At 42.1% G+C, this 71,140-nt stretch overlaps 4 protein-coding genes, 2 long non-coding RNA genes, 1 other non-coding gene and 1 pseudogene across 8 annotated transcripts; 4 read left to right on the forward strand and 4 right to left on the reverse strand.

Annotated features, from left to right (window-relative positions):
- The first annotated feature begins 5,471 nt into the window (after positions 1-5,471).
- Positions 5,472-9,862, forward strand: LOC4346981 (alpha,alpha-trehalose-phosphate synthase [UDP-forming] 6). The gene is made up of 3 exons (XM_015756424.3): positions 5,472-8,274; positions 8,416-8,689; positions 8,786-9,862. Exons 1-3 carry the CDS (start codon positions 6,218-6,220, stop codon positions 9,110-9,112), a joined length of 2,658 nt encoding a protein of 885 aa, XP_015611910.1. The 5' UTR covers positions 5,472-6,217; the 3' UTR covers positions 9,113-9,862.
- A 1,016-nt stretch (positions 9,863-10,878) lies between these two features.
- LOC4346982 (protein trichome birefringence-like 14) lies at positions 10,879-14,115 on the reverse strand. The gene is made up of 5 exons (XM_015795848.3): positions 13,914-14,115; positions 12,936-13,200; positions 12,776-12,835; positions 12,369-12,564; positions 10,879-12,290 (listed from the first exon to the last, which is right to left on the reverse strand). Exons 2-5 carry the CDS (start codon positions 13,090-13,092, stop codon positions 11,456-11,458), a joined length of 1,248 nt encoding a protein of 415 aa, XP_015651334.1. The 5' UTR covers positions 13,093-13,200; positions 13,914-14,115; the 3' UTR covers positions 10,879-11,455.
- Positions 14,116-17,601: 3,486 nt separating this feature from the next.
- On the reverse strand, positions 17,602-20,367 carry LOC4346983 (uncharacterized). Of its 2 annotated transcripts, none has more exons than XM_015795815.2 (2): positions 19,810-20,367; positions 17,602-17,893 (listed from the first exon to the last, which is right to left on the reverse strand). In XM_015795815.2, the coding sequence occupies exon 1, from the start codon at positions 20,282-20,284 to the stop codon at positions 19,835-19,837; it is 450 nt and encodes a 149-aa protein (XP_015651301.1). In that variant the 5' UTR covers positions 20,285-20,367; the 3' UTR covers positions 17,602-17,893; positions 19,810-19,834. The 2 variants fall into 2 exon arrangements, with proteins under 2 accessions (XP_015651301.1, XP_015651302.1); XM_015795816.3 differs by having other exon boundaries at positions 17,602-17,910.
- A 1,628-nt stretch (positions 20,368-21,995) lies between these two features.
- Positions 21,996-27,657, forward strand: LOC4346985 (cleavage and polyadenylation specificity factor subunit 3-II). The gene is made up of 13 exons (XM_015795940.3): positions 21,996-22,150; positions 22,233-22,419; positions 22,524-22,596; positions 23,033-23,150; positions 23,268-23,341; positions 23,463-23,599; positions 24,131-24,194; positions 24,562-24,627; positions 24,930-24,999; positions 25,075-25,179; positions 25,709-25,850; positions 26,212-26,308; positions 26,808-27,657. The coding sequence occupies exons 1-13, from the start codon at positions 22,126-22,128 to the stop codon at positions 27,327-27,329; spliced, it is 1,680 nt and encodes a 559-aa protein (XP_015651426.1). The 5' UTR covers positions 21,996-22,125; the 3' UTR covers positions 27,330-27,657.
- A 13-nt stretch (positions 27,658-27,670) lies between these two features.
- On the reverse strand, positions 27,671-29,087 carry LOC107276879 (uncharacterized). The gene is made up of 3 exons (XR_001548606.3): positions 28,852-29,087; positions 27,977-28,161; positions 27,671-27,883 (listed from the first exon to the last, which is right to left on the reverse strand). It is a non-coding gene; the product is annotated as an uncharacterized lncRNA (long non-coding RNA).
- On the forward strand, positions 28,433-29,293 carry LOC136351887 (uncharacterized). Its single transcript, XR_010735163.1, has 2 exons — positions 28,433-28,562; positions 28,843-29,293. It is a non-coding gene; the product is annotated as an uncharacterized lncRNA (long non-coding RNA).
- A 5,701-nt stretch (positions 29,294-34,994) lies between these two features.
- Positions 34,995-37,862, reverse strand: LOC107278785 (uncharacterized). The gene is made up of 2 exons (XR_010735164.1): positions 37,603-37,862; positions 34,995-35,405 (listed from the first exon to the last, which is right to left on the reverse strand). It is a non-coding gene; the product is annotated as an uncharacterized protein (transcript).
- A 534-nt stretch (positions 37,863-38,396) lies between these two features.
- Positions 38,397-51,088, forward strand: LOC107278853 (uncharacterized; annotated as a pseudogene).
- Positions 51,089-71,140: the final 20,052 nt, after the last annotated feature.

Raw genomic sequence — 71,140 nt, forward strand, 5'->3', positions numbered from 1 at the left:
ATGTGTGTATGTGTGTGTGTGTTTTTTTTTTGCAATTATATTGTCCATGCAGATCGACTTTAATAATTGGGCGTTAGAAATAAATTTTGCTCTCGTTTTACCTATTTTTAGAAGGAAAGGTCGCCTTTGTTCAGAGGACGTCCCTAGATGAGTTGCAATATAATCCTAGCAGTAGCTTTGCTGACGAACAAAGTCATGCTAGCACATTTGCATTATATTGATTGTCCACCTGCTTAATTTATTGTATCCTACGTACATCTATAAAGTTTCCTGCTAGGGTCATATAATTGACATTTTTTTCAGTAATACATGTTCAAAAGTTTGCATTATATTGATTGTGTTTTAACTTATAATGGTGATTGTAAGATATATTTCTTATATATTATTGCGCGGAAAGGTTATATACACTGGTGGAGAAAGGGGCTTTACTCCCGGTTGGGAACCCCCCTATAGTCCCGGTTATACAACCGGGACTACGAATCCGGGACTAAAGATACCCATCTTTAGTCCCGGATAAAATAACCGGGACTAAAAATCCATCTTTAGTCCCGGTTGGTAACAGATGGTAGGAGCAGTCCCGGTTATTTTTTTTCTCAAATCGATCTGCTCCCTAAATATCCCCGATCATATTCCTAAATCATCCCCAAATCAAAGTAGCATCACAGATCTGGAAAGAAATACATCACATATTGGAAAGAAATACATCTTAGATCACAATACATCACATCACAAAATCTCAAACAATAAATACATCACAAATCCTAAAAGAAATACATCACAACTCCCAGATCAGATCCAATATCACATACATCACAGATTAAATCTAATGAATCAAAAATTCAAAAAAAAATCAGCAGCGGAGAGGAGGGCGCCGCCGGCCTCCCGGCCACCGTCCTTGCGGCCTCCGCGCGAGCTCAGCCGGCCGGCCGCCGCACTAGCCCGCCCGAGCGCTGCGCCCACCCGCCCGGCCGGCCGCCGCGCCAGCCCGCCCGGGCGCCGCTTCCGCCCGGCCGCCGCTCAAAGAGGGGAAGGGGAGGAACGGGAGGGGAAAGGGGAGAGGAAGGGGATGAAGGGGGAGAGGAAGAGATGGAGAAGGAGTAATGAGAGGGGAGGAGATCAAGAGTCCGCGGATAATATTGAGTGGCGCGCGGTTCGGGGTTTTCTTTACTCCCGGTTGGTATAAACAACCGGGACTAAAGATCTATTTTTAGTCCCGGTTGTTTATACCAACCGGGAGTAAAAATAATTGGGGTCTGTCTTGAACCCCACAACTTCTTGAACCGGGATTAAAAATGATCTTTAGTTCCGGTTGGTAACACCAATCGGGACTAAAGATTAAAAAGTACCCCTCAACTTTTAAACTGGGACTAAAGATGCTTTTTAGTCCCGGTTTTTATTAGAACCGGGACTATTGTGGAATTTGGCCGACCGACCAAAAATGATTTCTCCACCAGTGATACCTTTAAATCGAATGGAACCGACTTATAGTGACAATCGGTATGATGCAAGGCTCCGCTTTCAGTAGTATGTGTGCTTGTGTGGTTGACACTTGGTTCCTGGACATGTACCCCGGTGCACAATCAGCCTAAATAGTCCTATGCTGCGTCTCTTGTAACCATTTTCCCCTTAATCTTAATAACATTTGCATTACCCTCTCCTATGGCCATCCGCCAACTCAAATGAAACACTAACATTCGATGACAAAAAGACTTATGTATAAACTTATTGTAGAATAACCAGCCTATATGATGTAATTGTGGTACACCTATTAAACACCCCTACATATTATTGCCACATAGAAACACCAAAAAAAAAAGACTATACCAACACCAAAAGTTGATTTTTTTTCACGGAAGCCAACTACTAGCTCCAAATTACCTAGAGTCAACTTAAAGCTAACTCATACAATAATTACCTATAAACATATACTACATTATTAATATATGGTCCCACCTTTCATACATATTGTGTCTTGTAATCCGTGCTACAGCTGGCTACAAATATGTAGCCCGCTGCTCTTCTCTCTCCTCTTTTATCTTCTCAATATGGGTTTATAGCTGGCTTATAGTCTGCTATTGTACTGCTCTTAGTTTATATACCAAGCACGGTAATAAAACTCGGTAGTAAAACTCGTTTATACTCAAAGAACATCTTCAAAAATTAACGTTGCTGTGCCTGTAATCAAGTAGTGATCATGAATTCATGATCAGCCCATGTACGGTTCAAGATTAAGCACACGTAGAAGTGAGAAAATCATAATTAAATAAGTTTTAATTATTATAAACTTAAAAAAAGATTTATAAGATATTTTGAAAAATACATGAAATTCATCCGTTTGAAAAACGTGCTATCGAGATGAAATAACGGGGACATGTCTTGTAACTCAAATTTTCCTGGCATAAAAAACCCTTGCATTTGAAGCTTAATTAATTAGCCTAATCAAACGGCTTAATTACGCTAATGTTTCCACACGAGCTAACCGAAACAAAAACTGCCACAGCGAACAAAAAAAAACTTTTACGAGTTTTCAAAAGTTTTTTCCCCTGAACGAAGTGTATAATTTACACTGTACTAGCCCTGCAGAAATCAATCAAAATTAATACTTCCTCTAAAAACAATCAAATTTCTAAAAGGAAAAAAAAAATCCCCCGTCTCTCCATTCCCAATCTGGACGAGGTGAAGGCTGTCACTCGGGGCCCACCGGTCGCGTGTGTCCGGACCGCCAGCTGGCACACAGCCCCCGGCGCACGTGACGAGGCGGCCCCCGGCGTCCGACACGTGTCGTTTCGCACGTGCGCTCCGTCCGGGCCCACCACGCCCACCTCCCCCCCGATCTAATCCGACGCGGACGGGTGCAACCCCCCGCCGTCCGATCGCGATCGTACGGCTCCACGCGCGCGGCGCAAGTGGATAGAGGCGCGAGGCCAGCGTGGTCATTTCGCTTTCGCAGATAAGATCGTGGGGAGTGTCTGTGAGTACGGCGACCGTGAGTGGATGTTTTGCGGCTAACCCCCTGAGGTTTCCTCTAATTATGTTCTAACGGATGAGATTATCCGTAAGAGAGATTTTATTTTGTTTTTTTTTGCGTGTGATTTGGTGTTTAGATAAGATCAAGAGAGAGGCATCGTTGGTGTGAGTGACGCACTCACGCACGTCATTATCGTCCAGGACATACTCCCCCTCCTGTTACGTTTTGGAAAGAAAGAAAGAATATATGTTTGACAATCTATGTTTTTTTTATTATAATATATATAATAAATTATTTTTTTATTTATGGTAGTTTTTTTTAAAAACAAATTTATGTATATTGTTTTAAAGTCTTTAAACTAAATAGTTTTAAAGTTGTTGATAGTCAAAGTTAGAAAAAATAACTTTAATCCTATTCAAAACGCTAAAAATAATAAAATCGGAGGAGTATATAATAAGATCTTGAGATTTTTTTTCTCTTTTGCTTAACGATGTTGCTATCGAGGGAGGAAAGTAGTGCAGCTGAAAGGTGTTTAAATCCGGATTAAGAAAGTCAAGGAGTTCCTACCGGAAAAGCAATGTTTTGATAGTCATTATATCAGGCGTGGTTAGTACATAAGTACACTGGGACTTCATGAAGAAGCAGCTGGGTGCTGGATTTTCTTTGCTAATTCACGGGTAAAAGTGGAGGATGAAAATTTGGATTTTCATGGCACACTTTTCAAACTGCTAAACGGTGCGTTTCGTGCAAAAATTTTCAATATGAAAGTTGCTCTAAAATACCATATTAATCTATTTTTCAAATTTGTAATAATTAAAACTCACCAATCATACGTTAATACCACCTCATTTTACGTAAAAAACTTAATCTTCATCTTCATCTTCAGGAGAAATGAACACCGCCTAAATCACTATAAATTAAAATTACTCTTATATAGGGATGTATTGGTAATGCCATGTATTTATAATATCGTAGTTATACTTTTCCTTCTTTTTTTAAAAAAAAAACTTTTCCTTGAATCTGCCCCTGTTGATTCCTTGTATGTTTGAGGACAAGTGAGGTTCAAAATCCATGATCTCATCTTACCACAATTTTACTTTTAGATTGATTAATTTCCAAGCATGAAATTTATTTCATGAGATCCTAGAGGGGATTTGACTCGTAGCAACCCTTCCTTCTGATGTAAAAAGCACAATAGTGTTTGATTTTGTCTCTCATGTTTAGATGGCTTTGGTCAATGTCATCCAACAGAAAATAATAGTTTCGCAGCCTCATCGTTTGGCATATTGGAGGAAAAAACGAAACGACATATTTGTAAATGAAAAAATAATTTGTGAATAAAACTTTTATATATGTGTTCTTAATGATCTAAAAGTAAAGATTGAAAAATAAAGTATAATGAAAAAAAAACCCCAAAATTAACTGTACATATATAAGGTTAAAATTTTAAATTTTAGCTTATAAACATAAAGAAATAAGATGAGGCTGTCGGTAACCAACGAAGCCCGGTTACCTGGAGAAGTCCATTCCAATTGGACGAGTAATCTCCTTGGGCTTTTATTTCTCCATTTTGCCTTTGGCATTTTGAGTGTTCACTTCGAATTTACGTTCCATAAGTATTACTTTTCATTTAGTATTCTTTTTCTTCTTACGTATAATTTCCTTACAATGTATTGGTGTGTTGTAAGTATCAACTCTACCAAAGTATGAAAACATGACATTAATTAATTTTTGACATAGACGTTAACGGTTTTTTAATCTCATTCAATTCATTTATGTTTTAATTTTATGTCTTTCAGTTAGCTCTATTCTTAATACTAGTTAGCTCTATTCTTGATACTTTATGCTTTTACAAGAGGAGCATAATACCATACGCAGTGGAGCTGCATTCTTGGAGTCGGTAGCCAGGGGTCTATTTTTTCACTTTGGCTAACATAGTTCCTATAAAATATTGTTATAGATTCTACGCGTTTTCTTTTTACTTCATCCGTTTCATAATGTAAGACTTTCTAGTAGTGAACGTATTCATATAGGTGTTAAGTATATATGACTAGATTTATTAACACTCATATGAATATGGGCACTGCTAGAAAGTCTTATAATATGAAACGGAGGGAGTTGTATTTTTGCTGCATATGATCAATAAAAAAATAGGGGTTTTTCCATATCCTTGAGTTTTTTTATTTATAATGAGATATAAATCATTTCCATTATATATAAAAAATACACCCACGATCTAAGGCTGCCGCTTAAATATCTTAAAAAAACGTGGTTTTATTTGTAGAGTGCAGGAAATGCAATTTGACAACTATAAGCCGGCAAGAAAATATTAACATTGGATCGGCAGTTTGGGAGTAGCAAACAACGCTTAATTATATAAGTACTGTACTACTACTAATCATCAACGCCTTCTTCGTCCTAAAAAAGTATTAGGACATAAACGCGGGGTGTTCTCCGCAAAATGTGATTATTTTAATCGGTGTTGCGCCAGAGGCCGCGTCTTGAGCTTGCTCTCTCTCTCTATCACTCTGCTCAGCTCAAGTAGCCAGCTCGAACAAGAAGAAGAGGAGAAAAAAATCGCGCAGCTTCTCTCCCTCTCTCTTACTTATAGCAGCAGCAGATCCGCCTCCCGAAACCCAGCTCTTTGTGATCCTCAAGAGCCGCCTCCAACCCCCAATCCACGCGCGACCCAAGAATCCGAGAAATTTTTCTGTCCAGAATAAGAGGGTTTGGTTTGATTTTGGGAGCTCCAGTTGTTTTCTTCTCCTCCTTCTTCTTCTTCTTCTTTCTTGCAATTTGAGGAGGTTTGCTCTGGTTTGGTTTGGTTCTTTGTTGTTGCTGCCGCTGCCGCGGCGAATGGTGGCGACGCGAGGAAGGGAATGGGTTCGTTCTCCTGCGCCGCGGGCGATCTGTCGTGTCGAGATAGTGGCGCGCCCTGACCTGAGAGATGTTTGTTCTTGTTGATTTTTGTGTGTTTGTTTGACTGAAAGGTGCTCGTCCTTTTCGGAAAGTGAGGGGGTTTGTTCTTATTTCTGGTTCTTGATTATTATTAGGATTAGTTTGTTCCTTTGTGTGATTCGATTCCTTGCCGCGCCAAATCTTGGTTTGAGATTTTTCTCTTTTCCTTTTCTCTCTCTTGGATTGGATCCTTTGCCTCCCTCGCCGCCCATTCCTCCGTGCGATTTGAGTACTTCTTGGAGTGAGTTCTTGGTGAGTGAGATCGAGTACTTTGAGGAGGATCTAGAGGAGATGGTTTCGAGATCCTACTCCAACTTGCTGGAGCTCGCCGCCGGCGGAGGAGGAGGAGGCGGCGGCGAAGGGCCGCTGCCGTCGCTGGGGCGGCGACGGATTCCGCGGGTGGTGACGGCGTCGGGCATTGTCCCGGACCTGGACTACTCCGACGACGACGCGGCGTCGGCGGCGTCGTCGTCCGACCACTCCTCCGCCCACTCCCACGCGCCGCGCGAGCGCGCCATCATCGTCGCCAACCAGCTGCCCATCCGCGCGTCTCGCCGCGGCGGCGGCGGCGGCGGGTGGGAGTTCTCCTGGGACGAGGACAGCCTCCTCCTGCAGCTCAGGGACAGCCTCCGCGCCCACGCCGACCGCGCCGACGACATGGAGTTCGTCTACGTCGGCGGCCTCCGCGACGACGTGCCCGCGGCGGAGCACGACGAGGTGGCGCACCACCTCCTCGAGGGCTTCCGCTGCGTGCCCACCTTCCTCCCCGCCGACCTCCGGTCGCGGTTCTACCACGGATTCTGCAAGCAGCAGCTGTGGCCACTGTTCCATTACATGCTCCCGCTGTCGCCGGAGCTCGGCGGCCGCTTCGACCGCGCGCTGTGGCAGGCGTACGTGTCCGTCAACAAGATCTTCGCCGACAAGATACTGGAGGTGATCAGCCCCGACGAGGACTACGTCTGGGTGCACGACTACCATCTCATGATCTTGCCGACGTTCCTGCGGAAGCGGTTCAACCGCGTCAAGCTCGGCTTCTTCCTCCACAGCCCGTTCCCGTCGTCGGAGATCTACAAGACCCTGCCCGTCCGCGAGGAGCTGCTCCGGTCGCTCCTGAACGCCGATTTGATCGGGTTCCACACCTTCGATTATGCCAGGCATTTCCTGTCCTGCTGTGGAAGGATGCTCGGGTTGAAGTATGAGTCGCAGAGGGGCTACATTGCGCTGGAGTATTATGGTCGGACGGTTACCATCAAGATATTGCCGGTGGGAGTTCATTTGGAGCAGCTGCGGTCGGTGCTCAATCTTCCGGAGACGGGGGTCAAGGTGGCCGAGCTTCTCAAGCAATTCTGCGATCAGAACCGGCTGATGTTGCTTGGCGTAGATGATATGGACATCTTTAAAGGAATTAGCTTGAAGCTTTTGGCATTTGAGCAGCTCCTGATGCAACATCCCGAATGGCGAGGAAGGGTGGTTCTAGTACAGATTGCCAATCCAGCGAGGGGACGGGGGAAAGATGTGAAAGAGGTGCAGGATGAGAGCTATGCAATGGTGAGGCGTATCAATGAGGCATTTGGGCAGCCAGGTTACCAGCCGGTTATATTGATCGATCGGCCACTTCAGTTCTATGAGAGAATGGCTTACTATGTTGTCGCTGAGTGCTGCCTGGTGACCGCAGTGAGAGATGGCATGAATCTTATCCCGTATGAGTATGTAATTGCTAGGCAGGGCAATGAAAAACTAGACGGGATCTTAGGTCTTGGCCCATCGGCACGGAAGAAGAGCATGCTTGTTGTGTCAGAGTTCATCGGCTGTTCACCTTCCCTAAGTGGTGCGATTCGGGTAAACCCTTGGAACATCGATGCTGTGGCTGATGCAATGGACTCTGCTTTAGAGATGCCTGAAGGGGAGAAGGTGCTGAGACATGAGAAGCACCACAAATATGTGAGCACACATGATGTTGGATACTGGGCAAACAGCTTCTTGCAAGATCTGGAGAGGACTTGTCTGGACCATAGCAGGAGGCGTTGTTGGGGGATAGGATTCGGGCTAAGGTTTAGGGTTGTAGCCCTTGATCCAAACTTCAAGAAGCTTGCAGTTGAGCACCTTGTCTCAGCCTACCGGAGGACGACCACGCGAATCATTCTTTTGGACTATGACGGGACGCTGATGCCTCAAACATCATTTGGTAAGAGCCCAAGCTCTAAAACGATAGATATGCTGAACAGCCTGTCCCGTGATCAGAACAACATGGTCTTCCTTGTGAGCACAAAGAAGCGGTCGACTCTAGAAGAATGGTTCTCATCATGCGACAACCTAGGCTTAGCTGCTGAGCATGGATACTTTCTCAGGTAATTATTTTCTCTATTTTACGTAAATTCATAATCAATGAGCCAATGACATCAACTTTATTATTGGACTAAAATCAGTATGATTTTGTACTTCTCATTGAATTCCAACTGAACACTAATTTACACTTGTAACTGCTGTAGGCTGAAGAGAGATGCAGAATGGGAGACGTGTGTCCCAGTGACAGACAGAAGCTGGAAGCAAATCGCAGAGCCTGTGATGAAAACATACACCGAGACAACAGATGGGTCAACAATTGAGGACAAGGAGACCGCGATAGTGTGGAGCTACGAGGATGCTGATCCTGATTTTGGATCTTGCCAAGCCAAGGAGCTCCATGACCATCTGGAGAGTGTCCTTGCAAATGAGCCAGTTACAGTAAAAGCTGGCCTGAACCATGTCGAGGTGAAGCCACAGGTAAGCTGGCTCACAGCAAAGCTGTGCTGTTACCTCACTAGTGTTAACATGACCCATTTCTGGTACCTAAGTTTTAAACCTTGAACTGTTCTACAGGGTGTAAGCAAGGGCCTTGTGGCAAAACGGCTTTTGTCGATAATACGGGAGAACAGCCTCCTTCCGGACTTTGTCCTCTGCATCGGTGATGACCGCTCCGATGAAGACATGTTCGAGGTGATCACCACTGCAGCACAGGACAACTGCCTAAGCCCAGACGCCGAGGTCTTCGCCTGCACCGTTGGTCGCAAGCCCAGCAAGGCCAAGTACTACCTGGATGACCTGGCCGACATTGTGAGGCTGATCCAGGGCCTCGCCAATGTCTCTGACGAGATGCACAGCACAATGCCCACACCTGTCGACGCCGCAGACACCGCCCTGAGGTGAAAACACACCTGCCCCAGCTCCACCCCCAATAAGGCATGCCATCTTGGAAGAAGGGATCATCGATCGCTGCTCCCCCCAGGTGTACATACTCGAAGGGATGCAACAAAAATGCAATCAAAACACATCATCCACCATCTTCATCCCTGCGTGTTTTCGCATCAAAATACCAAACCTTTCACCGGTGTGTACAGAAACTCGGCCGAGAAATTAACCCCCCCCCCCCCATGTTCTTCTATCAAAAACTCAGATCCATCTCACCATCACAGTCAGATCAGGCTCCAAAGTTTGGCCGGGATGAATCCGCAACCACTGGAGCCGGAGCCACTCCTTTTGCTGGCATGGTGCAGGTGTCAAATGGTTGGTGCGTACTACCCTTTGGTGGAGGCGCTAATTATTTCATCTTCTTTCTTTCTTTTCTTTCGGGCTCGTGCTGTACTGTGCCCATGTACTGCTGCTGCACATTGCTGTGGGGCTTTGGATTGGATTAGGTCTCTTCCGTTCCAGCTTGTGTGGTAGCAGCAGTAGTTCTTGCTGCCAATGATGGATGGCAATAGTGGAGGCTTGTGTTTTTCTTGGTGTTATGCCGTTTGGGGGTTAAAAAACAAAGAGGCTATGATCATGCTGGTGATGAGATAAGGCTATAATGCTGTCTATGTTGAATTGTAGTAACCGGCTGTAAAGAGATTAATGTGTTCCTGGCTGAATTGAGCAAAAAAAACATTTCTTCGTCTGCTCCGGCTGGGCTAATCATCTTCTGATCTCTCCGTTCTGTTTGTGTTTAGTTGGCCAACGTGATATGATGATGGATTTTGATTTTTGACACTAATGCTGGTCATTCCTCATTTTGTAGTAGCATTTAGTTTTCTGAACCTTGGCGATGATACTCCCTTAATTCAACAATATATCAATCTAATATTGGATAGGATACAGCGTAATTCTACGAATCTAATATAGATAATCCTTTATCTAGATTCATAAGATTGGAATGTGTTCCATCCATATCCCTTTTTTTTCTTGGAGGAGGATGCAGTTTTACTTCCTATTTCATGGCTTCTCAACAACCATTAGTTGCGTCATTTTCTAGCTTAATTAGGGCTCCGTTTGATATTTCAGTTTTAAACGCATGTGTAAGGCATGCAGCGTCGACTACACTAGTGGCTACCCCAAGCTTTGTGTAGGGTAAGATAAGGACTGGCTTGTGAAAGGATTAGGTTAGGTCTACCTGATCCTATTTTTGTTTCTCTCCTTTTCTTATCTTTTTGAAATGGATAGGTCGAACCTGATATAATGATCTTGTTCATTTGCTGGGGTAAGGGATTGTTCGGTGAAAGGATTTTTTTTTTCATCCTTCTTTGAGGAATAGGGTAGCTGTCCATCTGTCATTTGTCGAAGAGATATAATGTCATCAATTTGTATACTCTCCTGTTGAAGCTTCAGCCAAATGGAAGCAAAGGCAGTTTGGCCCTTGCCATCCATGAGGAGTCTTCTGGTGACAGTAATTCGCAAAAGGCTCACCAGTAATTTGGCAAATGGCTATGCAAAGGGCTTGCTCAGATACACAAAAGTTGATGGCAAACTGTTGAACTTTAGAGTATATTATCTTTATTTTTTCATGCTGGCATTGTCCAATCCTTGACAACCTATTATCCCCTCATAAACCCATAAGTTTGGTAAAAACCATAGGACTTGTGTCTGTATTTCATTTATTTGTTTAGCAGCACAGGCAGATTTCACTTCAATAGGAGAAAGTATATATAATCCACAGATTTTCGCACAATGGACAGATGCCATGTTTATATTTCTTCTGGACTATGTATAAACTCTACAATGATTACATGAAACTTTTCAAATGTTACAACATCTGAAATGAGATTGTTGTTACAGGCATAAAACAAGAATTCTACCTTAAAAGTATAAGAGCATACAGCACTTTGGTCAACTTGCATGTGTGTATCTAAAAAATATATGTTGCACATGGTAAACTGTGGACTGTGGTAGCATTTTACTCAAAAAAAAAAAGAAAACAAAAAATCGATGTACCTGGGGGACTACTCTATAAGGCTCTGTAGCAGCATCTAGTTCCATATCTTGACTTGAGAAAAGGCTAAATAATCTGAACCGAACTTTACACTAGCATCATCTCTAGTCTTATGGGTGCATACTATCATCTTGAAATTGTCGACTGCTTCCATATGGGTGGCCAGAAGTTCCATAATTAAATGCTACGCTAAAACAGCTTCTGTATAGAGGAGCTCATTCCACATATCTGTGCTATCTGTGCAGAACACCAAAGGAACTCTTCGGATTGTGTAAAAAAAAAAATCCCCTCACTGAAGTGCAGCACTAAATCTGTGCAAAGAGGAGCTCATTCCACATATCTGGTATACCAGGAAGGCACCAGTGCAAGCAATCGTTAATCCCTGTTGAAGCTCTACCTTTGAAAGTAGAATTGGATATATGCCCCTCATCTCGTAGCTGTGAAACAGCAGTTATATCCAAAATCTTAACCCGAGTTCCATTCACAGCACTCTCCACAGGTAAGTCGCTTGAATGATCCTGCAATACCTCACTTCCGTTAGACAAGGGAACGGTATTGCCACAGCTTCCCCCAGTATTCCAGTCACCATTTACAAAATGCCTGGGTGATATTGTCCTCAGGAAAGCTTTCACTTGAGGATATCGCACAAGTTCTGAATCCACCCATCTGGCAATGCTGTACAATGTAAGATTTTTTGCACGGTTCAGATCTGCAAGTCTACCTTTGCCTACAGGTTTCCCATCAGCGTACAGTTCCCAGTGATTTCCATTGAACTTCCCTCTGTTCCAGTGATGACCTGTGTTAAGTACTAACACATCAAAACTGTGGAGATACTTCTTCAAAAATGTAACTGGACGATCAAGATGCAATGCATAGGATGTCACTGAATCTGTTGTATTCAGAAGTTCCAGTTCAGATAGACTAGCAGACCAGTAGAAAAGGATTGTGGAATTAGTCCCTGGAAACCAGTAAGCCCATCCGTCAGGTCTTAAAGCACCTGGAGCTTTAACTAGGCCATATTTCCATCCAACATCTTCAACTTCTGGGCTGTATTTACCACCTGTAGCTATACACATCATGGACTGAAATTGCTGTCTACCAAGAGAATCACCAACAAAAGCAAGAGTTTTATGCCTCAACCTGCAAGCCTCGGAAAATGCTAAAATAAGTCCAGTCCTTAAGGAGATCCAGACGAAAAGGAAAATTGAAGTAAAATACCTTTTCAAAATGTTAGGCCCCGTAAACTCAGGCATCTGACATCCATGCGGCTGCCACCGAAAATTCTCGTAAGAGAAATCTGCGCGTTGCATCATTCGACAAGCCCACATTTTCGATAGCCACTGTTTGCACTCATTGCCAGAATAGAGTGGCCGCTTCTTGTCTGCCACCCATTTTCCCTTTGCATAATTGCAATCTATAAGGTAAGAAGAAGATTTTATCAAAATGGAAGATAATCTTCAGTTGTTAAAACAAAAGTTGATAAATGCCATTTTTAGAAAAAAAATCACTGTCATTAGGAATTGCTTCCAGTAAATGAGATAAAAATAAGCATATAAGTCAGTAGTGCAAAAATGACAAATGCAGTGTTAAACTCATTAGAAGATCACACAAGCAATTAAAATTACTTTCGTTCTGTCTGGCTGTACTATCTTCAAGATGTTCCTGCTCCTGCTGCTGTAGGAAACCTGATGTCAGAAGGGCCATACAACAAACATGTGAGCAAACATAGCATAGGGTAACATCTACATTTCAAGGGGGGAAAAAACTAAGGGAAGGGTGGCGCACCTTGAGATAAAACTTTCAATTTTTCTGGCGTTGAGCTGAAGATTGTGAGGACTGGAGCTTCTTCCAGTGACATGATAACAATCAGGGCAGTGAGGAGAGCCGCGAAGCCGAGGCATAGTTTACTGACAAGAGGTCTCTGTAGACAACCACCTTTCATCCTACAAAGGTCTTATGTACAAAATCTCGGCAAGGTAGCATAGGACTTCAGTGGTCTCCTCCAAAGGAACTCAGATACCGCTCTAAATCGATAGCACCAACATCACACCTGCAAATGCAGATGAACCAATAAATAAGGTCCATGCCTGAAAACAGTTCATACAAGATTGGCAAACGCACGATGCATGGAAATAGAAAACACCAAGAGTTAAGCAGTAAACCGCAAGCTAAGAATGAAATTGTTCTTCCCCCATTTAGACCAACTACAAGATATAAATGATATTCATCAGGGCATAAATGCTATATAATTCAAAACGTGGAAACAGCCCAAACTGATCTACAGTAACATGATCAAAAGATAAGCAGTTCAGATCAATCTTTCTCCGGCATTTGCGACCAATCATACAGCCAATGAGGGAGCCAGTGGTGTACCCAAGACTAAGCCTCTTTTTGCTAATTGAACAATGAGTATTAAAAAAAATAGCGACCAAGTCTATCCACCATTGGTATTCTCTGCTAAGCGAGAAACTAAATCTCCAAAACGCGGGGCGCAAAATCGAGATGGCGTGTACGAATCGCTTCAGTTTTGATCCAACAACCCCCAAAATCCAGACCCCGGGCATTGCGTCCACCGGCGCCGCCGAGCGCCGACGCGGGGGAACACAAGCCGATCTAGCTAGCTCGACCGCAACGCTCCCGATAGATCCACCAGCGGATCGCCCGCCGCTCCGCGGGCGGGACACGCGAAACCAGCACGGGGCCCTGCCTGCGCTCCGCACGTGGAACAGAAGAGGAATGGTGGTGGGGGAAGAGAAAACGAACCGGCAAACCCAGCAAGACGAAACGGGGGCAGGCGCCGCGCGTAGCAGCGCCGGTAGCCGCTCTTCTCGGCCGCCGCCGCCGCTGCCGGCGGCGAGGGAAGAGAGGGGGAGAGTGTGTGTGAGGCGAGAAATCCGGTTCGCCCGGAGACGACGGGCTGGAATTGGATTCGGCGGTGTCGGTGACGCATTGCCCTTTTCCTTTCTCTCACTATTCAAAAACCAACTATGATAAATACAAAACGAAAAACCCACATAAAATAAAATATAATGTTTTTATAATGAATTTGACATGCATCGTAATAGGAAATACTATTTTATCATAGGAGACGTCATTTCTATATGTCCTATAATAAGTTTATTTTTAAGCTTCATTTCATTTGTCTCAAAAGAAATTTATTTTAATTTAGAGTAATCATTACAATAGAGTTTGTGAAAATAGATAACTGTATTCAGAGTAGATGAAGTCAGAAATAATCGCATTGCGATTTGATAAAGTAGAGATATTATAATCTTTGTGGGTTTTTTATTGGTATGTGTGAAATGGGTGAAGAATTAATCTTTGTGGTTTTTTATTGGTACGTGTGAAATGGGTGAAGAATTAACTTATTTTAGGTAGAGGTAGTAACTCTAAACTTTTAATTTCTTATTTTCCATTAACAGGTTTTTAAAATTAAATAAATTTATTATTTAAATCTATAATATTTAATTAATTACTCCTTCCATAAAAAAACCAACTTCTATCCATCAATTTGAACATAGGCGAAAGTTAGTTTTTTATGAGACGGACGGAATATGTGCTAATGAGCTTCCTTCGCTGGAAATCTCTCTCAAACAAGAGGGAACAAACACAACATGATTATCTCAATTTGCTGTCTAACACTTTTTTCAAATTACTAAATGGTATATTTCTTACTAAAACTATTATATAGAGATTGTTTTAAAATCTGAGATAAATCAATTTTTCAAGTTCCAAATAAATGAAACCCAATTAATCAGCATGCCTTAATTGTTTTTTCGTTTTAATATTCATCTTTGTCACTACCGAACGGGGTAGTAGTAGTAGTTACGAATGCTTGTTTGAGGAGTAAGTTCACGATTTCGTTCGTATTCCTTCGCCTAAATTTTGATATTCCCTAAACAGCTCGGTCCTGTCGAATTATGAATAAAACTCACAGAAATTTCGCAAATTTCATTTGTAAGCAACGAAATTCGTAGTCTCGCAGATGAATCCACTTACAGCCAGCTTTGCATCTTTTTTGGTCACTCCTAGCTTTGCTTCAGAACGCCGAAGACGATCACTGCCACCAAGAATCAGATCACGGTAGGCTTAAGCAAAGTAATCAAAACTGTTTAAAAATAAAACGAGAATGTTCGTTTCTTGCAACGTGAGCAATGCTTCGCTTGCTCCAAGAGCCAAAATGATCACATCCTGTTCTACCCTACCTAACGCCGCAAAGCAAAGCATTTATTCCATAGTTGTTTGTACCCTTTTCAACCAACACATGAGTCAGCTGCTTCTCTTGTCCCTTCCCTTCCAGCCTACCGACTACTTCTTTTTACTTATCTTGTAAGCCAAAATTTAAATTTTAAACCTTAAATTTAAAGTTGATTTTAGGGTTTTTTTATTGTAGTTTATTTTTCAGCCTTTACTTTTGATTACTAAGAACACATATAAAAAAAATTTATTCGAACGCAAAATAGGTAGAGCGGTTGACTGGGCCCCCGTGTCGCTCTAGGGACAGGGGGCGACATGGGTGGCGACCACCACCGCCTTCCTCCCTCCTCCGCCTCGCCACCGCCCGAGTAGACCACCGGAAACCGCGCGGCTGCGAGGAAGGCGGCGGCAGGGCCTTCCTTCTCCCTCGAGGGCGCAGGTCGGTGCCCACAACCCCGACCAGTTGGGGGTGGCGACGGTGCGGCAGCATCGGCGTCGACGTCGGGGGCGTCAGCGTCGGGGCGTCGGGCTAGGCGCGCGGAGGCGACCGGGTGGGAAGGGAGATGGCAGGCGGCGGGAAAGGTGGAGCAGCGGCAACGACTCTCCCTCGCGTCGCCTCTCCAGATCTAGGCTGGGGGCGTGGTTGGCGCCAGGGCGGCGCGGAGACCGGCAGGCAGGGGCGGCGTCGCGGTGGGCGGGCGTCGGCAGCGGCGGCTCGCTCCCGTCGTGGTCGCGGCGCCACCGTCGGCCTCTGTCAAGCGTGTTGGCTTCAGTAATGCTGCGGCGGCGCGCCCTAGCTAGTCATCAACCCCGTACCTGGCTGGATCTAGCCGTCCGCGGCCAGATCCGTCGCCTCCACACCGGATGGCAGCTGGTCGGTGGGGCGGCTGCGTGTGGACTCCAGCAAGCGCGGCGGCGGCTCGCTGGCGGCCAGCTCCTGCTCGGCATGGGGCTTCTACTGCCATTGGTGGATCTCGTCGTCGTTGATGGGCGGCGATGTGTGGATGTGGAGTTGGTGGGATGACGACTTGTGCTGGCGTGAAGCAGGAATGGGGCTTGACGTCCGTGACGGTGACTTCTTCATTGTCGGCCGAGTGTTCTCCCTCCCTTCGGTTTCCCCCTTCTTTGGCCGGACCCTTTTCTTGTCGTGGGGAATGCTAGGGGGAGGGTGGAGGCTTCGGCTTACTGTAGAAGTTTACGGCGGATGGATGGCGTTTCGAGGGTGGCAAAGGGTCCGTCTTTGCCGTTGGTTACAATCAAGGTATGATTGCTTGTGAGGCGTTATGGACTATTTTGCGGCCATCGATGTGGGGGTGCTTGTGTGGGTGATGTGAAGATGCTGGCGAAATCCTTGCCGTGCTTTTGGCCGGTTCGACAACGACGGCGTCCGTGGGTGTCGTTTCCCTCCTTGGAGGCATTGTCATGGCGCTCTTTCATATCCCCACAAATCTCCAGGTGAAAACCTTGTTCCGATTTTCGGACGAGCGGCGGCGGCGTCACGCGTCGTGTCCTCCTTGGGGGCGTCGCTTCGGAGAAGTTCCAATGCATCGATGACCGCCGATGGTCCTTTTCGGTTCAAAAGCTTTCATATCTTGTGTTCGGCGAGGCTTCGCCTTCTTGGGTCCGCTTCTTTCTTATGGTGGGCGACATGCTCTTCGGTTGTTTCTGCTGATGAAGTCGAAGCTGCTCGCTGATGGGGGTGCGGCGACGCTTGGCAACGATGACATGTTGCAGTCTCTTCTAAGAAGTTCTGGTGCAGGCCGTGTGAAGGAAGTGGCTCCTCGGTGGCTTGGTTGATGTCTATTGCTAGATGTTGGAGCCCCTTTTCGCTTTGGCGACTTTCGTCTTCAGTGTCGTTGTGGTTGTGAAGTTGGCGCTGCTAGGTAGCTGGGGCGGCTAGCTCGGCAACGATAACACCTCTTCTGTAATGTGAAAGCTGTTGTGTCGCTTTTGTGTTTAGCTTGGTAGCGACGTCCTACGATTGGGCTCCGCCGTCGTTGTTAGTTGTGTAGTGGTGGGTTTGTAATTAACCGTGCAGTTGTATGGTTTTCGGACCCGGTTTTCCTTATAAACTGGGTCAATTCTCTTCTTCTAAATATAAAAGTGGAACTAAGTTCCGCCTCAGGTTTCAAAAGGAAAAAATTATTCACAAATTATTTTTTATTTGCAAACATGCTGTTTAGCGTATTCACGATGGAGCCGCAATTCAGTCGGCAGCAGCTGTCAGGGTTATTTCCACTTTCCACAATGAAAATAGTTTTAACCATGGGCAATCATTTTAAGCATATGGCTTCCAACTTGGCAATTTAGCATTTGGACAACGGCTTCCACAACCACAAACACCAAGTTTAAAAGTTGCTCGATCCAGTGAGTCACTGCCACAACCGAAAGTGGAGCTCGGTATCCATGGCTTCCTGAAGATCCTTCAAAAGCTAGGGACGTGACCTGGCACTTTTATAATGCGCCCTTGCTCCCACAGGAATTGTTCATTCCATGTGCCCAGCCACTTCAGACACCGAAAGAAAGATCACCAACGCGTGTTGCATCTGGAACACAATAGCATCTTAATACACCATAAGATCAAAACTGTCAGGTCATCAGTATTAGTAACTAGATCAACACAAACACACAAAGAAAGAAGCTTCATCAGTGCATCCAAATCGTCAGCTATGAGCAAATCAAAGATTTTTTCCATTGTCTAAAAAGAAATGAACAAAATCAATGGTGCCATTCCTCATGGCAGGTTCTAGAGGAGGTTGCTGATGCATCACTGTCCAGCAATAAAAACCTGATGTGCATAGTGATGGTGCTTTGCCAAATTGGGCATGAGAATTCCAAAGCATCGATCAGATCATCAACTGTTGCAGTGTTCAAGCAATTTAGAATGCACTGTAGAAAGGAACGATGGAAAGGCATGTAGCCCCTGAGTGGCACTTTGCCTTCTCAACGAATTCTAGCAGTCCAACGGTGAAGTTGAGAGACTCACCGTCTTTTGAGAACCACATCAATCTTGAGTGGTTACTAAAGGATGTGCTAAATTCTAGGTGGCTGTGCATCCAATAAGGAAGAAACTAGAAAAGGCTGTAGCAGAAAAATGGCACTGAAAACGAACTGAACTTTAGATATACGGTGAATGAATATCCATAGAGTTAAAAAATGACCAAGTCTAAACTGGACCAAACAGTTGCAAGAGCTACGGCGATGTTTATAGCTTTGTTTGTTTTAATATAAGGAATGAAATGCTTTGTTACACTTCCTGAAACTGTTTCATCCTAAGATTGTGTGATCATGACAGAAAATGCAGTAAATTGCCAAACATTTTTCTACCTATTATATTACCAATTTGTAACTGGAAAGAAGTTGATTGCCTGAGCATGTGCTTAATAATTAACGAATAATTAGTGTCTTCTGATGACACATGACTGGGACCAACTGCACAAATCCCCTTTACAGGCAAGTGCTCTTGTTTTTGTTTAAAGAAATGAAGACCACTTCCTTTCTCCCAATCACCCACAAGTTCCACAGAGTGATAAACCAGGAAAGCTTGCATTAGATCTCCATTTGGTTGTGAAGCATAAAGGAGAGAACCATAAAGGGGCTAAAAAGGCTTCAACGAGTTTGTGCTCGAAGAATATGCTAAGTAGATCCTTCCCAGCGCGAGCCTACAAAAGGCCTAGCAATGCTAATCCATTACATCCTGCAGCATCACCATCTGAGGCAAGACTCACAGAAGGTCTAGCATTCCCTTGTCATGGCCTTCCTCGTCGTCTGTTGGTCTCAAATCCGTTCCATGGCGACCGTGCGTCAGAGAAGCCATGGCTGACAGAAGGTCCGCAGCCTGAAGGAACGTTGCATCTGAAAAGCCTCCGGCGCAGAGGGCAACCGAGCATCTTTGGCAGTCTCCTATGTCTCCTTGAATCGATTATAGGTAGTACGGCATCTCCGGAATTCATCTATTCATCGGAAGTTCTATGCTGTAGAGTAGTGATCAGTTGATCACCTGTTCAATCTCTTACTATGATCCTATTTCTTCCAATTGTATGTCAAGTATATATAAAAGCCTATTCAAATGAATAATTCTATGTCTCTTGTGGTGGTTGAGCTCTCGGTGAGATTTCCATGGCATTTCACTAATATCGCGGCTATCACCCACACAGGATAAACAGGAATCGCACATCTGCTTTTGTTGATTGCTCATGAATTTCGTACACATTGGATATACACCACACGAAAGCATATCCTCATATCCTTCTTCTAGTCTCAATTTCATTTTAAGACAGTCGAATTGAACATGAGAAAGCAGCAAATTAAACATCCAAATCACCAATTGCAACACAGATATGTAGTTAATTAACACATATTGCACATATCTCCATATCGATTGGTGTTTCATTTATTATCACATAATTTTTGATACTAAAGAAGCTCACAATACAACAGAAAGGGGGGGAGAGGAACTTACCCAGCGACCATCACCACCGGAGCAGCTAGGTCTTACTCGGCGGCGGCGGCGGCGGCGCCTTGGGCTTGGAGAAGTCGGAGATGTCGCTCCTGGAGAACCACTTCTCCCAGTTCCTCCCGTCGGCGTGCCTGTACTCGACGTGCGCCAGGGTGCCCGGGTCGACGCAGGCGGCGGTGACGGCGACGCCGTCGGGGTTGGACCGCGGGGTGTAGAAGGAGGTGATGCCGCAGACCCTGCAGAACGTGTGCTTCGCCGTGTGGGTGCCGAAGGTGTAGGTGGTGAGGGACTCGCCGGCGCCGGCGGCGAGGGTGAACTTGGAGGCCGGGACGACGAAGTGGGCGTTCCCGCGCATGGCGCAGTCGGAGCAGTTGCAGATCCACACCACCACGCTCGCCGGCGCCTCCGCCCGCCACCGCACCCGCCCGCAGTGGCAGCCGCCGCTGTGCACCACGTCCGCCGCCGCCGCCGCGCTCATCGTCGCCGTCGTCGCCTCGTGGAAAGAGGAAAAGAAAAAAGGGAAAATTCGGAGAAGAAAGAAGCGGGTGGGATTTTCTCGATGAACAACTGGTCCACGTGGGCGCGTTGACTAGAGTGAGACCAAGGCAAGCAGTGGCTGGGCTTTTTTGTGGGCCAAGATTGATATGGGCTTAATATATGGACTCGAGTTGACTGGCCCATGGGCTCACACTGATATGGGCTTACTGAGCACTGGGCCTACGGCCCACAAAAGCCCATGAGGCAGCCCAACCAGCTCGCGACCTCGTCGGCGGCGGAGAGAGCAAGCGGCCTTCGTGCGGGTGGCGGTGGCGGCGGCGCGGCGAGGAAGGCGGCGGAGAGGCAACTGAGGCGTGGTTGAGGGATTCTGGCGTGGAGCAGCGCCGGGGGAGAGGGTAGAAGCGGCGGCGGCGCCATGGACATCGAGTGCCTTGTGCTAGGTACCCTTCGTCGTCCTCCACTCCTCTCTCTCCCTCTCCGCTTCTCGCACGGATTTGATTGATTGATGGGAATGATGCGTGGATTGATGGCGATGGCGATGGCGCAGGGGCGGGGTAGGAGGTAGGGAAGAGCTGTGTGGTGGTCACCTTCGGCGGTGAGAAGCGCGTCATGTTCGACTGCGGCATGCACATGGGCCACCACGACAACCGCCGCTACCCGGACTTCGACCGCAGTGGCACCCGCCGCTGTGCACCACGTCCTCCGCCGCCGCGCTCATCGTCGCCGTCGTCGCCTCGTGGAAAGAGCAAAAAAAAATTGGGAAAATTCGGAGGAGGAAGAAGAGGGTGGGATTTTCTCGATGAACAATTGGTCCACGTGGGCGAGTTGACTAGGCTCCATTCGTTTCCACTTAAAAAAAGTGGATTAAGTTTTGGATATTCGTGGCACGCTTTTTAAACCGTTAAACGATGTGTTTTGTGCAAGAATTTTCTATATGAAAGTTGTTCTAAAATATCAGATTAATCCATTTTTCAAGTTTGCAATAATTAAAACTCAATTAATCTTACGTTATTATCATCTCGTTTTACGTGAAACACTTAATTTTCACATTCATCTTTATATTCATCATTGAATCCCCTGAAGATAAAAATGAATATTAAGTTTTTTTTTATGTAAAATGATGTGGTATTAACGTATATTCGATTGAGCTTTAATTATTACAAATTTGAAAAATAAATTAATATGATATTTTAGAGCAACTTTTATATATAAAGTTTTTTCGCACGAAACGAGCCGTTTATCAGTTTGAAAGCGTGCCACGAAAATCTTAGGGCCTGTTCACTTTATGCCAAAAAAAACCTTACTAAATTTTAGTAATACCAAAATTTTGGCAACAACTTGCTAAAATTTTAGTAGGATTTCTTATATAATTACTAAAATTTGACAACAAACTAAATGTAGCCACTTTTTTAGTAACTTTACTAAAATTTGGTAAGGTTAAAAATGGCTTCAAAGTGAACATGCCGTTAATCTTCATCCAACTCTTGTCGGAGAAAAGAACGGGACTAGAGTGAGACCAAAGTAAGCAGCGGCTGGGCTTTTTGGTGGGCCAAGATTGATATGGGCTTAATATGCAGATAAAGCGTTTGACTGGGCTCTGACAAGCAGGGCCCATGGGCTCACACTGATATGGGCTTACTGAGAACTGGGCCGAGGCCCACAAAAGCCCAACTCTTCTAGCCGGCAAGCCCAACCAGCCGCACGCCCTCCTCGGCGGCGCGGCGAGGAAGGCGGCGGAGAGGCAACGGAGGCGTGGTTGAGGGATTCCGGCGTGGAGCGGCGCCGGGAGAGGGGAGAAGCGGCGGCGGCGGCGGCGGCGGCATGGCCATCGAGTGCCTCGTGCTAGGTACCCTTCGTCCTCCTCGAGTTCCTCTTCTCGCACGGGTTGATTGATGGGAACCACGCGTGGATTGATGGCGATGGCGCAGGGGCGGGGCAGGAGGTGGGGAAGAGCTGCGTGGTGGTCACCTTCGGCGGCGGGAAGCGCGTCATGTTCGACTGCGGCATGCACATGGGCCACCGCGACAGCCGCCGCTACCCGGACTTCGACCGCCTCCTCGCCGACGGCGCCGCCGACTACACCGCCGCCATCTCCTGCGTCGTCATCACCCACTTGTGCGTCTGCCAAAAATCGAATTGAATTGAATCGAATTTGATCTGTAGCAGCATATCCAGTTTGCTTGCACGGTTAATAGCTTTGTGAAGTTTGTGCGTTGCAGCCATTTGGATCATATCGGAGCACTGCCGTACTTCACCGAGGTCTGCGGTTACCACGGTCCAGTTTACATGACGGTGAGTTGTAACCACTAACCAGTTCATGTTTATTTGTTCAGTATTATGATTGCGCAGCTTTGGTGTATCCGTTCCAGGTAGAATGGGGTTTCATTAAAAAAAAAGGGGCTATAGTGAGGTTGAATTTCAAATTAACTTGTCATAGGTTGGATTTTTATTCATCTTAGCTATCAAATACTAATATCCATTGAGCTTGTGAGTTGTGGCTGTCACTGCAGTACTTAATAGTGGTCATGGTCCTGCGTAAATATGTTTGATGGTCTAGGGGTTCAGTGAACTTGTTGATCTTATTGAGATGATCTTGTCAAAGTATATAATACGCAAAAGGAGATGTGCTGTGAACTGATATTGTCCATCGGTAGCATGTGAAAGCTTGATTTCTCTTGCTGAGTGATTGATCTTCATCTCATAACTTAAATCGTTGTACCTCAAGCAGTACCCGACAAAGGCTTTAGCTCCATTGATGCTGGAAGACTATCGGAAAGTAATGGTAGATCATAGAGGAGAGGAAGAGCAATATAGCTATGAAGACATCCTACGCTGTATGAGGAAAGGTAAATGTTCTGTGTTCACTTTTCACATATCTTTTACTAGTCTACTTAGATATTGTGCTGGCACACAGGTATGCATGTACGATAGTTCTCATTTGGTTATTTCATTGGACATTTCAGTTATACCATTGGACCTGAAGCAGACCATTCAAGTAGATAAGGACCTTTCGATCCGTGCCTATTATGCTGGACATGTATGTGCTGTATACTTTTCTGTCCCATATTAACTGCAGTGTTATTTTTTAAATTCTTGGAAAATTAATATTAATGTTGTTCTGTACTTTCTTAATTAGTCATCATTCTTCCACATGCAAGGTTCTAGGGGCTGCAATGATATATGCAAAAGTTGGAGATGCTGCTATTGTGTACACTGGAGATTACAATATGACACCAGATAGGCACCTTGGAGCAGCGCAAATTGATCGTCTGAAGTTAGATCTGTTGATAACAGAGTATGCTACAAATTCAAATTATAGTTATGCTCTTGTGCATCATGTTTTCCTTTTGAAATGTTGACCCAGTGATGTAGTTGTAGACTTGTAGTGAATCATTGCCACTCAGGATTAGGTTCTTTGGTATGTTTTAGCAGTAATTTTGCTGTCTTGTTTCTTATAGCTCTTTTATCTTTTGTGTGCGCTTGCGCGCGTGCTTGTGTGTCCATTAACTATCTTTATGATATCAGGTTTTCCACACAGCTACGTACCAGTAAACCAGTATCCGGTTTCTGTTGTTAACCTCTGCTTTGACCTGTATGTAGTTGGAAATCTCCTTTGTAGTTAATGATTAGGTAGGTGTATTTTGCTAAATTTTTCTTGTGATGTTTCGTTTTAATATAATCCATATTTGGTTTTTATGGAATTATGGTCTACCTTGTTCTGTACTGTTGTCTTAATGTTTTACCAATACGGAATTTGAGGTGCAGTTCTTTGGTGTATCTGTTTTATGTTCAATGTGTAAGTATTAAACTGAAGTTTTATCTGCAGATCAACATATGCTAAAACTGTGCGTGACTCGAAGCATGCCCGAGAGAGGGAGTTCTTAAAAGCAGTATGAAACCTGAACCTTCACACTACCAATTTTATTGGGGCTTTTTTTATTTGGTTTCTTTTGTAACACTTATGCAATCCCCTTGGTGATGCAAGATATGTGTTACATTTATCGATGCTGATGGTTGGGCTTGTAGCATTGTGCAAACTTAAGTAGTTTTGTACATTTCTATGGCATGAATACCTCCAGGGAGTTCATGCTCACAAAATACTAAGTACAACTTGTTATTAGCCAAGAGTTTATCCCTTTTTCAAGTTCTGATACTTGAATCATGTTGATTGTGTTGACACATTGAATCTTTATAATCTTTACTTGCAAATTTCTACTTAGTAAATTCATCACTTTAATGAGAGCGTATTTTATCTAGGTCCATAAGTGTGTTTCTGGAGGTGGTAAAGTTCTAATTCCAGCATTTGCTCTTGGAAGAGCACAGGTACTCACCACTCCTCTCTTAATTATATGTGATGATGCATTTAATTTAATGGTTAAGAGTAGGATCCTTTTGGAAAAATGTCCTTTGGAGTATGCTGTTTGAAACTTCCATAATCAGAAGTGATACACTGCTGTAATGTGGAAAACAAATTAAGATTGCCTTGAAACTCCGAAAGGGGCAAAATATAGATGTAGCTATGAACAGAGTGGCATTTTATTGAACGCAATCTCCATAGTGATATTTTATCAAAGCCTACTTTGTGGAGTGGCATATTACCAATTTTCTCCTCTAATGTGTGTCAGGAGCTATGCATACTACTGGATGACTATTGGGAAAGGATGAACCTGAAGATTCCTATTTATTTCTCAGCTGGTATGTGTCTTTGTCCAACTTTAACTTGCTTTCATGTATTTGTCCACTTTATTTATTGTTGTATTTGTTTGATAGGTTTAACCATTCAAGCCAACATGTACTACAAAATGCTTATTGGATGGACTAGCCAAAAGATCAAGAACAGCTACACAGTTCATAACCCATTTGACTTCAAGCATGGTATGTCCTTGAATAAACATTTCATTTGAATCATATGTCGAATTTCGTAGAGTGTATCTGTTTAGGGAAAACTTATAAACCTGCAGTATGTTTTCCTTTTATTTGTATATAAGAAACTATGTGGCATGCATTCATGATGCACCTTCTTTAATGAGTGTTGATAATACTGATATTGAAGATATATGCCATTGGCTCCTACATTGTACTCCCTCCGTCCCAGAATATAAGAAGTTTTAAAGTTGGACATGGTTATTAAAAAAGTAGGTAAAAGTGAATGGTAGAGGGTTGTGATTGGATGAGTAGTAGAGGTAGGTGGGAAATGTGAATGGTGGAGGGTTGTGATTGGTTGGGAAGAGATTGTTGATGGAGAAGTTGTTATATTTTGGGACAAATCCTGATGGCTAAAAATTGTTATATTTTGGGACGGAGGGAGTATCTCTTAAATTAGAGTTCTAATGCACATCATTTATGTTTCTGACTTTCTGTTATGTACAGACAGTACTGAATATTTTTTTTCCTCACGTTGCAGTTTGCCACTTTGAGCGTTCTTTCATTAACAATCCTGGTCCATGTGTGCTTTTTGCAACACCTGGTATGATTAGTGGTGGATTTTCCCTTGAAGTGTTTAAGAAATGGGCTCCATCAGAAAAAAATCTGGTTACACTTCCTGGGTATTCCTCTTAACTCTTGTAATTTATTCTTTCTTCTATATTTTATAATGTTGTAAGACATTATATGTTTGCTTGCTGAATAAAATATTTCTGTTGGTACTGGAGAAGCCTAATCAGCCTTCTGGATTCCTTGGACAATTTGACATAAAAGATGGTGTTTGCTTGGAGTTGAATGCTTCTTTATCATTCATATATGCATTTTTCTGCTTCAATTGTGACTTGTGATCAAATTATTATTTTTTCTCGTCCTGTACTAAAAGATGAACAGGAGGAAAAAGGAAAATTTGACTGCTTTCTTAAAATTTTTATGCAGTCATCTTTGTGTTTTTTATATGACCTTACTTTGTTGTTTTCAATGTAGATATTGTGTTGCTGGAACCATTGGCCATAAGTTGATGTCTGGAAAACCTACCAGGATTGACATAGACAAGGACACCCATATTGATGTCAGATGTCAGGTTGCTCCACTTAATTTTTACTTTTGTGTAAAATGTTGTTTTCATGGATCAAGGACGCAACAAACAACTGGTTGCAAGAAGTTGCACACTTACTGATTACTGTCGGTGGCTATACGTTCTAGTGTTCTGCTTAGTGCTTACCATAGAAATTATATGGTGCCTTGAATATTATCCTGACCTTTGTTTATACACCTTATATCATAACTAAAGCTACCTTAGTGCTTTATTAAATGTCCACTATTGTTTAGATCTTGCTTAAAGTCAGTTCTTTCACCTCTGTTTATCGTGCAATACGACTTCTCAAATTTCTGAATTTTACTATATTCAAGTTTTAGAATATTTAGCTCTAGAGTGAAAAACATAATATTAGCAACTTTAGATCCTTTAACATCTTAAAATTTTCATTTTGCCCCTTTGATTATCTTGCCTACCTGTTCAAGTTCCTATTACTAACCTTTGTATTTCTTTACTATACTAAGTTTCCCTCTTTGTGCAACAGATCCATCAACTGTCATTCAGTCCTCATACAGACTCAAAGGGGATCATGGATCTTACTGAATTTCTTTCTCCCAGTCATGTAATTCTAGTTCATGGCGAAAAACCTCAGATGGCTTTCTTGAAGGAGCGGATCGAATCCGAGTTGGGGATGCAATGCTGTTACCCAGCTAACAACGAGACCGTCTCTATTCCGACATCCCAGAACTTGAAAATAAACGCCACGGAGAAGTTCATTGTGAGCTTCTGCATGGATGAAACTGAAAATGATCCGCAGAAGCAGAACCTGAATTTTGGTGGCGACATGCCACAAGGCTGCAGGACTGAAGGAGTAGCTGAGGGCGTTCTTCTGATGGAGAAGTCCAAGACTCCGAAGATTTTGCGCGAGGACGAGCTGCTTCACTCGCTGGGCATGGAAACGCATTTTGTCCATTTTGAACCACTGCATCCGTCCAGCATTGAGGTAAAACATACTGGTGAGTCCGCGGTGCAGCAGAGCAGTTTAGAACATTTAGACTGCGAGTGAAATGAATGAACAATTCTTCTTTTCAACTACTCTCGACTTTGGAGACTTTTGAGAGGTATAGCCAGAAGGGGAAGAGTTGTGTAGTTAGACTGTTGGAAAAAAAGAACACTTTTCATCCGTCAATTGTTATTTTGGTGGATTAAACCCTAGTCTTTTCTCTTTTCTTCTGGGGCGTCAACCCCAATTCTATATTCTTTGGAGGTGCAGCGGGTGCTTATCAAATCTGTCACCCCCAATTCTATATTCTTTGGAGGTGCTTATCAAATCTGTTTCTTAGGCTGAACATATAATTCCAACTTTGATAAGTCTTTTATCGTGGACGATCAAATGAACTCCAATGCTAGCGAAAGAAAATTTCCAGCAACTAAGTTGAGGACCAATGCCCAATACACGGACTGATCACCATTGACCACAATTATGCATGGTTCACAGCACACTGTGAGCTTTGCAGCTGACAATTTTCACCTTAACTAAACAAATACAGATTATAAAGAGCGACGGCAAAAACAGCGGAGTACGAAATTAACAGTGCCCGTTGTCGAACAAGACGATACCTGCGCACGTCAAAAGAAACACATAATTTTTTTAAAAAAGGAAGAGCATGTGCTCATATATAATATAACCAGATAAATAAAGTTCAAGCTTACATTTCGGCAGACTCTTTATTTTTAGCCTCAAATACCTCTTTGGTTTGTCGAAGAATAGAGGACCATTCTTCCATGGTATCACTGAACTGGTCCAAAGTCAACAAGTAGTCCAGGTCACTTTCCTTCTTCTTCTTGAGCAAATACCTTTTGTATGCTATTACTTCATCCCTGCAGACCTGTAGTTTCTGGGCGAATGGAATAAATAAAACATGGGTTTGCATCAGAATCATGGTGTTATACCGATCATCACAACGTTTTACTTTCCATCAAAAGAATATATGGGTTAGCTCAAATTAGAGGTCATTAATTAACTCAAGTTACACTTACAGGTCATCAACTCAGAATATCTCAGCAGGAATTTGCCATGATTAATATATACCCTTCCAATAAAGAATACAGGTGAACTCAAATTATAGGTCATGAATTCAATATGTTTCTTCATAGGAATTTGGCATATACTAACATAAATTCTAACATATCCCTTCCAATATCAAACTAATAACTTTCACTAATAATAATAATCTATTTGCAGATTCTGAATCATCGGACGCAAGGAAGATATTCGACACAAGCGAGATAATTTGAGGTACCACTTAAGAAGGTTACTTGTCATTAGCCAATTACATCTAAAGTCACTTGTTTTTCCCCAACCATTGCATCTAAGCATTGTATAGTCATCTTTTCTTTTTCTTTTTTTTTGTTTTTGCCACAGATTCATTAATTTTGTGCTCCTTTTCCCCTCATATTGGCGTTGCATCTTGCAAGACAGAAATATGTATGCATGTATATGTATGTACATAAAAGAAAGAAAAAAATATCCCCAGAGGAAACGAAGATTATAATTAATCTTGATGGTTTCAACACAGTGAGCGTACTCGGAGCGCAAGGCCAAGGCATCCTCCAGACGAAGCAACTGGAACTGGGTCGCATTGGGAGTGGAGGAGGAGGGCGGTGTGGTGTTCTTCGCGGCGCCATCGGTGGTGAGGAGACGCGAGCCGGGCTCCACCGGAGGGGCGGCCAAGCGCGGTGGACGGAATATCGACCGCCGCCGCCGGAGCTCGCGGGCGGCGGATCGGAGGAGCAACGACGACGAAGCCATCCTCCACCACCAAGAACCGAAGCTCTTCTTTCGATTTTGATTACGCCGGTCTAAATAATCAGGTATCCGATACGTACCAGGAGGGTTCACTGTATAGGTTTAGGGCTTTTGATCAGGGGTCACCGAAATCCCGAAATTTCAGAAATTTCGATCCGAAATTTCCAAAATTTTGAATAAAATTTAGTTGAATTTAAACAAATATTACCTAAATTCTTAAAAAGATTCAAAAATTTCGGCCGAATTAATATCGTTTCGGAGGGGACCGAAATGACCGAATTTTCTAAAATTTCGGAAATTTCGGCCCTAGACTACCAGTACTCAGCAGTGCGAGTTGTAGCCGCAGCCGATCCGTGCGGAGAGAGAGAGAGCTCTGGTCGCTACTGCCACGGCTGCAGCGGTCGGAGAAGGAGGTGGGCACGACGGTAGCGGCGACGGCGGCCGGCTGGGGTTGGGACTGGGTACGTTGGAGGAGCGGAGCTTCTTACCTTGGCAAAAAAAAAACTTAAATTTTGATTTGCAGAAAAATATATGAATTTCGAAGGATTTTAATTCTATAGAAAAATTTCCTATCAAACCCTTTAAAATAAATGATTAAATCATATCCAATCCTTTGAAATTCCTATGGAATGGACAATCCTATAAAGATTTTGGTGGAAACCTCTTGGTAACTTTCTTTTGAGTATATCTCTTTCATTCAATTCCTATGTTTTTCCTTGTGGTTCAATCAAACGGTAATTCCTCTGTTTTTCCTGCATTTTATAATCCTCTGTTTTACACTTACATTCCTATATTAAAATCCTGCGTTTTTTCCTATTTCTACATTTTCTCAATCCTGCTATTTAAGGGCTCCTTTGAATCGTAGAGTTGAAAAAAATGGAGGAATTGAAAAAAAAACACAGGATTCTGATAGGAATTGAAGCATAAAACAGATGATTGTAAAACACAAGAAAAACATTGAATGATCATTTCATTGGACTACAGAAAAAACACAGGAATCAGATGAGAGAGATAGACTTAAAGAAAATTTTCCAAGAGGTTGAACCTCTTGCTAAGTTTCTTCCAAAATCCATATACAATACGTCATTCCGTAGGAATTCAAGTTTCAATCCTTTGAATCAAAGGGCCAAATAGGAAATTTTCATATAGAATTTAAATCCTATGAAATTTCTACATAAATCTTTTGATTTAAAGGGGCCCTAACTCTCTATCAACAAGTTATAATTGTAGAATAAAAAACGAAATATAAGTAAAAAGCATCAGTTTAGATTCTCATGAGTTAGCTATCGAAAAGCTATTTCACAGAATATTAATCTCCCAAACATTTTCTCTGGGTGAAACGAAAAGGGACGGCTTGTTTTCCAAATACTTTACCTTATCCACTCATATGAAATTTGAGAAATTGACACTTTACATTATGAGGATTCCTTTGAAACAAACAAAAAACTAACAATAAAAGAATTTTAATGCATTGGATTTCTGTACGAGCAAAGGAATATGTCTTACTTCGATATTTTTATGGAATGGACCGAAGTGCATATTTTTTAGAGAAAAACTAGCATGAGGTTCAATCTCATGTTTATTATTCCTATATGACGCAAAGTTTTACGTTTTTGATATGTGTCATCCAAACATTAGTTTTGGAAGTCTAGTGTGTTTTTAATCCCTATGGACATTCAATGAGTATAATACTTTGTTCTCGTATTTTCTTTTTCTGTTTTTACAATCCTAGTATGCTCATAGAAAATAATTAAAAAAATAACCGAGTGCTAATCATTATTCACTCCTAATATTGTACATTTAAAATAGCACTATCATCTCTCTCTGTCATTTTAGGAGTTTCAACCAATTTTAATTTATTTTTCACATCTAGCCACACACACAAACAAATAAACAAACAAAACTAAGAGATAATCCATTCTATGCGATTGACAAAACATGAATTCTATAATATGCCGCTGACAAAGCTCAGTTCTATAATATACCATCGAACAATTAGTTTTCTTCCTAACATGCTATCGCCGCTAGTCAACAGTTAGTCAAATTCCGTTAAGAGCAAGAAAATATATATTTTACCCCTAGGGTATCATGCATCTTCATCGATTTCATTGGTCATGATCCACTATTTCTTCTCATCGATGAAAAATAGAAATACTTGTCTTTTCATCATCCAAGATTTTTTAGTGCGACGTGGCATTGTGCAAAATCTCAATTTTATCCTAGGTGTAAAATGGTCATTTTTCCTCTCTTAATGGCGTTTGACTAACGACGATGACATATAAGGAAGAAAATAAGTTATTTGATGGTATATTGTAGAATTGAGTTTTATCGGTGGCATATTGTAGAACCTACGCTTTATCGATGGCATAAAATGGATTGATTCAATCCTTAGAGTGTGTTTAGTTCACGTCAAAATTGGAAGTTTGATTGAAATTGGAAAAGTTGGAAGTTTGTGTGTAGGAAAGTTTTGATGTGATAAAAAAGTTGGAAGTTTGAACAAAAAGTTTGGAACTAAACTCGGCCTTAATTAAAACCCTCATCCATTTGTGATGTTCTTCTTCGTACCTCACAAGTATGGATATCTGCCATCACCCCACCACCAACTCCGTACCCTTTTGGAGTGAAGAAAGAACATGTGGGGCCAAAGAACATACATGTCAACTACCCTCATAACCATCTCTACTTTTCGTGGAAAGGAAAAATAATATTGTGAGGCTATAGGACCTATATGTTAGTTAGAAATATATATAAAATTTAAGAGATAATGTATAAAAAGTAATGATAATAGTCGGTTAATGATCATTTTTAGCAATTAAAATCCTGTTACAACACACGAGAGTAAGTTATTAGGTTGGTTGTAGATGATCTATTAATTTTTAAAACTGGTAGTTGTCTTATACTATTTTTTTATGAACGCGCAAAAGGATTGCACGTCAATATATTAGAATGAAAGAGTTTTTCTTACACAATACAATCAGCCAGATCGGCTTATGCCAGGGGAAGGGAGAAAAAGCAAAGCAAAATCTGTCTACGGAGGCTAAACTCAACTCCGATCAGTAGGAAGGGGGCAAAACATGCTAAACTCCCAAGAAATCTCCAAAAGCAGCAACGCCAGTTAAAGACCACATATGGCCCTCTGAGAGAATGGACTCCAGAACCACTGAAACAGAAGAATGGACTCCAGAACCACTGAGACAAAAGAGAGCGCAAAGTCGAAAACCCTGGAGTTCCGTTCCTTCCACAATTGCCAAGAGACCAGGAGTACCAGGGAGTCCAAGCCGACACAGAGATGCTCAGGCAAGTAGGCCCTAGAGGATGATCACCAGTCCTGGAGCCAGCTACCTCGGGGGAGGGGGTGGGTACCCTAGCCAGGAAGCGACACCACACGGAGCCAGACCTACCGAGCGAACACGCAGTCGAGAAGGATATGGTTCGCCGTCTCAAGATGCTGAGTGCAAAAGGGGTAGGCCGAGTGACTATCAATGCCATGCTTCTAGAGGAGATCGGCCGTCCAGTAGCGCTGCTGAAATGCAAACCAAAGAAAGACCTTGCATTTAGCAGGACTCTTCGTGTGCTAGAGAAGATCAGCACGTACAAATGAGTGTTGACCAAAAAAGAACGCCTGGTATACTGAACGCGCCGAGTAGCACTGGTCACTCATCCAACGCCAAACAAGATGATCCCCGACTCCTGGCGAGAGCTTGTATGTGAAGCACCACATCCTACACAAGAAGGAGCTGGGAAATTACCGGGACAGTGAGGGCATCGCGGATGTCAGAAACCCAGGAATTGTTTACCAAGCCAGAAGCAACCGTGCGCGAACCCCAGAGGCACTGGAGCACGGTGAAGAGGAGATCTGGAGCCAAGAAGGCCACCGAGCGGCCACCGATGCATTGGTCAGACCAGAAGAGCATTAACTCTCCATCTCCCGGCACGAAGAAGGTGGACGCCGCGAACATGTCGGAGACGGTCCGCTCGACTGGGGCCTTCAAGCCATCCTAGTAGGGATGCCCTGAGCACTAAAGCCAAAGCCAGCGAACACGCAGAGCAAACCATGCCATCCTGAGGTCAGGAATTCCCAATCCACCGAAAGCTTTGGGACAACACACCTTCGCCTAGGACACCCTGCACTGCCCCCCATGAGCCGAGTCCGTATCCGTCCATAGGAAGGCACGTCGCTTCTTGTCAATAGCTTTAATAACTTAGACTGGAAGGCCGATTGCCATAGACACATGGATCGCAATGGAGGAGAGAACAAACTAGACCAACACAGAGCGGCTAGCCAGAGTGGTGAGTCGTCCCTTCCGTGGGGGAGGGGGGGGGGGAGTCGATGGGAAGCTTTATCCACAAGCGGTTGCAGGGCTGCCTTCAACAACATGCGAACAGACAACGTAATGCCGAGGTAGGTGTAAGGAAAGTCAAAAATCGAGCAGGAAAGCAGGACTGAACCAACTCCAGGTCCTCAGCCGAGCAACGCATCAGAGTAATCAAGCATTTGGCAAAGCTGATGCGCAACCCGGACGCTGCACCAAAGACAGAAAGGATGCCCTGGATGCACAATATACATACATACGAGTTGTTACATTAGAGGATGAGTTTCCAATCGAAAATCTATATATACATAAGGCTTCCGACAATTTTTTTTCGTCCGTGCGTTTTTTTTCGCCGTTTTCCTTTTTTTTCCGTGTCTTTTTCGGTTTTATTCCCATCTGCTTCTTTTCATGGGTTGGCATGGCTGTTGGGCCCGAGGATGGTGGCCCAAGAAGGAGGAAAGGAAGAGAGGTGGCTGCTGGGCCCAAGTGGAGATAGGGATGACGGCCAAGAGGAAGGGATGGCAGCCCAAGAGGGAGGAGAAGAAGAATGGGCCAGATTTGACCTAGACTTAGGAGAGGGCTTTTAGTTTGTTTTTACTTTAAATTAATTATTAAAATTATATTTGTATTATTAAAATTAGCAATTGAGCTTTGAAAAATTCAAAACAATTCTAGATAGTGTGGTTCATTCATGAAGAATTTAATAAAAATATATTTAGTATTTTATTTTAATAATAACATGTTATTTAATTCTAATTCTAATATATACCTCTATACCTAATAAAAAAATATGTAAGGATTTTGGGTGATCCGTTTAATTGTCGGGTCAAAACCGTGGTTGATATAGTATATGTATCTTCCATGTAATCACCTCTCTCTCCTTTTTACACCTATATTACTTGCACTGTGTCTATAGGCCTCTCGGAATAAGTCTACCTTTTTATGGGCCTCTCCTGGAATAAGTCTACTTTTCCTCCCTCCTGTCAAATCATATTTGCGCGCAATTTTTTTTTTCTCTACCACTAGCACGGACCATGCACATCCGGTTGATGAAAAATCAAAACTATAGTACCTCTTTCTTCAACAAATTTTTTGTTGATTATAAAATCTTATAATGAACCCGTTTTTAATTTAAAAATTAAAGTTAATTATATTATGTGCACAAAAATCCTAATTGCAGCTCATGATCTTTTAAAAAGTATATATTCAAGCAAATTCCCACGGTGAATCTCACCTTAACTAAACCGTATAACAACAATAAGATTAAAATACATTTCATCCGTTACAACGTATGGGTATTTTTTCTAGTAATATAGATATGACATTGTTGTCCGACTCCTGTGTACGACCAAAGCAACGTTGAAAGCTTCACACCCGATAGATGATTCAGTCTATGATGAATCTTGGTGTGCGCATGTTAGCTGTGCCCACGCCGTAACACGATCGGACAGCAACGTCGTACATATAGTAGGGTTCGTTTCCAATATACTTGATCATGAGGTGGAACCATTACCATATTTTTTTCAAATCCTGTTGCAACGCACGGGACCCTTTTGCTAGTACTAGCCAAAAGTCATGACCAAAATATAAAAATGGGTTTACACTTGAATAAGAGTTACGTTGGAAGTTGCCCTTCTTTTTGGAGTCAACCAAACACATGGAGTTTATCAAGAATAAGACCGATAGAAACGAAGCTAGGGATTAACACCAGAAAGTATTTAACTTGATCATACATACAAGAAACATGATTAGGAAGAGTAGCAAAAAAAAGCATATCCAAAACAGTGAGGTCTACGCACTTATTATTGTTTTCTATTTGAACTCCAATTTCTAGAATTAGAGGCTTCTTCTCGTGTAAGCAACGGGACAACTTTTTGACAGTAGATGACAATCTTTTACGAAGGAGCTTCTCCTCCCGCTTTTCATGTTCTGAAATTTCTGCATCTCTAAAAGTATCCTCCTCCCCGTTCTTCCCGAATTGCCTTCTGTGCTCCAAAAACTCATCCATTGATAAAAGTTTCTGAGAGATGGAATAAAACAGTAACTTGCATCAGAATCTGGTTTACAATGATTACCATAACCTGTTGCTCTCCTTTAACAGAATATGGTTAAACTAATCTGTTTTTATTACAGGCATGCTATCTTCTTTCTACTTTTCTTTTTTGTTGCAAATCAGGCCGTGCTATATCTGTTGAGTAATTCGCCATGTAAATATGTTGTAGCTTTACTGGTTGCTTTAGCTTGCTACTTTCGTTATTGAAAATACAAGGTCTGAAGGCAGTTTATACTTTTAGTCTAAGTTGCTGTTCATGGTAAAAAAAATGCATTCAAAGTTCTCTGTAGTTTAACTATATAGAATGTAGACATTCAATTTGAACAGTACAGTGAAAAATACTGCATCACTAAACACATTAAATGTTCTATTTATTTCTTATTGGTAAACTCGACAGTTTGAATTGCTAAAACTGCATTGTCTCCAAAAAATAACTTGTAGATGGAAGGTTACCTCTGAATCTCTGGTCACCCAGAATACTATCAGCCACTTTGAATCAGGCAAACCAAGGCGTGGTAGAAAATTGTGAAGCAGTTGGAGCATAAGGATGCCAGAGTTGAATTTTTCACGTTGATGGTTCGTGCTACAATTTTAATCACAATATCTACCCTTGTGTAATATTTTCATGTGAGAACCTCCAGTTTTTATTTCTGTGACTAACATCAATTTGTTTGTCAATGCCCATTTACTTATCTGTCACTGACTCACTGTTGAGCTATCAGCATATGATAAGGCAGCGAGTACTCCATGATTATGATTTTTCTTGTTAATATTGGTCACGAAATATTTTCAGCTGTTGGAGGCAATGGTGAAGAACTGTGGTGAGTATGTCTAATTTAAAGTTGCTGAACAGAATAGTTTAAAAAATAAATGGTTAAAATTGTGAAGAAGAAGGTATCTACCTCCTTAGGTTATTGCCACTACTCTCGCCACTACTCTTATGTTGTTTAAATTAGCAAAAAGAAGTAAAAAGGAGTACTGCATTTTTTTAAAAAACTAATGGCCTATTTGAATACAAGGGATTTGGATCCAAATGCTTAGGAATTTGAACTAAATAAGCAATTTAAAAGAAGTTGCATCACCCAAACGGTGGGAGGTTTTGGTATGTTAAGAATTTGTGGAAAAGTTAATGTCCGCATTTTGATTAAGATAGAAGACCGATGCTCATATAATTTTGTCAGGACATTTACAGTGACACTGTTTTTCTGAGTATTCATTTTCCGAATTTACAAAATTGTAAGATTTATGAAAAACATGGAATCCAAGTTTCCAACAAATCATCCATCACGGGAAAAAAAAGAACAGATGGATTAAAACATTAACTTGCATCAAAACCTGGTGTATGACGATTATGACAACCTATTGCTATCCATAACAGAGTATAGTTAACATGTTTTCTATGCTAACTTATTTTTTTATTTTTTTACAAATCAAGCCATGCTATCTCTGTATACGGAAGGTTAAATATACAGTCCCTTCTTGTAGCAGGCTATTGATTGATTCCCCCCACCATATATTTTGGAATAAACTTGTTCCGAGGTGTGTTCTGTACTCCCTCTACCCAACTTCTACTCTCTTTTCTTCCGTGCCCACACTTCTTGAACTACTAAAAACTTTTTTTAAAAAAAATCTAGAGGAAAGTTGCTATAAAAATTATATTAATCTATTTTAAGTGTTTTTGTAGTTAATACTTAGGGCCCTCATTGTTTCGCTTATGTTTATGCTTATAAGCTAAATTTGAATTTTAGAACTTAGTTTTTATTTTGATTTGTTTGGTTTTGTCATCGTAGTTTAGTTTATTCTACAACATTTATTTTTGAGTCACTAATAACACGTATATAAAAAAAATTACTCGCAAACGATGATTTTTTTTTAATTTGCTAATAAGCGATTCAGATGAGCATACGAATAAGCGAGATAATGGGGCTCTCAGTTAATCATGGGCTAATCCACCGCCCCATTTTGTGTGCGGGTGACGGGTTACCAACCATTAGCTTCTAACACAGCCTAATTAAGATGATGTGTATGCCCTGATAAGCCCAAAACCAAGAACTCAAGGCCAGTGGAGGAAGAAGAAGAAGAAAACAGCAAGGCTGTAGTATGAGATTTCACAGATGTAACGGGATCCCAGAGGAAGGGGGGGGGGGAGGAAGAGTATTATCACCTCAGCGGGCTCCGTCCTCCCGCTGCAACCGGAGGAGCTGAAGAGGCGCCGCGGGTGGTCCGCGACCGCGAGCGATGGCCGGGCGAAGGAGGAGGAGGGGAACGCCGCCTGCTTGTAGACGGATTGTCTCCTCCCAGCCAAATCGGTGGCGGTGGGGAAGAAGAAGAGGCTGGATTGCTCCCGCGCTCCATGGATCGACCGCCGGAGCACGCCGCCGGCGGATCGGAGCAGCGGTGAGGAAGCCATTCTCAAGAAAGGATAAAAAAAAAAGAAGAAAAACCTTGGTTTTTGTTTTTTGTTTTTTTTCTTCTCGTGGGACGCGGTCCCGCAGTAATAAAAGGGAGGAGTAGGAGAGTAAATAGCGACCGTGTCGGATACGCCTCATATTTCGTCCCGGCCTTGTTCTCCTTTACGGCCGAAAATCGTGCTGGGCCTTGTCTGCAACCCTGGCCTGTTTATGTGTTCCTTATCTATCCGACCAGTAATAAGGAAAAAGTATACCGAAGGTCCCTCAACTTGTCATCGAGTTACAAAATCATCCCCCAACCACAAAACGAGATATGTTGCGTCCCTCAACTAATTAAAACTGGTCACGATAGTTCCTTTGATGTTTTTGGCTCCGGTTTTGTCGGCGGCTGAGTCAATGTGGGACCCACATTTAGGATGCCACGTCAATCTCTCTCCCTTCCTACTCTCTCTCTCTCCTCATCTGACGCCGCGAGGAGGGCAGCGCCACGACGGCGGCCGGCGGCGGAGAAGCGGCGCGCGGGCGGTTGGGGAGCAGCTGGCGCGTGCATCTGCCCATGTCAAGGGGATAGCACGGCGAGCCGCCGCCCATGGCGAGCACGCCGTCGAGGTTGGAGGGCGGCGCGGTGGATGGCGGAGACGGGGTGCGGAGGACGGCGAGCAGGTTGGAGGGCGCCGGGAAGGGCGGGGACGGTGCGGCGAGCAGCGTCCCCGAGAGGGAGTCGAGTTCGGCGACTTCATGCACCGCCGCTCCTTCTTGCCGTCACTTCACTCCACCCGCCGCTGCTCCGCCTCGCCGTCGCTCCACTCCGCCCGTCGCCGCTCCGCTCCATCCCACCAACTTCGTGCGCCGCCGCTCCACAGCAGCCGCGTACTCCTGTTCCCATGTGCGACTCCTCCTCGTCCTCGTCCTCGTCCTCGTCGTTGTTGTTGGCGTTGGCCATGGGAGAGGGGAGGAGAGCGCACGCGATACTGTTCCCGTTCCCGTGCTCAGGGCACATCAACCCGACGTTGAAGCTGGCCGAGCTGCTGCACTCGCGCAGGGTGCCCGTCACGTTCGTCAACACGGAGCACAACCACGAGCGGCTGCGGCGGCGGCGGGGCGCTGCGTGGGCGGGACGGGTTCCGGTTCGAGGCGGTGCCGGACAGCACGGTGAGGCTGTACCTGTCGTTGCGGAGGAGCTGCGCGCGATGCTGGTGGAGGTTGCGAGGAGGGTGGCGAGCGACGGCAGCAGCGGTGTGCTGCCCGTGACATGCGTCGTGCTCAGTGGCCTCGTCAGCTTCGCGCTCGACGTCGCGGAGGAGCTCGGCGTGCCGGCGTTCGTGCTCTGGGGCACCAGCGCCTGCGGCTTCGCGTGCACGCTCCGGCTTCGCCAGCTACGGCAGAGAGGGTACACGCCGCTCATTCGCTCAAAGGTCCGTTTCGTCCGGTGAGCGATCACTCCGTCGCACGTGTATGATCGATATCGCCATGGATGTGTTTGTTGTCACACGTGCTTGCACACTTGGCGCGTGCTATATTGTATGCGATGGACTAAATCCTTTGCTTTTGCTTCCCCTGCCATGGCAGACGAGAGCTACCTGACGAACAGTTACCTGGACACGCCGATAGACTGGATCGCCGGCGTGCCGACGGTGCGTCTCGGCGACGTCTGCAGCTTCGTTCGCACGCTCGACCCGACCAGCTTCGCACTACGCGTGGACGAGGACGAGGCGAACAGCTGCGCCAGGGCGCCGGGGCTCATCCTCAACACGTACGTTCGACGACCTCGAGTCCGACGTCTTCGACGTGCTCAGGGACGAGTTCCCGCGCGTGTACACCATCGGCCCGCTCGGCGCCGACCGCGCGAACAACCTAGTCGGCGGCGGCGCCGCTGGGCTGAGCCTGTGGGAAGAGGACGCCGCGTGCATGGCTTGGCTTGACGAGCAGCCGACCGGGTCGGTGCTGTACGTCAGCTTTGGGAGCCTGACGTGATGTCGCCCGTCGAGCTCGCCGAGCTCGCGTGGGGCCTCGCCGACACCCGCGCCCCTTCCTCTCGGTCATCCACCCAGGCCTCGTCGCCAGCGGCGGCGGCACTGCTCCGCTCCCCTCTGCTCGGCTGATCCTTTGGGAGAGAGTGGATAGATACAGAGAAGAGAGGGGATGAGGAGAGGAGAGGAGAGGAGAGGAGAGAGGAAGAGAAGTGGAGAGGGGAGGGAAAAGGAGGCTGACACATGGGTCCCACGCTGAATCAGCTGCCACGTTGGACAAAACAGGAGTCAAAACCGCCGAGGGACCTAGTTTGCACTAGTTTTGTAAGTTGGAGGACGCGTTGTATCTGGTTTTACGGTTGGGGGATGATTTTGTAACTCGATGACAAGTTGAGGGACCTTCGGTGTACTTTTTCCCAGTGATAATAGCAAAGAGTAAAGTTCATCACCGGTCTCTAAACTTGTACCGTTATGTCATCCCGGTCTCTAAACTCGCAAATCGACCGTTCAGGTCCTCAAACTTGTTCGACTGTGTCATCCCGGTCCATAAACTTGCAGATCACTCGTTTAGGTCCTCTAACTTATTCAGTTGGGTCACCCCGGTCCCTAAACTTGGATTTGAATATCATCTGGGTCAAATATGACGGTCTAAAGACTTTATATTTAAAAAATAATTCATAACTTTTTCATGTGAACTCTAATGAAGACAAACTTTATATCAAACTTGTAGCCCTCGACGCGATCTACAACTTTGTAGTTGAATTTTTTTTTATTTTAAGTCATTTTTTGTCCCAAAATGTAATTTTAAAATTAAAATTTCAAAATCTATAAACATGCAACAATATTTTGGGACCCTAAACGGTTTTAATTCAAAAACTTTTCAACTACAAAGTTGTAGGTCACGTCGAGGGCTACAATTTTGATATAAAGTTTATTTTCATTAGAGTTCACATGAACATGTTATGAATTATTTTTTGATATAAAGTTTTTAGACCGTCCTGTTTAGGGACCTGGGTGACACAACTGAACAAGTTGGAGGACCTAAACGAGTGATCTGCAAGTTTAGGGACTAGGATGACACAGTCGAACAAGTTTGATGACCTGAACGATCGATTTACGAGTTTAGGGATCGGAATGACACAACGGTACTAGTTCAGGGACCGGTGATGGACTTTACTCAATAGCAAAGGTATAAGTTCACTTTAGGTTCCTCAATTTGTCTCCGAGTTCGAAATATGTCCCTGTACCACAAAACCGGATATAACGCACCCCCAACTTACAAAATCGTGCAAACGAGGTACCTTGGTAGTATTGTCCCCGGTTTTGGCTGATGTGGCGCCTACATGGTGCTCCTTTGACTAAGTCTTCGTCCCAACGTGACATTGATGTGATGATTACATGATAATTCGATTGAAAAAATAATAAAACCCGTGGGACCCATATGTAAGTTACACACAAATAATAAAAAATGGCATCCTCACTACTCCCCTCTTCTCTTTATCCTCTCTCTCTCCGGCGTAGCGGGCGGCGGCCAGCTAAAGATGGCGATCTTTAGTCCCGGACTCGTGATCCCGGTTTGCAACCAGGGATTAAAGAGGGTTGCAAACCGAGACCATTATGGATTTCTATAGCAGTGCATCTTTTTCATGAGACCATTCGGTTCGTATGGCTATCACTGGTCACACCCTTATTATTCACTGGTGCTATTTTTACTTATTCCCCCATCTGACATTAAGGACTAGATGAAAAGACCTAAATGCATCTCCCATTTAATCCTCCTCCCCACTTCTCCCTCTCATCTATTCTCTCTTTCATCTTGTGCATCCGTCACCACTAGCCATCGCCTCCGATTGAGAACCTTCCTAAGCAACGTCAAGATACATCAAGATGGAGGCCAACAGTAGGCCAAGTGGCCCAAATCGACGACGAGGGAGGCCGTGCAATCAGGAGGCGGAAGGTGTCAGTGAAGTTTTCGACAAACGAGGAGTCAAAGAAGATGATGATACAATGGAATGGAGCTGCCCCTTAGCTTAGGGAGGAGGAGGCCAACCGAGTGTTGCCCACTAGTGCCATTGGTGGCTTAGAGCAGGTACAATAAAGATTCATCCGTCGGCGATAGTGTATCCATGTTGGCTCGCATGCATGCTGTGCTAGAGGAGAGAAGGACAGTGAGAGAATGCTAGCGGGCGACTAAATAAGCGCTAGGCTGCACGCGAACTCCCAGACGCTGGGCCCACAGGTGCAGCGCAAGGAGACCTATTTGCTGCATCCCTACTACCATAAACTGATGATAGATGGGCCCATTTATATTAAAATAATATGTAACTAGCTAGGTGGCCCGCGCAATTGCGCAGCTAGCATCCAAACAAAATCATATATTTTTTAGGTATGATTTTACTTAAAATTTATTAAATAGCTATTTCATTGTATTAAGACTTTGAAAGACCAAACCTTATCATCCCCGTATTTCTAATTATTAGTTTTTTAAAAGTCACATCAGGTGCTACCCCTTATGTCATCTCTTCTTTATTTGCTTGCTCGATCTACCACTATTTAACGTGGTGCCCTCCTTTTAAGGCTGTCTTAATAATATAACAAGATGGGTGGCCCGCGCAATTGCGCGGTTAGCACCAATACAAAATTATATATTTTTATATGATTTTACTTAAAATTTATTAAATAGTTATCTTGTTGTCTTAAGAGTTTGAAAGACCAAACCTTATCATTTCCATGTTTCTAATTTTATAATTTTAATAAGTTACATCAGTTGCTAATCGTTACTTCTGTCATATCCATATCCTTCTTTAGTTGCTTGCTCGATCTATAACGGTTTCTATTCATTCATTGGATCTTATAGTATTTAGAGTTTATTGTCCAGTTAGGTTTCATTTTTATAATTTTTAGAAATCTCGTCGAATGCTGCCATTATAAAAATCAAACATAATTATCATTTTTGTTTTTTTTACTTTCTAGAAGTTCCGCTAAAACGTCAGCGACTTTGTCACTATACTCCAATACAGCTCACCTGCTGCCTCCCTTCTTTATTGTCATTGAGATTTTAAAATCAAACATGATTATCATTCGTGTTTATTTTTTTTTACTTTTCAAAAGCCCGAACCTTTTAAAATTGGATCTTATAGTTTTTATAATTTATTGTCTCGTTGGATTTTCTTTTTTATAATTTTTAGAAATCTCGTCAAACGCTGCCACAGTACTCCTGCCACAGTACTCCTCTACGACCCGTCCGCCGCTTATTCTTTATTGTCATTGGGATTGTAAAAACGAATATAATTATCGTTGGAATTCATTTTTTACTTTCTAGAAGTCCCACCAACCATAGGCGGCTCTTCCATTGTACTCCTGTACGACCCGCCCGCTATCTCTCATTTTTATTGTCATTGAAATTTTAAAAATCAAATATGATTATCATTGGGTTTTACTTTCTATAAGTCCCGCCAACCACCTTGACCGGCTGCTTCACGACCTGACCATCATCATTCTATTTGGTGCTTTATTAATAGTTTTTAGATGTCCTATCAACCGCCACCACTCTAATTATTTATAGACCTATTACTTAATTAATCTCGTCATGTGTTTTAGATGGTCTTTTCTTCCAATAGTCCTTATTTGTTATCACCAATTTTAGTTATTTATAAATTGTATTCCTAGTTGAAATCTTTTTTCTTTTTCTAATTTTAGATTTTTTTTTCAAATTTTAATTAATACCGTATAGTGTTCTTTTAATATTTTTATTTTTTATTTCTGAATTTCAGTTGTTTCAAAATTGTATTCCTACTTGAACTCTCTTTTAATTTTTCTAGTTTTGGATATTATTTTTATTCTGAATTTTAATTAATCTCGTATTGGGTTCTTATATGGATTCTTCTTTCAATATTGCTTATTTTTAATTCCTACTTGAACTCTTCTTTTCGTTGTGCTAATTTTGGATTTTATTTTTATTTTTATTCTGAATGTTAATTAATCTCGTATTGGGTTCTTATATGGACTCTTCTTTCAATATTTCTTATTTTTAACTCCGAATTTCAGCTATTTTCAAATTGTATTCCTACTTGGATTCTCCTTTTCTTTTTCTCCGATTAATGTGGGAATTTCTAGCCCCCATAGCGAACGTGGTGCCTTCTTTCAAAGCTGTTTTAATAATATAATAGATAGATAAATAGATAGATGTGTATAGTATTAGAGCCCAGCTATTGTACCACATGTCTCTTAATTCGTATGAAGATGATGTGGAAGAAGTTGGAGCCAGAAGCGGGCGGTACTATTAAACCTGCTCTTATAGGGGCATGCAAGCCGGGAGGCGACCTTTATAAGTTGATTCTCCTCTTACTAAACTAGCAATATTTCACGAAACATATCATCACAGTTTTCATGGGCCACGTAGGTCACATCCTAATTGGATAGGATGTCAAATGGGGGTAAGCTAGCTTGATCTGCTAAGTGCTCAACGTGAGAAGGAAGGGGCACGGGAGCATTATTGTTCATACACGAATCTTGATGCAATCTTAAATGTTAAAAAAACTGCATGAAATTTAGGGTATTTTCATGTGACTAGAAAGATAATATCCCATGTTGTTGCATGGATCGTAGTCTCACATGTTCATCATGGTTCTGCATAGATTATTTCAAAAATTGCATCATTCCGATTCTTCACTTGTAGTACTGAAGATTTTGATTATTTATTGAATTTAGAAAAATAAAGATTTACTTTTGTTATTCATTAATTTAAATTCTTTGACTGTCAACCCTTTTTTTAGCTCCATCAATTTCTCAAAAGTACTTGAAAATCCTATAGCCTCTCCCTCTCTCTCTCTAAAGGTTAAATCTAGTATTTCAAAATTTCACCATCTCTTCTATTAAAAATTCTTGATTCAAAATGTGTATTCCACCTCCCTTCCATTGAAATAAGCCGAGTCAAAGCTTCCTCGGGATTCCGCTTCCTACGAAACATACGTTTTATGAATTAACGGTTACCAATAGCAAGCGATCCTTTCCTACAAGGTAAGGCCATGGACAAAGGTTTTTTTTATCTACCCCAGCAGGGGCAATTTTAGGAGTCTTTTCAATCCATCTTACTTTGAATCCGGGTTCGCTTTCACTCGGTCAAGGGTTGCCCTTTACCTCGTTCTATGGTCCTTTATCCCCTCCTTGCTTTCCTAGTTTGTTTCCTTTCCGAGACCCAAAACCATGCATCACAATCAGAGGGTTAATCCTCCAACCAGAACCAACTTAACCTATGGATAGTTTCTGCCGGCAGCTCCTGACCTCTTCTCTCATACCGGCTTGAAGAAGATAAGCACGTAAAAGGAATGTAGGCCTCGCTTTGTAGTACTCGTAAAAGGAGCTCACTATCATGCCGATTACGAGCAGCCGTTCGCAGCAATGGATTTGGATCTATATATGAGAAATATCATGTGGAGGGACTATTGCTTTTTCCTCTAATCCGATCTGGTAATCGAATTCGCATATCCCAACGGTTTGGTTCCTTTCCTTGTTTAGTTTTAACCAGTTCCCCCTTTGCTTTTGCCAATCGCCTGCCTTGTTGTTTTTCCTATTCAACCACCCCAACTTGTGACGTATAACGATGCAGGTATTTCAGTGGTTTTCTTCTGATGCTTCTATGAAATTGGATTATATATGGAGAAAACAAGAAAATAAGTAAAACAATAACTCCAAAAACATGAACTGGTAAGTAAAATAATATTGAGCATATATAAAATCAAAACTCACACATACATACATGTGTAAAATACAAGGGGAAACTATTTTGATCTCTCGAGAGCATGTCCCGTCGTGTGCTTAAAAATCATCTAAACAGTTATGAAAAATTCTAGAAAAAATTAACGAATACGTTGCCTGTGACTGAAAGAATAATCATCAGCCTCAAATGCAAGCACCTATGTTAAATCTAAAACTTAAATCCTAGCGGATAAGTTTCACCACTAAAATTCTAGACAATTAAACTATGCTCACTTTACTCGTTGTGTGGGGAGTCCAAAAGGGAATGAGATCCTCTGATATAAGTTATATGGCTTTGAGCCAAAATTGTCTCCTTTGTTTTTTGTTTCACAGCTCAAGGAAAAAGCATACCTACATGATTTTCCATCACCTCCATCACTTCTGCATTAATTAATTCCTAGTAGAATACCCCCGAGGTTCCTCTAGCTGACTTCCAAGACCAAGCATAGCTCTTATTTCCTTGGAAGGATTTTAATTCTCTATATGAAAAACTCTCCTTTTTGTTTCCTGTATACAGACCAGGTCTACATCTCTATCTTTGATCACCTCTTTCAATTACCTTTTTTCTGGCTATATTTCCCAAACCTCTAACATTCCAGAAAAAGCATTTATTTTTTTCCTTTGTTTTTTGGAGCCACCTCTCTTCTTCTGCACAGGACCCTTAATTAGGAGAGTCATCATTTGTGTTATTCACCTCTTCCTCATCATACACTTCTTTCTGTCCCCCATCATCATTACCAACTGCTTGAGTTTGAGACATCTCTATGGCTTTGTTCTCCTCCTCTTTTTTCCATCTTAATTCTGCAAGCTTAGCCTGGGCCAACTCTTTGACTTTAATTGTATCCATGTTTCATTTATCTCTACAGAGTTATTACCAAGGGAAATATTTGCAGCAACAGCAATCCTATATTCAACTCATCATGATCAACTAATTGGAAAATAGCAAAAGGGTTAGAGTTACCTGGGGCTTCCATGTTTTTCTTCTGCATGCGTGCGCCATCATCGAGGGCGGGAAGCGTGTGGCCGAGTGACAGGCGATCGAGAGGATTAATTCGCTTCGACCCATCGTCGACACATCGCCGGCATCGTCCTAGCTACTAGGAGTAGTTTTGACGACGTGTTCATGCCAACGTGTGTCATCGCGTCGATCGTGCTGTAATGGGTGTGTAATCTGGTGGCAGCGTGATAGCTTTCCCCTCGATCTGGATCGATGCATCCCCATTTGATTAATTCCTTCCCCAGAGGCCATAGCGATAACAAACAGCAGCACAGGCACAAGACTCAAGTGGGCGCAACGTACGTGTAAACTCGACTTTGACGAACGAGTTGATATGAACAGCGACGGCGGCATGGCCCTGTCGGATCTCGGTCGAGTTCATCAGTTTCCACTACAAATTTGTGCCCATTCCTTTGTATAGCTTCATGGCCCACCAAAGAAGATTGACAGTATAGCTTCGCCGGCTAGCTTCAGAGCACTGCAAAACAAATATATAATTAGGCAATATAATTCATTTATTATTATTATTATTATTATTTTAAATACTATTATCTCAAATAGATACTAACCTTGCTGACATCCAGGACAACTTGATTCTGTTTTTCGCATATTCCTTATCCTTTGCTTCTTTAGCTTTGGTTCTCTCGGCTTCCATAGCCCTCCTCTTCGCATCTTATTTCCTTGGAAGGATTTTAATTCCCTATATGAAAAACTCTCCTTTTTGTTTCCTGTATACAGACCAGGTCTACATCTCTATCTTTGATCACCTCTTTCAATTTGATACTAACCTTGCTCTTTAAGAATAGCCACATATGCTACCCTTTTTGTATCGGCAAGTTCAGCCTTAGTCTCTTTCAGTTCCTCTTTTCTCTCAGCCATACCCTCTTTCAGTTCCTCTTTTGTTTCAATTGTGTTCTTCTTTACCAGTCTCGACCTATTTGAACATAAATGTTGTAAGGGGATGTGAAAGATATAGGATACATATCCTTTGAATTCTATATTTGTGCAATCTCGACCTTAAAAGCCCATTAAACATTATACAAACACACTACATAAATACCCTATAAACGCTCTTAAACCATCACACGGCATTATAATAAATTAAAGAAATCCTAAAAATTTTGAGAAAAAACAAAATATTCGACCTTTGATTTTCACTTAAAAAGTGAACACATTATTTTAGGTCACTAGATCTATTATAGATAACACCGATTAAATATATCTCAAGAAACAATCTCTCCTCCCACCCTTTGGCCGTACGTACGCATATAAATACGCAACGTATGTACTACCTCCATGCACAAATATATGACGTTGGTTAGCTCAACAACATCAAACAAAAAAATATGGAGGGAGTACATGCTTATCCCTCCCCTCTGACCCTCCATACTCTTATATATTTTTTAATTCACTATAATAATAAAAACAATTAATACTTAGATAGCTTAGTAATTTAAGAGCCATATAAAAATAATGTAAAAATGAAAATACGTTATTTGAACAGATCTATGTTTTGGAGGGCAATCAAATAACATCCATTTTTTAATTTATTTGAACTATAGTTTTATTTGTAATTAAAAAAGTAATTTAAGATTTATATTACTCATATTTTGCTATATAAAATTAAAATATATAATTTGAACATAGTCCAACAATGAAACAACAATGGAACATTTGAAATTTAGCAATATGTATTGTGTCATCTTAAATCATTCTAAGTAATAAAGATCCATTAAATATTCTTTATGGTGTTATTAAGTCAACACATGTCATATTTTACAAATCAGAGAAAAAATCTTACAAATTTAAAGAAAAAAAATAAAACATCTGACCATGAATTTCCACTTACGTCGTTGACATATTATTTTCAAACATTAGAAACATGTCATGTCTTTAAAAAATAGAAACAAAATATCTGAGAAAAAAAAATCTGATCATTAGCTTTTACTTAAATAGCTTAGAAAAAAAAGCTCCCTCCACCTCCCTTGCTCACATGCACGCAACACTACCCACCCCCTCCTTTTTGGCTCGAGCTCTACGCTAGCTATTCATTTGTTATAAGCTATCAAGGTGAAAGAGGAACAACTAATAGTTAATAGTTAATAGAAGCTACGTATATGCTGTCTAATCTTAATGCTGCTCTATTATAACCAAACCAAAAATTTAAGATCCATATGCATATACTACCTCCGTTTTTTAATAGATGACGCCGTTGATTTTTTCTTACATGTTTGACCATTCATCTTATTCAAAAATTTTATGCAAATGTATAAGATATAAATCACACTTATAGTACTATGAGTGATAAAACAACTCATAACAAAATAAATTATAATTACATAAATGTTTGACCATTCGTGCCTCCGCCGTCGCTGACCATGCCGCCCAGTCGCTGCCGCGCCTTCCGACGGCCAGCCATCGTCGCCGTGAGCTCTGCCACTCTGGCCTCACCTCGCGCTGCGCAGAGCCGGCCGCGCCGCCTAGTCGCTGCCGCACCTCCCACTAGCCAACCACTATCCTCGGGGGCGGCCACCTCCGCCATCGGCCACAACCATCGCGCCTATGCCGGCTACCATCGCCGCGGGCTTCCGCCACCTCCGCCCGCCTCCACCAGGTCTCCATCGCATTGAGCACCACCAACATCGGAGTCGACCACTCTTGATCTAGCCGGGGGGGGGGGGGGGTGGCAGATCCGCGTTGATGGGGGGGGACCGGATCCGTCTCCAGCATGACCAGCTCCGTCGCCCTGCCCCGTTGACCGCCTCGGCCGTTGCCTCCCACGCCGAGGAAGAGCTTTGCCATCAGCTTGTTCTCCCCGCCGCCACCTTTCCATCCGGCCTTGCGGTTTCCAACGGCGGGCTCCGGTGGCGGCGAGGCGGCTAGAGGGGAAGGAAGGTGGTGGCACGGGCGGGTAGGGTTTCCCTCGAGCCGCTCGCGTGACAGCGGCACGAGGGCATATGCTTTGCTAGCTTTTTGGTTCTCTGAATAATGGATTCTATCTTGGCCTATGTTGTTATGTGAAATGGTGTTATATATTGATTCTGAGCCTATATGCTACCATTATTATATTTCATTACAACCCAAACATTCCAAAGTTTTTCTGCCATTCGATACATTACAAGTTGATGTAATTTTTTTTCTAGTTAGCAGGTTCATTCTTACTCATACCTAATGGAATGTAAGAAGCGTTGTGAGGACAAGAAGAAACACTATATCGATCTATCTTCATGGATTTGGAAGAGTTTCAATGATTTAATGGAGAAAAAATCAACTATGATTCAAGAACTCATTGATCAATTGGAGGATAAAAACAGATGCTCTATCCAAAAGTTAGTCCACACTAATGTTGTTTGGATGCATACAATATATTCTGTCATGTTTTTCTAAACATGGCTATTCTTTTAACCGACTACCGCCGTGTCAAGCAACTAGGTTTGTTAATTTCTTACACATTTGTCTTTCCCCTTGCCCTTCATAATATGCATTTCTTTGGTGAGTAATTTCACCAAGAACGAGTAAATGAAGAGATTAATTGGAAGGCATAGAATTAATCATATGTATTTTGATGATCTACATCTGTCATTATGTATATGGTGTTATGCAGAGTGCGATGCCGACAGATAGATCGAGTTACATCTGTCATTATGTAACGCAGACAGAGTAATTTTTTTTTTTATGTTCTGAAAAAAAAAGTATATCTTTTTAGTTCCACACACTTGGAATTGATCCAATTCTAAGTCTCCTGCAGATTTTGGCAGCAAGTTCCTCATACGTCATTCAGTCCACACGCTTCAAGTTAGTCAGATTGACCTGAAAGACAAAGCCAAGCACGAAGAGTCTAAATTTCAACCAAATGAATTCGTTCGGTCATCAAATGACCGGTGGTTAAACTGGCACATATAAGTACAATCTGCCTGCATGCAATCTTCAGTCAGCTCTTGAAAGTTGAATAATCTTCAGACACCATATATACGAATTCTGCCTGTTAATTAATCCGTCAAGAACGTCCCCCCTGCGTACCGGCATTGTCGTTCAGGAAACTTCAGCTTAATTTTCTTCTTCTCGTTTGAACAGCGAGAGATCGATCGATCGAGCTGGGAGAAACTATTATAAGTAGCTCGTATCCTCTGAATCTTTGGACTCACACCATTCCTATACAGCAACCTAGCCAGCTCAGTTAAGCTGAAATTAAACAAACTGCTGCAAGCTATAACTAGAGCTAAGTCACAGTTGTACATCCGGGAGCAGAAGATGAAAAGAGGAGGCTCGTCGTCGTCGTCGGCGACTGCGGTGACGATGACGATGGTCGTGCTGCTGCTCGTCGTCGCAGCGGCGTCGCTGCGTGCCGCCGACGCCGCGGCGGCGGCGCCGCGCCGCCTGCTGGGAGCTGACGGCGGCGGCGGCGGCGGGTCGCCGGCGCTGGTGTCCGAGAGCAAGGCGTCGGCGGGGGCTTCCACCTGCACGCACGACCCCAACACGCCCCCTAGTGGCACTCCTTGCCCACCGCATAATTGATAATTAAATCAGCTGCACGTCGTGCAATTGCATGCAAGATTTTGGCTGATTAATTCTTTCGTGGCGTTGATTGAAATACTACAGGAGTATATGTCTATGTTTATACATATATATGTACAACAAGTATACATGTTAATATTGTTCGTCATTGGTTGTCGAAAATAAAAGTAGAGTTAATTAGTTTCATATATATCATTGATGCACGCAACATATATAGCTCTGAAAGTAGCTTGTAAACATTACAGAGTATACTGTAATTTATTTTGTTCAGTCCATTTACTTGTGTGTGTATATATATACCCCCAGGATGGTTACACGCTGAAAGAGCATCAGATACGAATTTGTCATATTCGTTCAATAGCGAAATACAAAGCTAATCTTAAATTTGTTATGGGGTGTGTCATCTAACAAATCATGTTTAACAAATCACATTTAGGATATAAATTTAGGATATCCAAATACACCGCTAATCATGTTTTATTTTATAGAAAACATATACAACGTTATCCCGTTGGAACAGGATACCGTTCTATGAGACAGTACTTAATACCTGACACCTGTTGTGGTACTAGCTGCATGGTAGCTGATACCTGTGATATCTGCTACCAGTACCTGTGATACCTAGGACCTGATACATGTGACACTCGTGCAAGAGAATAGTTAATATGTCTATCCTGTTGCAATGGGATCCCGTTTTGTAGCAACCCTCATCTGGTTAAGAATTTTGTATTGAGCCCCCTCTTCTATAGTATATCCACAAATCAACTCCCAGCACTCCCAAATCCACTCTCACCTAGAGACGGCAATGGACCCCGTTCACCGTTTCCCTGCGGTGAATTCACCGTCCTCCTCCTGGTCGTCGTGTGCGTCGTCAAGGCAGCGATGTGGCGGCTGGCGGTGATTTTTGCTTTTTTTTTTGGTTTTTTTGGTTCCGTGCGGGTGGTATAACACAACCGCATGGGATAATTGATTATTCTGTGCGGTCGGCCCGCCCACACGCGAAAATGCCGATTTTCCCAGACACCCGGCTGCAGACAGGCCGGACAACCGCACGGAAAAATCAAAATGCCCGCACAGAAAAATCTTGTATGTAGTAGTGACTATCGATCTATCTTTTAAGGATTATGAAGAGTTCAATAATTTAATGGAGAAGAAATCAACTATGACTCAAGACCTCATTGACCAATTGGAGGAGAAAAACAGATGCTCTTTCCAAAAGTTAGTCCACACTAATGTTGTTTGGATGCATAAACTATATTCTGTCATGTTTTTCTAACCATGACTATTCTTTTAACCGACAGATACCGTCGTGTCAAGCAACTAGGCGTATTAATTTCTTACACATTTTTGTCTTTGCCCTTGCTCTTCACAATATGAATTTTTTGGTTAGGAATTTCACCAAGAACGAGTAAATGAAGAGATTGATTGGAAGACATGGAATTAATCTTATGTATTTTGATGATATCTGTCATTATGTATATGGTGATGTGCAGAGTGCGATGCCGAAGCACCAGTAACACAGACATAGTATATCTTTTAGTTCCACATAGTTGGAATTAATCCAGTTCTTAAGTTTCCTGCAGATTTTGTCAGCAAGTTCCTAATTTTTTTTAGACTTTTTAAATTTTTTAATTTTATTAATAGATCTTTCAAAGAAATATTTTCGAGAACTGAAACTTTTTTGACTATGCGGCCAAGTGGCTGGCGTGGTAACGTTGTTTTGCCACGCCAGCCACACGGTGGCGTGGCAAGAGGCTGGCATGGCAGGACAATATTGCCACGTCAGCTGCGTGTGGTGTAACAAAGTTATTACACCAGTCAGGCTGGCGTGGCCAAAAGATTCAGATTTGAAAATACTTTTTAAAAAATATATTAATAAATTTTAAAAATAGAAAGTCTAAAAAATAAAAAAAATCCAAGTTCATCGTACGACATTCATTCCACACGCTTCAAGTTAGTCAGATTGACCTGAAAGACAAAGCCAAGCACGGAGAGTCTAAATTTCAACAAGAAAAAAAATTCGGTCATCAAATGACCGGTGGTTAAACTAACACATATAAGTACAATCTGCCTGCATGCAATCTTCACTCTTCAGTCAGCTCTCGAAAGTTGAATAATCTTCGATCAGACACCATGCGAATTCTGCCTGTTTAATCCGTCAAGAACGTCCCCCCTGCGTACCGGCATTAATGTCGTTCAGGAAACTTCAGCTTAATTTTCTTCTTCTCCTTTGAACGGCGAGATCGATCGATCGATCGATTGAACTGGGAGAAACTATTATAAGTAGCTCGTATCCCTCCTGAAGCTGTGGACTCATCACCACTCTTCAGTTAAGCTTACATACCAGCTCAGTTAAGCTGAAACGATTTAGTTCGAAGCCAGAAGCAGGCCGGAGCTGAAGATGAAGGGAGGAGGCTCGTCGTCGGCTACTACTGCCGTGATGATGATGGTCGTGCTGCTCGTCGCGGCGGCGTCTGACGCCGCCGCGGCGCCGCGGCGCCTGCTGGGAGCTGACGGCGGCGGCGGCGGTGGGTCGCCGGCGCTGGTGTCCGAGAGCAAGGCGGCTTCCACCTGCACTTACGACCAAAACACGCACTCTAATGGCCCTCCTTGCCCAAGTCCACCGCATAATTAAACCAGCTGCACGTCCTGCAGTTGCATGCAAGATTTTGGCTGATTAATTCTTTCGTGGCGTCGATTGAAATACTACAGGAGTATATATTTATACATATATATGTACAATAAGTATGCATGTTAATATTGTTCGTCATTGGTTGTCGAAAATAAAAGTAGAGTTAATTAGTTTCATATATATCGTTGATGCACGCAACATATATAGTGCTGAAAAAGTAGCTTGTAAACATTACAGAGTATACTGTAATTTTATTTGTTCAGTCCATTTGCTTGTGTATATATACCACCAGGATGATTTCACAAAGAGCATCAGATACGAATTTGTCATATTTGTTCAATAGCAAATACATGCTAATCCTTAAACTTGTAATGGGGTACCATCTAGATCCGAACTTGTATTTGGATATCCTAAATCATGGTTTATTATATCACCCGATATATAAAGTGCAGATGTAACAACTTGAACGTTGTTGTGGGCGCGTCCAGGCAGTTTTTGTTTTAGCTATCTAGTTGAGAATTTTGTATTTAGCCCCCTCTTCTATAGTATATATACAAATCAACTCCCACCGTACCACTCCCAAGTCGACTCCCATCGCACCCGTGGGAGAGGAGGCAAAGAGACGGGGATATATTAGTGTTGCTGCGGTCATCTATTATTGAAGGATGTCGGAGCCAAGATAGAGGGTGATCCTACGAGTTCAATGTGGTGTTATTGTACAATCGCGCGCTGTGATCTTCCCGTAATATGTAGTCAAACGTTTGGCTTCAATTGATGGTGACAATCACGCCACATCAAGCTCGCGAGATCACTCTCTTCATATCATACGGTCCATCTTGGTAGGGGAGAAAATGAATCGAATAATATCCGATCTGGCCTGCTCTGAATCCGTCCAAAACGAGGATATGAAATGGGTTTATAGAAATTCGACAAGTGTGGATTATCCGATAGTATATTTGCCGGATAATCCAAAATTATCAACCTACATAACACCATATTTGTTCTATACAACATGAGCTGACTTATCCAATAATCTAACTCATCAATTAATTCTACTCTTTAGTTTGAGGCTCCTATTGTCTCATCTCACACTTACTTAGCTGCATTTTTATCTATACTACTTTATGAGATAATCTAAGAAATGCTGTTGACAAGCGTCCAAATCCAAGAAATACCATCAATAAGTGTGAGTTTCAAGAAATGCCATCGTACAAATGACTTTGTCTCAAAAATACCATCGTCGTTAGGGTTCCGTTCATCTCGCGCCCATCCGCCTCTATTCTATTAATTAAGATGATTAATTAAGTATAACAAATTTTTAATATATATTTATTCAATTTTTAAAAAGCTTTTATATAGAAAGTATTTGAAAAAACGTATTGTTTAGCAATTCAGAAAATGTACTCACGGTAAATAAGTGAGTAGGCAATCCAATAAGCGCTTTAATTAGAACTCAACTCATCAGGGAGCTACAGGGACATCTTCACATCTTCAGTTATATATTCACGGGCTCCATGTTCAGTCAGCTCTTGAAAGTTGAATGTTAGACTCAAAACTTCGCAAGACCGTCATCCAGATAGGCTATCTTAGTTCTTCAGACAACCATACGACGAATTCTGCTGCCTCTTTAATCCGTCAAGAACGTCCCCCCATGCTTACCGGCATTTTCGTGCATGAAACTTCAGCTTAATTTTCTTCTTCTCGTTTGAACGGCGAGATCGATATGATCGATCGATCTATCGAGCTGGGATCTCTTATAAGTAGCTCTCGTATCCTCCTCAAGCTTTGCACTCACCATTCCTGCAGCAACTTAGCTAATACACTTATGCACCTCTGCTTAGTAAATTAATTAAGCAGGAAACTGCAAAAGTTACAGTAGTGCAGAAGCTAAGTGCAGTGACTAGTAGTGTGACATCGTCGGAGGCGACCGGCCGGAACTGAAGAATAATGAAGGCGACCGCGGCGATGGTGGTGGTCGTGCTGCTCGTCGCGGCAGCGTCGTTGCATGCCGCCGACGGAGCCGCGGCGGCGCCGCGCCGCGTGCTGGGAGCTGACGGCGGCGGCGGTGATCAGTCGGAGAGCAAGGTGGAACATAAATCCGGCTGCACGAACAACGATAACACACCCCCTTCTGGTGTCTGCCCGCCGAACGCGCCGGGGCCGTGATTAATTTGTTCAGCTACACGTCGTCGCCCGCATCGCAAAATTAATACTCCTATATAAATTAATTAATCAGTATAAATTAATACTCCTATTTGGCTGATGAATTAATTCCTTCTTGGCCTTGATGAACTATATTTTTTCCGTAAATAAAAGTAAGTTCAGGTGTGTACTTGTTGCATCGCGTTTGATGCACGCAACACGTTTAATTGATTCAACGAATGTTGATTTGTTCAGTATACTCATTGGGCTCTTCCTGTAAAAGTAAATGATGAATTTTGTTTTGGTGTTTTGTTTTGTGTGCCCCGCTTGAATCTGCACAATACATTTTGGAATAATTATATTAAGGATGTCGGTCTGAACAAACACCCATGTTAAATACAGTAAATACAAACGTCATCTCTCTCTATCTAATCTACCTATCTAAAAAACGAGAAAAAACAAACAGAGACATACAAGGATTTGAACCGTTTAGACGTACACATTGTTATCTAGACATGTGGCCACGATCCTGCTTTCTTATATACTCCCTCCGTTATGAGATATATGACATTTCTGACAGCATCGACGAAATTAAGTATACAACGGTGAAGTGAACATGGCTTAACTAGTTAACTAGTTATGTTTTTTTTAAACAACCCACGTACCTAGGTTCATGACCTAGACTAGAAATGGATTCTCGTATTTACGACTAATTATTTTTTCAGCGCTAGCCGACATACCCGTCAACATCGAGGTGCCCATGGTGACTTCGTCAATCTCAAAATATCTCAACATAGTCTTTCGGATGTGCTAATAGGGTAGGGTGTATATGTGTGTTCATATATATGAGTGAGCATGGGCGTATTGTGAGCACTTGCATTTGCACTGTGTGTGTTTTTTTTTAAAAAAAGTATAGAGCGAATTTACTATTTTACCCTTTATTCCTCTTCATCGATGTGTTTGTCCATGCCGCTGCGTCGCCAAAGCCTTGGACGACGAGGAGGACCGAGGGGGTTTCCGTCTCCCTTCACGCCGGCTCGTTCGCCATCTCTCCCAAGCCACCTCGAAGCTGGCTCACTCGCCGTCTCCCACATGCCACTTCTCGTGACCACAGTGTTTAGAATAGAAAAATATGGATCTCACAATGCTTAGAGAGAAAATAAATGTGGGCGTGCCAGTGTATCTAAATACACAAAATATAAAACATGTACAACATATACAGATACACGTGATCTTTATTAATTGAATTAATAAGATATAGTTTTCGTGTATAATATAAAAATCATGCACCATTGCTTGTCGTTGGGCAGATCTTGACATCAGCGATGTGATCTTCTGGTTCTCAGGACCTCGAGAGGCTACTGGTTATTACCTCCATAGGTTAGAACCTATTGGAGAACCTCCGAATAAACTGCTTGTGATCATCTTTTTGTCTTAACTTCGTGTTCTTCATGCATAATGATAAGATGGGTGTTGATGTAGATGTGTGTGGGTGCCAACAACATATCCACGGCTTCGTCGGTTCGTGCGCCGGTATCGGTGACAAGCCTTCATATAGTCTCGATCCGCCCGCCATTATTGTTCAACCTCATCGGTCTTGAACAACGTGTAAGTGTAGTTTGTTGGTGAAGACATGATTTGCGTAGCTTGAATAGCTCGATGTCACAATAGTTGCATCGAGATTATATTAGAAAGGGAGAAGCCATTGGAGACCGTCCGTGTTGATGATAGCCTAATTAATCGTGGCTTGGCACCTCCTACGGATTACGACGGCTCTATAATTATGTAAGAACTAGAGGTTGGTTGCATTGAAATTATTACTTCACGACTGTTAACTAGCATTAGCATATGAATCTAAACTGCAATTTTATTAATTATTTGCATGCAATACATTAATATGAACAATAGCATACTGAAATTATGCACTGCCTTGCAATATTTGATGATTATTTAAAAAATTAAAATATGACACACTCAATTTCCAATTGTCAGTTCCTCATTAATTATTTGAATAGAGAAAAAAGTATAAAATGGATTTAATATTTACCTGAAACCAGCTTGACCTGAATACGCCTGTAGGTGGTAGCTAGTTCTGGTGATCGATCAGATTGTGTGATCCAAATGGCCGCTAGCTCAGGTTATCCGTGACGTCATAGGAGGAAACTTCATATGCATTACATCATCAGATTAATTAATTGATCGGTCATTCTATATTATCCCAGGCAATTCAACGAAGTCACGATTCAATTCAACTATTCAAGCAGTCTTTGCGTCAAAAATGAAAATATTCAAGCTGTCAATTTGATCAGGGGCTGTCAGTATATTTACTGTACATATTCTTGTGACAATTCAGTTCTCAACTGGTATCGTACGCAAAGAATGCTAGCTGGCACGTACATACATGTGCGACCGTTATTCCAACAGACATGGCAGTCAACCGGGTCACATCATGTAAACTAGCTGCATTTAATTGTATGTTTAGTTCCATGCTAAAATTAAAAGTTTGACTAAAATTGAAAGTTTGAAGAAAAAAGTTGAAAGTTTATATGCGTAGAAAAATTTTGATGTGATGGAAAAGTTAGAAGTTTGAAGAAAAAGTTAGGAACTAAACAAGGGCTAAAAACTGGATGAAAGACTTACAAAAAAGAGAGAGAGAGAGAACATTTGTATGTACGTAGAGAGTCTATTTTAAACTCTCAGGAGACTTCCCTTGGTTACTTGCATGTTACTCGAATAGTTATGAAAATTTTTTTGAGTAGATGTATTAATATGTGATATTAATATCACTCTACAAACATTCAACTTTTAACTCTATAAACATTCAACTTTTACATGTCGCCACGAAAAAAACATTTTGATTGTGAACATATCACTGCTAGAGAAACCATCTTTGGTCGGTCGGCCAAAATTTACAATAGTCCTGGTTCTAATAAAAATCAGGACTAAAAACATATTAATTTAGCCCCGGTTTAAAAGCTCAGGGGTACTTTTTGACACCAACGGGACTAAAGATCATTTTTAGTCCCGGTTCAAAAAAAACAGCAGGCGGGGTTAGACACCTATATTTTTTTTAGTCCCGGTTGGTGTTACCAACCGGAACTAAAGATCTATTTGTAGTACTGGTTGACGGTTGGTAACACCAACCAGGAAAAAAGATCGGCATACGCGGAGATTGAGAATGAGGTGTGTGCGTAGATTGGATCGAGGAGGCATGCGCACGCGGTTTCTATCTCCTCTTCCCTCCCGGTTCTATCTCCTCCTCCTCTCCTTTATCTCCTCTCCTCACTCACCCTTCTCTTCCTCTCCTTCTCCTCCCCCTCCCCCCTCCTCCCCCTCCTCCCCACTTCTCTGGCAGGCGGCGGCGGCCTCGCGTGGCGGCGGTGGCCGGGCGGCGGCTGGCGGTGGAGGCCGGCGCGCCGGCGAGGAGGCCATGGCGGTGGCCAGCGGTGGAGGCGGGCGTGGCCCTGTATGATTTTTTCTTTTTTCCTTTTTGATTCGATCTGTGTGATTCGATGTGTTGATTTGATCTGTGAGAATGAACTATATTGTTGTGAATGATTTTGAGAATGAACTATGTGTTATTGTGAATGATTTGAGATGATTATGTTTTTGTGGATGATTTGAGATCGATGGTGAGAGATGATATTTTTTAATGATTTGGAGATATTGGGTGCGAGATATGAAAAAAAGAAAAAAAACCTGTTACCAACTAGAATTAAAAATAGGCATCTTTAGTCCTGGTTGTATAACCAGGACTATAGGGGATTACGAACCGGGAGTAGAAAGCCTTTCTCCAGTATGTTAACTATTTGTAGTTTAATTTGCTTTTTTTCATTGCGACATGCAGAAAGCTGAATTTTAAGTTTGTCGAGTGATATATCACATATAAATAAATCTTCTTAGAGCTTTTATTAACTATTTAAAAATGACATGCAAACAACTGTAAGCATCCTCTGTTCAGAATAGTTTCCCTATGTATGTACATACATTACAGAGCTTATCAGTTCGGCTTTATCGTGATTCATGATTTCAAAGTGTTAAACGGAATATTTTATATATTAGTAAAGTTTTTTCTTAAAACGTTATATAATTTTATTTTTGAAGAAAAAAAACCATCATATAGCTACACGAAGATATATATAGTTGAAGAAACTTTGAAGCTATATATACTATGCAAAATGAATCGATCCATGCAACCATTTGGATTTTCAACGTAGAAAACGGAGAAAAATATAAACAAATGCTATCGATCAATGTTGGACCCGCAGTCTCGTATGAAATGAACGATTGGAGAAATTTTACAACGTTTTTCCCACATAATCTATTGCACGAAAAAGCTAAGGTAATCTCCTGCTTCGACTCGAGACACAGGAGACTAGCTAGTCAAACGTTTCGCAGTGAAAAACAACCGCTGGGAAAGGAGTGATGCTGAACATTCTTTGTTTGACTAGCTTGACGCGACTCTAGCTAGCTAGCTGAACGATCAGTACACACGCGTTTTGTTCATCTGTGATGCGATGCTTAAATTAAACAGGTCGTCTCTTAGCTACCCTCCGTTTTAGGTTATAAGATAATTTGACTTTGGTTAAAGTTAAATTATTTTAAGTTTGACTAAGTTTTTACACAAATATAGTAATATTTACATTACCAAATTAGTTTTATTAAATTAATAATTAAATATATTTTTATAATAAATTTATCTTGGATCAAAAATATTACTATTTTTTTTATAAAGTTAGTTAAATTTGAAGCAGTTTGACTTTGACCAAAATTAAAATATCTTATACGCTATCTCGATCAGTACGTTGCCAGACCAAGCATGCACAACGTTTATTATATTTTCGCCTCTTTTTCTTACGTAACATCCATGTCATCATCTAGCCTTAGCTTTCATGAATTAATGATGAATTCATCAGTGTTTTTCTTCATCCGGCTGGCCGGTGGTCTCATCATTAATTCATGCATGCAGCGTACCCTTAGCTTTCCCAGAAATTCTCGGTTTAATTCCTCGATATATCGATCTCAACCATGCGTGCTTCAGAAGCTGTTTTTTAGATGACAGATTCAGCTTTGAAAGGAAAGCCCAAGAATGAAACATATATATAGTCTGGCCGAAAGCGATCGAGTTGATCTCATCAAGACATCAACCATATATAGGGACATCACGTGTTCATCAAATTAATCTTCAGTCAGTTCTTGAAAGTTGAATCTTGGACTCAAAACTTACCTCCACCGTTTTACAATGTAAGACTTTCTAGCATTGCCTATATTCATATAGATGTTAATGAATCTAAGAGACCTTTTGCAGCACTTGGAAGGTACCCAAGGTACCTCTCCTCAACTTAAACATCCACCGTTGATTCTCAAAGAGTAGATTAGGAATTGAATTAACATAAACATGGGCAGTTTAGTAATTGTTCTTTAGCCATCGTAATCAACCGTTCTTTATTCTTTTGCTATATCTTTCTGCACACCTGGATGTAATTTTTCGATCCATCCAGCCGCACACATACCCCTATATAATGGATGACTCAAATTTCAAAACTAGGTTTTATACATCCATCCATCTTTATTGTCTTTAGAAAGTAATCCATACAAAGAGACGGAGGCGCATCAATCAATTTTTCGTTTGGAAATCTTCAGAGTCACATGCAAATCTCATGCGGATATATGGAAAGACGCGTGGATCAATTACTTAGTTCTAATCATCAATTATGTGGTCTTCAATTAGCATCTAGTTACACGATCTGCAAACATTAATCAAGTACTCCTAGACGCCGTAGTTAGTTTCTTCATTAGTTATACAGATTAGGTGCAAGCCGTGTGCAGTGGCATCAACAGACTGAAGACGTTATCATCTCTCTGCGCTCCGGCCGCCGGAGCAGCAGAAAAGTTTCCCGTTTAGTTCTTCCTCTCTTTATGAAATATAGAAACCAAATTACATATCTAACCTTTTTCAAGTAATGCCTGGCCCACATATTTAAGTACCTTTTCACATGTATGTGGATCGTTAGATTGGAAGCCATGAACAGATTTGACGCACTCCAAACACAGTAGAAAATCTCTGAATATATATATATATATATATATGTCTAGATTCATTAACATTTATATAAATATGAAAAATGCTAGAAAGTGTCACATTATTAAATGGAGGGAGTAGTACTTCTTCATCAGAAACCATGCATACCAATTCTTCCAGTTTGATCCGTCAAGAACGCTGTCGATCAATCGTGCAGCTAGGAAACTTCACCCTATTTTTTCTCTTGATCGCGTTTGAACGGCGAGATAATCTCGATCGAGCTTGGACTGGGAGCTACTAGTATATATTATAAGTACATCTCATATGCTCGATCACCACACCTGCAGCAATTAATAACCTAGCGCATATCAACAAGCTTAGCCAAGCTGAAGCGAACTGCAAGATAGCTAGCTAATTAAGGAAGATTAAGCCGGAACTAATTAATCAAGATTGATGAAGGCGACCGCGGTGATGATGGTGCTCGTGCTGCTCGTCACGGCGGCGGCGTCGCTGCATGCCGCCGACGCCGCCGCTGCGGTGGCGCCGCCGCGCCGCCTGCTGGCCGGAGCTGATGCCGGCGGCGCCGTTGAGTCGCCGCCGCCGCCGCCGCCGCTGGTGTCTGCGAGCAAGACGTCATCGGGGGCTTCCGACTGCACGCACAACCCTACTAAGCCCTCCACTGGTCCATGCCCGCCGAACGCCCCGTGATTAATTAACTAATTGACCAGCTACACATATCTATTAATTAATTCCTTCGTGGCGTTGATTGATACAGTAGTACTACATTATACTCCAAATATTTACTCATATATATATGTAGTATATATATTATGGTTCATTAACTATAGTTGGTTGTCGTAAATACTATTATAGGTTCAGTTCGTTAATTAATTAGTTGTTCTTGGGTTGTCGTCAATAATACCAGTAGGCAAACAGTGCCACACATATATACAAGTGTCACCGTGTCGTAGCTTGCTGATGCGAACCTTAGATATTGCTGTAGTTTGATTTGTTCTGTTGATTTATGTACGTATACCTCACAATAAAGACAAACAAATTAGTCCATTAATTTGTTCAGTATTTGTTGGGTTCTGTACTTCTGTCTGTAAATTAAGAGCATGTACAATAGTAAACTATAAGCCAACTATAACCATATATCGAGAAGAAAAGAGAGGAGAGAGAAGAAAGTGTGCTATAGATTTATAGCCGGCTGCAACACGGACTCCAAAACGTTGTGTGTGTATGAGAGGTGGGACCGAGTATTAATGGTGTAATATATTTTTATAGTTAACTATTGTATGAATGGGTTATTATATTAATTATAGTTGTTTTGGAGCCAACAGTTGACTATATTATTAAACTTGCTCTAAATGACGATGAATATTTTTTCTTTCGCCACCACGAATTGAATTCCCTGATGATTTTTGTTTGGTGTCGTGTACTCGTGTTCCCCGCATAAATTTGCACAATAGATTTGGGAATTATTAAGGATGCCTATCCTGAACAAACACCCATATGCATATATACTAGAATCAGTATAAATACAGTCGCCATCTCTCAGTCTCCCTCTCGGCATGCATGTGGACACAACCCACGGCTTTCTTGTGTGTCCTTTTCCCAACATTCAAATAGAATCTGTTTTCAAGTTTTATTGTATTTTTATTTACATTCCTACATTTTTTTGGTTAGTCAATTAATTTGTTTTATATGACCCAAGTCAAAGCAGGTTGCATAAGCAACCACTACCCAGAAATTGGACTATTCCTGATGGCAGGAAAACCATCACTACTGGAGAATTGATAATTCTCCGGATGGATGGTAAAAATTACATTAGTTTCGGTTCAAATAGAAAGCAGGATTAATTTTTAGGTTCAAAAGCCAACGAAACTTTTTTATCTTTAGTCCCGGTTGATAACATCAATCGGGACTAAAGATCATTTTAGGCCCGGTTCAATAACTGTCAGGCCGTGTCAGGCCATATATTTAATCAAATATCTCTCTCACACATCCTTATCTTTATTTCTCGTCCTTATCTACCGGGCGCGCCTCTCTCGCCTCACCTCTCTCGATCTTTCTCTCTTGCTCGCTCTCTCAAGAAGCTAGCGGCAGCGGCGGCGCCCTGGCGGCGAAAGCTGTAGTGGCGGTGGCTGCACCCTCCCCTCCGCCAGATCCAGCTGGAGGGGAGGCGGCACGATGGGAGGCCGGGCGGCGTCCGGGCTGCGGAAGTAGCGGCAATGGGAGTTTCCTGTCAGGAGACATTTGTCCTGATGGCCACGGTTAACCCAAGCAACCATAAGAGATAAGGTCCGAGATGATATATATACAGCTATATACAATACTCGGTGGACTATAATCCTCAAATATCCTCTCATTTTTGCAGGACGAGATAGAAAAAGATAAACATGCAAATTGAAATTCAACATATCCTCAAATATCCTCTCATTCATAAAATATTAAGAAAAAGATAAGATAGATTATTATGTTATATATCATTCTATAAACATGCAAATTGAAATTCAACATATACATGTAGGAAAAAAATAAATTTAACTGTGAATAGTACTTGTGTACACTACTACATAAATACTCATCTATGCAGGATGAGAACCCCTCATCAGTACCGGTTCCTCAACCAAAACTACAACGTTGACACTGATGAGTGGGTGGCACCAATGCTGGTCTTGGACTTGGCACTCATTGTTTGTTGGTTTTGTTATACGATGAATGAATGAATTACTCCTTGGTCTTGATGCAAAAAGAAATAGGGCTTAGACTTTTGGACGGAGGGAGTACTTGTTGAATGGAAAATTTGAATGAGATTATTCATGAATTAATGATGAAATTCATCAGTGTTTTTTTTTTCATCCGGCTTGGCCGGTCGTCTTATCATGCATTCATGCATGCAACCCCTTAGCTTTCCCAGAAAATCTCGGTTTAATTCCTCGATATATCTCAACGATGCGTACTTTAGAAGCTGTTTTTTAGATTAACAGATTAGGCTTTGAAAGGAAAACCCAAGAATGGAATTAAACATAGTCTTTGCCGAAAGCGAGTCGATCTCTCATCAGTCATCATCAACCACAGGGACATCACATGTTCATCAGCTTCATATTCAGTCATGCTCTTGAAAGTTGAATCTTGGACTCTTAAAAACCAAGTATAGTTCTTCAGAAACCATGCATACCAAGTCTTCCAGTTTGATCCGTCAAGAACGCTGTCGATCAATCGTGCAGGAAACTTCGCCCTAATTTAATTTTCTCTCGTTTTGAACGGCCGGCGAGATCGATCGATCGAGCTTGGACTGGGAGCTATTATAAGTAGCTCTTCATATCCAGATATACCTGCAGCAATTAACCTCTAGCAAGCTGATCAGTTAATTAAGCTGAAACGAGCTGCAAGCTAATCAAGCTCTAAGAGAGTGCGACCTGCGACGTCGGCGATTAATTAAGCCGGAATTACTGATGAAGATGAAGCCGGCGGCCGCGGTGATGATGATGGTGGTTGTGCTGCTCGTCGCGGCGGCGTCGCTGCATGCCGCCGGCGCCGCTGCCGTGGCGCCGCCGCGCCGCCTGCTTGGAGCTGATGCATGCGCCGCCACCGCCGGCGGTGTCCGAGAGCAAGCCGTCCTCCGGCTGCACATATGGCCCTAACTTGCCACCTGGTATTTGCCCGCCGAACACGCCGTAGCTAATTAACCAGCTATACACGTACGTACGTCGTCGACGTCGAGCATCGCATCGCATACAAGCAAAAGATTTGGGCTGATTAATTCATTCCTTCCTTTGATTTGTAGCTAGCGTTGATTGATATATATATAGATCATATGTGCATATATGTTACTACCTGTCATGAATATATTGGTTGTCCAAAATAAAAGTTTTAGTTAGTTATTAGTTAGTTGCTGCATATTGTTGATGCACGCAACAACGCCCAAGCATAGTACGTGGTAGTGCTGGCAGTAGCTTGTTGACCTTACAGACTACTGTAGTATTTTAATTTCTTCTGTAGATTTATGTATGCCCCAGGAGGGTGGTTTCACGATATAAATAAGAGGGAAAATGCTGATTTGTTTAGTCTTCATTAATTGGGTTCTGTTGTGCTGTAATTAAATGATGATTTTTTTTCTTTCGCCACGAATTGAATTCCCTGGTGATGTTTGTCTAGGTGCCGTGTCTACATGCCCCGTTCCCGTGGCATGAATCTTGCACAATAAAGTTTGGAATAATTGGGATATATGTCAAGTTTTAATCAACTATTCAAAATAGATTATTAAATACACCGTAACACTGGATCATGGAGGAGCGTCCATATATAATTTGTGTCATAGGGATGTCGGTTTCGGCTGAATCTTGTTAATAATATCGTGCCCTAGTGTGTTGTCGTGTTTCTGTTCTTGTTATCGATGCGCTATCATATATAACAGGGCTCTAGTGGACCTACTCTAAAAATACACTCTTTAGGGGGAAAATGTTTAGGTTAAAATTACACTCCGAGGGAGAGTAGAATTTATCTAACAGTATCTCTTTAAAATAATAGAATTTATGATATTCGCTTTAAAGAAGCTACAACCAATTATTACAAATGTTGTAGATCGAGACTGTCACCTATAAAATCACAACTTAAAACAAGAGAACTACATATAACTCCAACAAAAAATAGATAAGAAAAACTTTCATCTAGAGTTAGTGAGGAATCGCATAAAACAATTGTTTCGCAGAAGATTACAAGTTATGTAGCATCTTCCTCAAATCAGGAAATCGTATCCCCGAAATTAGCGTCCGATCATTTTTCCGATTGAATTTCGCTCACATCACCATCGATGACTGAAATCGAACCGAAACGGAAGATACCGTTGGAGAGAAACTCACTAATCAATATGTCATTCGCATGCAGTTGCCACTGTAATAGCCATCAAAGTCGATCCAAAAATTACCAATGTCACACAAAGCCTCCAAAACGATGCCTTCATGAAGGACACAACGGAGACATCGTTACGACTTGTCTGAAAAAATGCCCCAGCTAGCGGTGGTGAGTCGTTTGCACGTCGTCCATGGCGCGCTTCGTCAATTGGTCTCTGTGCAAAAAATGTTATACGTTGATCATTCTTGGATGAGATAGTACTACTCAAAAGATATTCAGACTGAAGATCAGTTATGCTGCCTCCTGTCCTGAGTGAGTAAGAGTGCGACACAGATAAATAAAGTTAATTGTTCATTTATACCAACAAATTAACAGATGAATCAGCGCATAGCTAATTAACTACATATATACATACATTATTCTGCAACTTGCTAGCTCTGAAACGATCAATTATTCTACGCGTAAAATTTATACTATTATAATTTATAAACATCAGCAATTCATCGGAAGTGTACGTGTAGACAGTGTAGTGATATGTATACATATCAATCACGGCATTTTTGGTGGCGCGCAGGGACGTCCAGAAATATGGGGGTCGTTGCTGCAGCCAGAAGGCCCTGACGACGCCTTGCTGACGGACACCAGCGGAGGCGGCTGCTGACGGCGGCCGCCGCCATCCTCTCCGAGACGGCGCGCCGCCGCGACCGCGACGCCGGCGTTCAGAGACGCCGCGACGAGCAGCAGAACCAGCAGCGCCGCCGCACCTTTTCCTCCTCCCTCCATGTCGCAAGTTCAGCCTGAAATTAAGCCTCGGTTCTTCGTTGCTAACTAATAAGCAGCTAGTAGCTAGATTGAATGCTTGATCAAGTTGGTGTTTCTATGGATGCAAATCAAACTGTAGGATATGTGGGTATTTATAGGTTTCAGATGAGTATGATCGACCAAGTTGATGATATTTTTCCGCGAAATTAACTGTGCAATCTGACGCAGAAGACGTTTTTGACGGATTAAACTGGTGTCTTATTCAATTTATCGGTGAATTTTACGCGCATTGTGCAGATCTGTGATGTCCTGAAATCAAAGTTCTGCTGGTTTCTGTACTGGACTGAAGATTGATCATTGAAAATGAACAAAGCTGCGACAAAATTCTTTACGTCGCAGCTTTGTTCAAGTTCACCTGGGTAATGGACACATGATCCTCTTCTGGAAAGACAATTGGCTGCAAGAAGGTTGCGTTCGATCTATTGCCCCTTCCATCTACGTACGATCATGTTCCGGCCCACGTGCGCTGGCATCGGACGGTGGCAGAAGCGCTGCTGGATCGCAGATGGATCAGAGACATATGTGGGGCGTTGGGTATCCAGGCCATCCCGGACTACCTCAAGCTTTGGTCGCTTGTTCAATCTGTTGATCGCAGTACCACCAACCCAGATTCACTCAGTTGGAAATGGGAGAGTTTGGGCCAATACAATTCCAGATCAACCTATATATAAGGCCATGTTCTTCGGTCCTTTCTCTCAGCCCCAATCTGGAAATCGCTCGCCCCGCCTCAACGTCATTTCTTCATATGGTTGGTAGCTATGAACAGATGCTAGACAACCGATCGTTTTACGCAACCGTGGGTTGCCACACCTGGATCGTTGTGTCCTCTGCGATCAGCAAGATGAAAGCATTGACCATATTTTGGTAGCTTGCTCGGAATCAAAGGCAACTTTGGTGGTAGACGTTGAGAGCGATAGAGCATCCAGACTGCTTGCCTCTAAACGAGACATCTTTCCACCTCTGACTTTGCAGAAGCCGAATGAAGATTCCTAAGTCACATCACCGAGGATTTGACACTGTCGCAACGCTGGTGGCTTGGACGATTTGAAAAAGAATGAAACAATCGGGTATTCGATCAACAGAACAGGCCTTGGGTCGAGGTGGCAAAGGGAAAGGTTGAGGAAGCGGTGCTTTGGTGAGCAGCAAACTCAACGATTCCCTTCATTTTGCCGTTGCGAGGTCGTGGTAGCCAACTTATTTTTCTTCTTGTTTGCTTCTCATGTTTTGGTCTCCTGCTGATTTTTAATTTACTTTGTATATAACTTTTATTTCTCTTAATGAAAAAAAATGCGTTTCTTGTGTATTCCTGAAAAAACTTGAACAAAGCATTGTAAAAAGTTTGAATCCGTACAATATATACTTGACTGAAAGTTAATCAGCTGGTATGCATAACCCATTTGACGGCTAAGTATATGTTGGAATTTTGATGGAATATAACGAGAAATTTAGCTAGTCAACAAGTGCCCAAGTCATTGGTTGATCACGGTAGGCGCAAATCTCCAGTCGTGATCGATCAGGACAGTCCAGATACCACAGAATATTCAGAGCAAATCTTTGCCATGGTTGAAATGTTGACAGCCTTGATGGCAGACAGTGATCTGGTTCGCTGGCCCAATAGGAGTATCCGTTTTTTAATAGATGACGCCGTTAACTTTTTCTCACATATTTGACCATTCGTCTTATTTAAAAATTTTATACAAATGTATAAGATATAAATCACACTTAAAGTACTATGAGTGATAAAACAACTCATAATAAAATAAATTATAATTACGTAATTTTTTTTTGAATAAGACGAATGGTTAAACATGTGAGAAAAAGTCAGCGGCGTCATCAATTAAAAAATGGAGGGAGTACTAACTAATTAATTAGTCGTATGTAGGAGTAAGAAAATATGTACAAGTAATGACAACTTATGCACGCAAAGGTCCCATAAACAACACAGAGAATTTACTTGACGACGATGTTCTTTTCAGTTACCTGGAAAGCAAAAAGTATATACGTACTGTAGCCTTGTTTCTGGATCTTCCATGGTTTCTCGACATTGACATGTATGACAAGGATATATGCATTGTTCAATACTTTGATGAAGATGTCCTGCTAGTCGTAGGTCTAGTCTTCTACACTGACTATAAATGTACTAGACTGAATGCAAAAACATTCTCAATCGTTGTCGATGTTTCAGAGAATTTTACACATGGATATGCAGGTTTGTAATATAGAATGATACCGGTTTGACTTGAATATACCTGACCGACTATATATATATATATATATTAAATTTGTTTGGTGCTCCATGGTGCCCGGGTACCATTGTTGAAATTGAGTATATACCCAATTCAAATGAGTATGAATCTTTTTCAATTACTTAGGTATTAACATTAACTACTTTACTAACTAGTTCAAAGCAAGTTTGAACTGAATTTGAACTTGTTTTTGTTAGATTTTGATTCTAGGTATATAGCATCCATACATATAATTAGTTAGGTATGTAATCATGGATTGTGAAATAAAGTTAAATTTGAGTTGTTTTGTTGATAGGTATAGGTATGAATCGAATTATTATAACTAGGTATATACTCACAATTTAAAATTTTGAAAATTTTGAGTGATTTTGTGCATTAGATACCATGGTGCCCCATATGAGTGTCCTATATATATATATATATATATATATATATATATATATATATATATATATATATATATATATATATATATATATATATATATATATATATATATATATATATATATATATATATATATATATATATATATATATATATATATATATATATATATATATATATATATATATATATATATATATATATATATGATGCGAGTCACACGCATAATTGGACTGATTTGAAGCCCTAGAAACTAGCTTGACTTTTCAATAGTAGAAAAAAAAAAGTTCGACTTAACTGAATGGATCGTACGTAAGAGGATGCATGGACCGACTTGCGCTTAATTGATCATAGACAAGTCAAAAGCTTAAGTTTTCATATTTTTTTAGTGAAAAAAGCTTAAGTTTAGTGTAATTTTACCGTCCTTCAGAAGACACTGGACCTACTAAATTTTCAAGTGTAAAATTTTTGTACGTCTAATTAAGTACTAATTAAACATCTGTTTTATGTAAAATTTAGTAATCTCGAGATATTTTCTCGAAGAAACATAAAAATTCTCTTCTCGTTGTATCTCATCACTCATCAGTCGTTTTGTCCGTGACGTCACAACAGGAAACTTCGTGCATCACGTCAGATTCGATATTGTACATTGTTACGGCAATTTTTCAATGGATGCCGTACGCAAAATAGGATCTGGCACGTACTTACGTTTATTACGTGCGTGCGTTCCAATAGACTTGGCCGTGAAGCTGGGTCATGCATATATGCTAGCTGCGTTTACCTTTCAAACATTCAAGTGAGAAATTTGACCAACGAATTTCTAGCAAAGATTTGTATATATCAAAAGGGTATACCATTTCCTTCACTGTTTTACTGTTTTAGTACTTACCGTAACATATATAGAGTTACACTTAAATAACCATTCAAAACTTCAGTTTTAT

This window comes from Oryza sativa, chromosome 9, assembly GCF_034140825.1.
Source record: "Oryza sativa Japonica Group chromosome 9, ASM3414082v1".
NCBI lineage: Eukaryota > Viridiplantae > Streptophyta > Magnoliopsida > Poales > Poaceae > Oryza > Oryza sativa.

What these genes read in the sequence shown, in the direction of transcription:
- LOC4346985 (XM_015795940.3), top strand. Translation starts at nt 22,126, where the DNA reads ATGGCCATCGAGTGCCTCGTGCTAG. An exon ending in AATCTGGTTACACTTCCTGG is followed by an intron (nt 25,851 to 26,211) that starts GTATTCCTCTTA and finishes TTTTCAATGTAG; the next exon opens with ATATTGTGTTGCTGGAACCA. An exon ending in ATATTGATGTCAGATGTCAG is followed by an intron (nt 26,309 to 26,807) that starts GTTGCTCCACTT and finishes TTTGTGCAACAG; the next exon opens with ATCCATCAACTGTCATTCAG.
- LOC4346982 (XM_015795848.3), bottom strand. Translation starts at nt 13,092, where the DNA reads ATGAAAGGTGGTTGTCTACAGAGACCTCTTGTCAGTAAACTATGCCTC. An exon ending in TACAGCCAGACAGAACGAAA is followed by an intron (nt 12,565 to 12,775) that starts GTAATTTTAATT and finishes CTTACCTTATAG; the next exon opens with ATTGCAATTATGCAAAGGGA. An exon ending in GGGCCTAACATTTTGAAAAG is followed by an intron (nt 12,291 to 12,368) that starts GTATTTTACTTC and finishes CGAGGCTTGCAG; the next exon opens with GTTGAGGCATAAAACTCTTG.
- LOC4346983 (XM_015795815.2), bottom strand. Translation starts at nt 20,284, where the DNA reads ATGAGCGCGGCGGCGGCGGCGGACGTGGTGCACAGCGGCGGCTGCCAC.
- LOC4346981 (XM_015756424.3), top strand. Translation starts at nt 6,218, where the DNA reads ATGGTTTCGAGATCCTACTCCAACTTGCTGGAGCTCGCCGCCGGCGGA. An exon ending in GAGCATGGATACTTTCTCAG is followed by an intron (nt 8,275 to 8,415) that starts GTAATTATTTTC and finishes TAACTGCTGTAG; the next exon opens with GCTGAAGAGAGATGCAGAAT. An exon ending in ATGTCGAGGTGAAGCCACAG is followed by an intron (nt 8,690 to 8,785) that starts GTAAGCTGGCTC and finishes ACTGTTCTACAG; the next exon opens with GGTGTAAGCAAGGGCCTTGT.